Below are 72089 nucleotides of genomic sequence, written 5' to 3'. Positions count from 1 at the left end.
GAATTGGGCCCTTACGCTCTTCACTCTCTTTGCAACCCCCCACCCTGTAATTTTTCTATATTTTATAAGAAAATTAATCTCGAATACAAATTTCCAGTCACCACATCTAAATGATCTGCCTTTACTTCCAAATAAAATTTTGGTGTGTCTAAATTGGTTCTCTGTAAGGGGGGGATTTACTAAGGCTCGTGTTTGGTCGATTTTGCATTTTTCCACGATAAAGGCGCGATTTTGGGAATTTACAAATGGTCAAATTGCATGGATACCGCATATCAAACACGACTTTGCACACCAAATTGTGTGAAATCACCATCAAAACAAACATTGTCCAAATAATATAGGTACCAAGGCAAATCTCAAATTTACTGAGAATCGAATTGACCAAATTGACGATGCTCGCACTCAAATCATACCTCAATGCACAAAATCAATGCACTTGTTTTAGAAATTGTGTTGACATGTGTAAACCATTTTAATTAGCCTCAACTCAATCCAGATGCTTATAAAATCCAACAAAGTCAGCAGCACCACTCTCTCTCTTTCTGCTGACAAGCATGGCTGAGGCAGGATACTCAGTGTCTGATGACGATGTCATCCAGATTTTTTGCCCCAGCTTAATGAACCTGTATGACCTCGTCAAAGCTCAGCTTGACCCAGACACTGCACGGTCATGAGCCTAATGGGGCCTTCACAAACTACTGGCTGTTCTGCACTTTTTTGCTACTGGGAGCTTTCAGTCACTGACGGTGTGGGTGGTAGGCATATCGTAAACCACCTTCTCACGCTACCTGGGCCAAGTCCTTACTGCACTCAAGACCTTCTCCTACATCTACTTCCCTAGCCAGGAGTTACAGTGACATGATGTCAGGTTAGCTTTTTATAGGATCTCAGGCATGCCCAATGTCCTGGGTGCTATACACTGCCCACACATTGAGCTAAGACTACATAGGGTGTGTGCTCATGTTTATTTAAACAGACACCACAGCCATTCCACCAATGTCCAGGTGGTTTGTGATGCAAACCTAAGAATCATGAGTGTTGTGGTCGGCTATCCTGGCTCATGTCAGGATTCCTTTATCCTCAGTCAGTCATCCTTGTGTGCTAAGTTTGAGGCAGGCCAAATGCCGGGATGGTTGATTGGTAAGTACACATTCCTCTGGTTACTTTCTACACACCTATAAATGTTGGCATGTTAACCTTCAAATAAATTTATGTATTTGCTTCACAAGGGATTTGGGGTACGGATGTTTCTCCTATCTTCTGACTCCACCATCGCTTCCTGATAGTCCTGAGTGCAAGTATAATGAAGCACATAAGTCCACTACGTAGATCTGTGATAGAATGTACATTTGGGCTATTAAAATCTAGGTTCCGCACTCTTGATAAATCTAGAGGGGCTATGTTGTATTCCGTTGATAAGTTCTCAGACATTGTGCTCTGCTGCTGTGTGCTGCATAATATGTGCCTTAAATCAACCCCCTCGCCACATTATGCAATGCAGAGTCAGCAGGCAGGGCTACTGGTTCATCTGGCGACTCTGTGACCACAGAAAGTGGGGACAGGTTAGGTTCAGTGATTTCCATCTATTTCAGTGTAAGTATATTACACAAAATGTATATTTTTACCTTCAATACAAATGTTTTTTTATAAAATATAATAAATTAATGTGCATCTACCACAATTTACCCATTGGAGCAAATGTTAATTTATGTATGTGTGTCTTGGTTTCCCTCCAAATGAATGTATTACCTCACCTGTGGTGAACTACTTATCCAAGGTTTTAAAACTCAGGTGATGTCTTGCAACATGAAATTTGTAAGTACACGTGCAAAGCTTGCTGCAACTCCTGTAATGTGTCCTGTTGCATGTTATGAAAGAGTGTTTAACTTCTGCATTTGTAACCATAGTAAACTAAAAGCAATTATTAAGTAAAGTCAATGGGCTTGATTCATTACAGAACAGCGATTGCCATATTGATTACGCACTCAGGGCCTGATTCAGAGACGGACGCTCTTGAAGAGCGCTCGCTCTAAATCAAGGCGTTTTTTTTTTTTTTTGTTGCGGCCTCCTGGCCGCTCGCTAAGCTGTGGGTGACCACAGGCTTGCGACGAGATTCTTGTGGTAGAGCAGGAAGCTCTCCGCTGACATCACTGGTGATGTCAGTGGTGCCTCCCACAAACGGCAGGCATTCCTTCGGGAACGCCTCCATTTGTGTAGCCACACCCCCCACGCCTACAAATGGGGGCGAGCTGTCGATCAACATCGACAGCCGCCCCGTTTGTAGTGAGCCCCGGAGTGAGAGAATTTCTCTCTCGCTCCAGGGCTTGCGCATGCGCGCACCGATCACCGTGTGTGCGCAGTACCCCACCATCGACCCGCTTGCGGGTGCTATGCGCTCGCGAGCGGGTCTGAATCAGGCCCTCAGTCTCACTGCGATAGTACGCTAATCCACTGCGATCGCCATTGTAACACAACTCAGGAATTGCTAACCTCGTCGCACGCTGTGAGTACACAAGCTGCGTATGGCATCGCAGTGGATAATTTATTCATGCCCCTGCAATGGCGTTGAAATGCACTGGCATGCCTGCGTTTCGCCGACCACCCCCCGCCACCTCCCACAAACGGCACTTTCTGTCAGTTTGCGCACGTGCACTGCGATGCATAGGCAAACCGCAACAATCGGCCAATTGCGTGCGTAATCGCAGTTGCGATCGGTAAAGAATCAGACCCAATGACCTTTGATAAATAAAACATTACTAGCCTCTGACACTTTAAATTTCAAAAACACATCAGCATGAAATGTATTTAATGTAAAACTTCTCTGAAAACCAGGCTATTAAGGTGCTTCTGTTTCTGCAGCATATAATGGGCATGCTAATATATTACATAATTAAAAACATCACTTTGAGATGAGGTATGTGACTCTATTTGGCACACACACTCTTTCAATAAGATGTCAGTGTGTTTACACATTTGGAAAAAAAAGTATTCATAATCATTTTGCCATTATTTTAAGGCAGGGATGGGGAACCTCAGGCGTGGGGGCTGTATAAGGCCCCTGGAATCATTTGGTCTGGCCCTCTGATCTTTTTCTGCTAGCCTATAATGGCACCCTGCAGCCAGAATCTATGCAGCAGTGCCGCATGGAGCATCCTTAGGACGCTTCAGGCGGTCACACTGCTGCCCTTACAGCTCCCCGGAGTATCCTCAGGATGCTCTAGGCATTGCTGTAATCACTGGTGGTTGTGGCCCCGTCCCTATGTGAAATCACACGGAGGGGCTGTGGCCTGCACCGGGCCCGCAAATAATGTTATATATATCAAAATGGCCCTTGGCAGAAAAAAGGTTCCCCACCCCTGTTTTAAGGTGTGTTATATAGAAAATACAAATTAGTACATGATAACAGGTTTTATAGTCTAATTGAAAAGTAATAAATCAATGAACATTTAGTGAACATGTTTTATTTTGTTAAGACCTGCATATAATGTAACAGACTTTTTGTGAAAGTCATTTTGTTATAAAAAATAAAATTGCCTCAAAAAGGGAACAAACATATAAAGAGCTTTGATTTTTTTTCAGCATACTAATATATATTTTTTTTTATTTCAGCATAGAAATATAATTTCTACCTATTTGTTTATTTTCAGCATACAAATACAACTGCAAACCATATCTTTCAACATTATTGTGAATGTCTCATTTTAGGTGGCTGAATAAGGGAAGGGTGATGAGTGGCTTGGACGTGCTGCTCCACCACTTGGGCATCCCCCAGACCTACAGTAGGTGGTGTTGGTGTAGCTGAAGGGTTTACACTGCTACTGGTGCTACTTGTTGCTTCAGAGAAGCGACTTATAATTATGGCACTAAAAGATTTTATGTTTTGATCCATGTCTCTAAGAACATTGATTTGAGTTTGAAACATTAAAACTATTGTTAGCACTAGTTTGTGCTTCTAGTATTCTGGTCAACATTTCTAAATTACCTGTTACATTGTTATTAAGCCTATTTACATTCTCATTTAGGCTATAAAAAAAACCTAGCATTTATGGCGGAAAGCCTGTTGTCACACTTGCGCAAATGCATGGTAATTTGTGACAAGTGTCTCATTTGTTTGTCCATTAGTGCCACATGAGGGTCATGGAATGCTGCCATTGACGATAAGAAAGCAGAGGCAGCATCAGCACCCTGATTAGTTGCTGGCTTATGTAAGTCAGGGCTGGGTGGGCTTGGTGTCTGCGGCTGTTGTGGTGTGACTGGAAACATGTTTAATGTGACCATTTCATCTTCTGGAGTTTTCTTAGGACGACCAAGTGGCTGTAAGGTTGGTGACCAAGGATCTTCAGTGTGTGGCTCTAAAGGAAAAGAATACGTAAGTGAGTGCTTAGATGAAAAACAAGTCTACACACAACAGAATAACCAAATGTGGACTCTGGATCCAAAAAGAAAAGATTTCCAATCAAGCAAGCCATCCTAAAAAAGAAATCAGCTTGCTATTCCAATATGTAGATGTTTCATATAGTGGTTGACAGGGCCGGCTCTAGGGGTGTTCGACCTGAGCGGTCGAACAGGGACGCCATCCATAGAGGGCGCACCCTTCCCCAGCATCCCGATTTCAGCGGGACAGTACTGTCCCGCTGTTCCACCTGTGGGTCGAAGTGGCCCGCAGGTGGTCAAATCGGGGAGTTGGGGACCGCCACAGATGTGCGGCGGTGCCGGGACTCCGGAGTCTGAATGGATGCTGCGTGCATGCGGTGCCATGAGAAGGCTGGGGGAAGCCCAGCTAGTGAGGCTACCCCCCAGCCTGACGTTATTTGGAGGCGTGCCATGCGGGCACGCCCCTAAGATAACGTCATGCAAGGAGGCGTGGCCTATGGTAATTAGGCACGCCCCCAATTTCATGCTGTAATGAGTGCAGAGCACTCGGCCGGCACAGGGCGCTATTAGCCCTGGAGCCAACTCTGGTGGTTGAAAGGATAACAGGTTGATGTATGATGCTTTTTACAAAGTCTAAAATATGATCATTTGTGGAGTACAGCATAGTAAACATGTAGCAGTGTGATGTCATGTGTGCTGTGTCGCAATAAACCAAAAAATCTTTATTGCACCAGCCGCTGGTGGTGCCGGAAGATCAAGAGGCAGCAGCTCCCCAGACCCCACACATACATCTATCTATAACCACTACCTGCGACATTGCAGTGATCATCAGGGCACAGGCAGCGGTTATAAATGGTTATAGATGGATTTACCCATTTTGGCCCCAGTACAATTGTGACCCTGTACCCCTCTATCATCAGGCCTGCTCCTCAGTGCCCCTCTGACAGCTGGCATCTGAAGGCCAATACCGCCTTTTTCTCCTGGATTTCCGCCACTGCTATACGGCATGCAATTAACATGATTATGTTGACATTCATGAGGTCGACACCAGAATGTTGAATATTATGATATTGACATAGTTAAAATGTTGATATCTGACATGGAGAAAATGTTGGCATATGACATGTCAACATATTGTAAATGTCGACAATAGGGTTATGGTTAGTGTTAGGTTTAAAAGGGCTTGTCGACATTGTTACTCTGACATTTCCACAGTATCCACATGATGAAGGTGCCTACATGTTACCTGTAGACATGTTCACTCTGTTGACATTATGCTGTCGACATGGAGACTGTCGACAATGTACCGAACCACTCAGGGCCCAATAACACCTGTATAGGCTGCGACAGTTATTATTACATCAATGGCATCAGATACTCTTGTGCGGGGACCAACTGCTGGGTGAGGGGCCAATGTTTAAAATAAAAATAATCTCACTATTCTTAGTGTGGATTGTGTAGACGTAGGGCTCATTGATAAATATCACAGAGGCGAAAAGGGACAGACTGAGTGTACATTGTACCCAATTTGGACAGTTCATTAACAGAATGATACCTGTGCAGAAGAATAGATGGGCAAGTTTTCTTTTCACCACCGGGCCAGTTAGGTCTCTGGTCCCGCTTTAAGTTGTATTATTTAATAATTGAGAACTGGTTAAATGAGGTTATTCTTAAGATATTTTGTAACATGTACATCTACAGACTTCTTTATAGAGTTCATTACTGTTTGTTTTTGCTCCTGCCATTGTTAATTACTGAACTGTGAAAATAATGACTACATAATGGCCAGCACTAATATTCATTAGAGTAACGGAACAATTTTTCACTCACTGTTAATTCAAGAAAGTCTCATTGTTCTGGTTGCACATTTCTGAACCAAGAGCACAGAGTGTAAAAGCAGTGTATTCATCTTACAGAGTGCGGGAATTGCAGACATTTGTTTCTGTAGTGACAGCACAAATTTCAGAAGAAATACTCATTGTGTTTTTCTATCTGTATTATTGTCACTGGAATTATTGGTGCCTGGAGCAGTATTGTTCTGGCCAGTGAATAAAGATATTGTGTGAATTGCTAACAAAGCATAGAGTTTTGTGTCATTTTGTTATACACTGTAAAGCAGTACATTTAATCCCACATCCTCCCCCTAATTTCATTCTTTTCCTTTTGAGAGTGACAAACCAACATGCTTATTTGTAAACTATATTCGGTCTTGCAAATTATATGAGTAAACTTTAATTCACCTCTCCTGTAGTTCAAGATTACTGCCTGCTTATGTAAATTTTACATAGAAGCAACAAATTAAAAATAGGTCTATCTACTTACACATCCAGATTGTTAATTCTTTTGAGCAGCATCCTCTCCAGGGTTTATTGTAGCTAGTAAATGTGTGCAGTGTCAGACTGGAGCATGAAGGGCCCACCAGGGGAATGCAGGGGTGCAGTGGTCAGTTTCCAGCATTCCTGCATCCCCTGTATTATTGCTCTCAGAGAATGACCTGGCTGGCTTCAGACCTCCTTGTATCTATCCAGCCTACCAACTGTACTATTCATTTTTTGACCCAGGATTGTGAACTAATTATTGGTGTTTCCACTTCAATATCAGACCAGGCTTGCTCATGACTCTAAACTATCCATTATGATCCAACTAATGGGGCCACAACCTGTGTGTTGGGCCCAACGAAGACCAAACCTCTTGCAGGGATCACTGATGAAACAAAATGTTAGACTAGAGATAATCCACATTCCCGACTAGAAGCGTGACATTGATTGCCTGATTATTAAAGACTAAATTTGTCACTTTATCCAATTGCTGTTTTTTTGGCATTTAGTGTTGGGTGGAGTTTGAATGTGGAGTCACGTGACTGTGGATTTCCATGATTTCCTTTGGTTGGATGTCTTTTCTTCATCTGGCCTAGTTACGGCTTAAGCTGGTTACACACCTATACAATCATCGGGCCGTTCATCCAATATTGAGAGAACTGCCGTTGGATTGTATAGGTGTGTATGCTGTCCCGATGCAGGAGCGTTAGCCGATAAACTGCTTTTAACACTCCTTCAACAGTCGGGATCAGGAGTTCGCATCTTATTTACTGTTTAATATTTATTGGTTCGACCTCCCAATCCCATAGAAGCCCGTACACACTGTGCTATGCGGCTGACAGGGGGTCACACTGGGGACAGACTGCACAGCTGATCGGGACAGTTGTACCCGATCAGCCTGTAATCGAAAAAGTGTGTACCCAGCTTTAGTGTGGTAGCTCCTCTGTTTTCCTGGTCTGTGTTTATGTCAAGAGTGGCGCAGTAAAAAGCTTGCCCCAATAAATATTTTTGGGATTCGATGGTGGAGGTGGATGACAACAGGAATATAAAAATATGCAAATTATAATAAAAATAGTACATATAGCAAAAAATAGGGTATCAATTAAATAGATAAAAATATTTATTAATTAGTTAAAATTAGATCATGAGGTGTTATGAATGAATGAATTGGGGAAAATATTAGCATTTAATCAAAATAAATAATCAATAATGAAACCGTTAAAATAAATAGAAGAAAGAAACACAATGAAATAAATGTAATAATTAAATAATTAGTGAAACAAGTTAGATGGGACAATCCTTTAATGTGATATGTCTTTTCCAGGACTGGTGAGTCAGTGGCGATAAACGAATATAAGAATATAATATAATGAATGATACAGAATTAAGGAATAAATAAAAAATATAAATTCTCCTCCAGACACAGGCAACATAAAATAGGGAAAAAAAATATCACGCTTCAGGAATTTGTGTAACCATATTCAATGTAGGATTTTACTGATATTTTTTTTAATTACTGAGGTCTTGTATTCATTTTAATTTTTCATTTAGTATATTTTCATATCACTTTTAAGTGAAAACTCTGACTGTTTATTAACACTTTCAACAATGTACTGTATTACAAAATGTTAAATATATGATTCATGTACAGTTAGACATACTAAACCACTTAACTGGCAAATTTGTTAAACAAAAACCTCTCAGAAATTGCAGGGGGTTTTTTTTATAATTAAATTGGGTCTAAAACGTCTATTTTAAAACTTATCCAACACGATTTTATTTACATTTATTGAAACACATAACATTGATTTTGTTTTAATATTGGTCATCGATATATCGGATCATTGGTGTTCAGAACATCACAACCATTGCAACTTTTATTTCCCCTCTAAGCAGCCGACAGGTACACACTAGGGGGCTGGGGGGTGGTTAATTTACATTTAGCTGGCAGCTGCTCTATGTAGCCCCTGGGTGCATCAGCAGCAGGGATGCAGAGGAGCTGGGAGGTCACTCTGCTAGTGGCGGCTGCTGGAAGATTATCACTTACGGGTGCCCAATTCCAGTCGCAAAATACGCATACATGTACAAGCTTGGCAACAGCGACCATAGTGCTCCCATATCATAATGGAATGAAACTAGCCCAAGGGCTGAAGCCTCCATGGGAAGTGAAGTTACAGATAAAAACCTGCGCTGAAAAGCTCTGGGGTCTCTTTCTGGACCCTCTAGGCTTTGGGGGCCAGATTACTGAAAGAGATATGATGCCAGCCCACTATACCAAAATGTATTTAGATTAGTAAATAAAGCACAGACACATTTTTTATTCAAATTAATTTTCATTGAACAAAATATTCACTAGATCTCTCTGATTACTGATTCAGAGGTGTGCTTAATTCAAATGCAATACACATGTTCACGTATGTGAGCGACTTTTTGCAACTGCGCATGCATGAAAAGTTCTGAAAACCCCTTGCGATGCATGCGTTACACAGAGTATGCACAAAGGTGCAGATGGTATCAGAAATGGGGAGGCAAGTGATGGGTGTTCCAGGGTCGTGACTGGGAGGCGGCCTAAAGTGAACACAAAATAAATCAGTCTCATGGGTGTGTTGTGGGAGTGTCACAGGCGTGTCAGTGAAAGCGGCTGTGTTTTCAGATGCACAGCTGCAGCCACAGAGGTGCAAGTGTCTATCTCTCCCCTTGATATCTCATAGTCTAATAGGAAATTCTCCTGTATATGTAATACAATGAGATGTAATACAATGAGAATTCTGTTTTTGTAATCCAATGAGAAACCACCTTTCCCCCATAAAAGCTGATCAAATGGTTTGCACAAGTGCCCGTTGGTAAATCACTGATTCCCATTTGCCATTCATGCATTCACAATCATGCCAGAATGGATGCTTGTGGTTGGTTAGTGACTGCAGAAAGTCCTTGTCAATTCAGTTCACAGTCATTTAACCATGAGAAATTGTGTTGGCTTTAATGTTTCTTTTTTGGCCCTGATTACAAAGACAAAATAATTTTAATTAGATTTCAATGCCGAACTACAGAGAGAAACTTTTTTTCATATTGAAATGCTGAACAAGGGCCTTCAATGACTGTTTGTCGCTGATACATATCTTCTTTTAGTCACTTTATGGTTGAGACCATGGTACTAAGGGCCTGATTCAGACCTGGACGCTATTTGCGGACGGTCGTTCCAAAAAAGGGGCCAGCTATTTAAACTGAGTGCTCGCTCTTTGTGGTTTGTTGACGCCTCTATATCTGAGCGAGTGAACGAAAAATGCGCTCGCTATTTTGTAAAGACGCCGCTTTTCCGTTCGCATCACACGTCATCTCCGGTATTTATTACATTAATCGGGAACATCGAAAGGCATCTGAACTGCTCGCAGTGCTTGTGGTAGGTCTTTCCTACCGCAATCACTGCGAGCAATTCAGGCTAAAAGACAACCAAGTGACGTGGTCGATGACACTCCTTTAGTAATTATGCACTCCCATTAAATGCCCTTTTGACCGTTAGGCACGCCTGCGTTCGGATCTCCACTCCCCCGTTTTCAAGCACCTTCCCCTGTTACCACCCACAAATGGTACATTCTGTCAATCAAATTAGCAGCCCCTCGCTGTTTTGCGAGCGCACGATTTCCGACCGCAATGACTGTTTTCGCATGTGAATTACGACCCATACGCATGCGCAGTTGTGCGAACATCGCTCAGAACGAACGGCCGCTTACGAGCGGATCTGAATCAGACACTAAGACCGTGGTACAGAATCCTGGTCTGGAGAATGGTCACGTGTAGCAAGAGGCCAGGGTCACAGGCTCAGATTCAAAATCAGTAAGCAAGCAGGAGTCTGGGGACGCAGTCACAGAACCAAAGTCAGGAACAAGCAGGAAACGGGTATATTGAAAAGAAATGGGAGCGCTTTTACAGATATATTTAATATAATAAATTACAAAAAATAATGTAACCAATGTTCTGCATGGAGACCAGTCCTAGTAAATTGATACAAAATCAGAAACAACCGCAATAATAATCACTCCTGTAATCTGCAAAAGATGCAACATACGAAATGTAAAGAAACAGAATACTTCATATAAAATACCAGTTTGATGTTGTACTGATAGACTCAGTTCCGGTGATGTGCAAAATATCCTCTTAAATACATTCTAGAAAAAAAGTCCAGGTGATATATAAATTATGTATATGGGAACAGTATCTGGTTGTTCCAACTTCCGTAGGGATATTCCTTAAAACAGTCAAAAGAATAATGTAAATGGAGTTCAATTCCGGAAAAATAAGCCCATTTTATAGTGTATGCATACTGACCCAATTAGTCCATGGGTTTCCATGTTAAATAATAATTAGGCTATTATTTATTTACTTTGTCTAACCAGCGGGACTATTCTACGTTAAGTCTCGATTGCTGAACTGAGTCTATTAATACAAAATCAAACTGTTTTTTTTATATGTATTCTGTTACTTTACATTTCGTATGTTGCATCTTATACAGATTACGGGAGTGGTTATTAATGCTGTTGCAGCGATTGTTTCTGATGTTGTATAAATTTACTTGGATTTGTCTCCATGCAGAACATTTGTTATATTTAATATAAAAAATTTCATAAAATAATGTATCTGTTAAAGCACTCCCATTTCTTTTCATTTCTTATTTATTTCCCATTTCTTTTAATTTCTTGTTTATTTCTTAGGGATCAACCACCCCTACTTTGTGAGCTGCCTTTTCAGATAGATTAGTCACCAGATCACATTGAAGTGTTAGATTCATATATTCATATATGTTCCTTTGGTAGTTAGGGATATTGACCTAATACTCAGAGGGCTTGATTCAGCAAGGAATGCAAGTGAGACAACGCACCCATGCACCCAGACTCTGAGAAAAATATGCTAATCAATGCATACGCTTGGCAACCGCAGCACAAGATGAAGTTGCCCAACAATATATAATGCCACCCACCACCCTTTACTCACACCCTAAGTAGTCCGCGAGATAGCGGTAACATCGAGAACCATCGAACACATTAGCATAATAGTGGTTGACCTAACCTCACTCAGGATATGAGCAACTTCCTGCACACAGTGAGGCTCAGGCTGCATAGGGCCTCGCAATGACTAATTTATGCACACCCCTTCAACGCCGTTCAAACGCACTGGCATGCGTTCGGCAGACAACTCCCATTACCACCCACAAACGGCACTTCCTGTCAATCAATGTTGGAATGGTCTGCGTACACACTGCGTGTAATCTGCGTACCTTTACCCGCTCACACTAGCTAGTTCGCGCATGCGCAGTGCGATGCATACACTTGCGCAGTGCGAAAACATCGGCTGAGTGCATGTGTTCTCTCACTTGCGTTCCTTGCTGAATCAGGCCCTGAGTTAGCTTATTGTAGGCGTTTATGAATTTTAGTGCCACACTGACACTATAAGTTGCAAGCAGTGCTGTGCCGCTGCCACTAGGTGGAGACATTAGTGACAAAGTAAACCAATGCCTGCCACCAGGTGAGAGGAGGCCAGCGTATCGGTGACACAGAGGGCCTGATTCAGAGGTTGACGCAAATTAGGTCTATGCTGTGTTTTCGGGCGCTGCGGATCTGAGAAGATATGCAAATTGCCGCAGGAACCATCATTTGCATAGAGACACCCACCGGTGACTTCTCAGATCCCCCGCTTGCATCCGAAGTCGCAGCATCGGATGAACATCGGTCACACCATTAAACCTCTGAGGAATATCAGACTGTCCGTCACAACTGAGATTACTGGGGCCAGAACCACTGCATCTGAAGCTGCAGTCGCTGGTGGCAAAACACACCCAAAATGGTTGTGACACACCGCTTCCCATTACCTCTCCCATATGGTCGCTGGCTGTCAATCAAACTGTCTAAATCCACACTGCTGTCGCAAGACCATAGCAGCACATGCGCAGTGCGGCACAGATGGATGCGCAGTAGACATCGGCCAGTTGCAAAAGAATCAAAACTGCGTGCACCTCTGAATCAGGCCCAGAGTGATTGAGCACGCAGCCCTGCAAACAAATGCTATACGTGACAGGTAGGCAAAATAGATGCAGATGTATAAACAGAAGCTAATGAAAGTAGTAACCATTAGAGATGCTTGATCAAATCAACATAATTCAAATACCTTAAACTTTTAGTCAAAGCAATATTGAAAATATAAATATATATACAATAAATGCTGGGTTACTTTGAAGTTTGAAATTAATGTGCGCAGCTCTAAGTTAAATGTTACCTTTATTGATTTGAATGCAAAAATCGGCTTATGGACCTGATGTAATAGCCTACAAGATGCTGCTGTGTGCGAGATTCCAGCGAGTGTTGCCGTATTTTTAAAGCGGCAATAAATTAATAGAGAAAAGCAACTGAGTTTTGCCTTTTAAATTATTGCTGCTTTAAAATTACGGGGAGACCTTGTGACACCTGAATACTTTGCGCCCGCGAAGCCACGCCCCTAGGTTTGTGCCGGTTTTGGTGACATAACTGCGAGTCACACCCCTGTTCACAGCAGCAGGAATTGCTGGGCAGCCCCCAGCACAGAGGATGACGAGTATGTGCTTTGCTATTTTGGTGTGACCCCCTCGGATGATGACACCCGGTATGGCCCACACCCTCTAGTGACACCACTGGACTTGCGTAATCTCACTCATGCCTAAATCTCACTGGCTATACATTAGGCTCCATGGGGTTGAAGTATCCGCAGTGCAGGGCCGGATTAAGGCTTGTGGTTGCCCCTGGGGAAATTTAAGTTGTGGGGGCCCCATCAATAAAATTGCCACAGCCTCATCCAGTGACTTCTATGCCCCTTACCTTTTATCTGGTCTCTCAACTGACTGGCAAGGTGGCAGCATACTACATCATGTCCGCGGAATCAGTATGAATGACCACCGGCTGTAAGGCCAGCGGTTTAAATCCTGATGCCGGCAGACCGGCAGCAGTGGAAATCCTGATGGGATTTAGGTATCACTAACCCTAACCCCCCTAACCCTCCCTTAGGGGTACCTAACCCTAGCCTCCCCCCTAGTGCCTAATCCCCCCCTAAGTGCCTAAACCTACTTCCTCCTTCCCCACAGCCTAAATCTAAGTCTCCCTGGGATTGCCTAACCCTAACCTCCCCCCGGGGGTGCCTGACCTTAACCCCCCCTTGCCCTAGCCTAAACGTAACCCCCACGGGGGGGTGCCTAACCCTAAATCCCCCCTCGGGAGCCCCTAACCTAACCCCCCGCAACTGTTCGCGACTGTTCGCGATCGGGATTTCGACGACTGTCATTAGTACCCTGCCGGGACTTGACAGTTGGGAAGCCGGCGGTCGGGATTTCGACCGTCGGCTACCTGACTGCATTCCATGTCCGCGACACTGCTGGGAACCCACTGCCGGCAGCATAGCTGACATGATCTAGTGCACTGAATTGGGTGTTTATGAGCGCTTTACAGAAATAAAATAAATTAAAATAAATAATTATGTTAGTGGCACCTGTAAAAAAATATTTGTTAAAACGTAGTGTTTATAGCTCCTTTGTGAGGATATTGTTTTAAGGTGAGGTCCGGTTTAACACATAAGTTGGATCGCACTGTATTAGTCCAAAATCTGTCCCTACCTTGCCCTCATAGAGATGGTGCAGCGGGACAGGTCCGGATTATGATGTTACGTTGGTGGAGAGCGTCCTGGCCTCGGCTCTCTCTCCACATGCTGCCGGCGTCTGGCCGTGTGCTTCTGCTATAGATGACGTCAGCGGGACAGTGCGGGTAGTGTAAGCAGCTTCCACGAAGGTCAGCTTGCTGCCCGATACCAATCACCTGAATGCCCCCAACGCGTTTCGTACCATTCGGTACTTTGTCAAGGATAGCATTGGGCTGATCTTAGGTCCTTTATATACCTATAACTTTATTAACTTATTGTTTAAAACACAGGAAGTTGTCACCGGAATCACTTTAATAAAGGCGGTAACCATATGTTTGTCCTCCATTTTTATGGATTCTCCTATAATTTAATAAATAAATACGGTGCCACTGAAATTATAAATAAAAATAAAAGAAAAAAAGGGGGGTGAACGTTATATAGTTAGAAAAATGCATTTAATTCAATATCGATATTGAGACCAGATGGTTGTAATGTTCTAAGATCATAAATCCACCTGGTTTCATTTCTTTTAAGGCTATCTACAATGTCGCCACCTCTCCAATTTTTGTGGATTTTTTGAATGGCTGTAAACTTCAGACCCATAGTGTTTCTTTGGTGTACAAGGGCAAAATGATTAGACACACTATGGGTCTGTAAGCCTCTCTTTATGTTGTAAATATGTTCAGCTAGCCTTATTTTTATCTTTCGTTTAGTCTGGCCTACATATTGGAGCCCGCAAGGGCATTCCAATAAATAGATCACTTCTTCACTCTCACAAGAAATTAATTCTTTTATTTTATACGTTTTTCCCGTTATATTAGATTTGAATTCGTGTTTAGGTTTAGTAGATATTGTTTTTTGATTTTTGCACGCTACACAGCTTAAACAGTAGTGATATCCTTTGTTCTTCAATGATTTCTCATGGTCCAAAGGGATGAAGCTTTTTACTAGTTCCTGTTGCATGTTTTTCGCTTTACGGTAAATGACGTGCGGATTCTCAGAAATGTATGGGTTTAAATCAGTATCCAGTTTAAGAACATGCCAATGTTTCTTCAGTAAATCTTCTATTGCTGTTGTACTGTGTAATAAATGAAATTCTGTTCTCTGTAGGCTTTTTTTTATTTTGATAAGTAATTAATTCTTTCCTTTCTAATTTTTCGGTATTTAAGTATGAGTGTCTAATTCTTTCGGTTTGTATCCTTTACTGATGAAATTTGTTTTCAATGTTTGACTTTGTTTAACATATTCCTGATTTTCTGTGCAATTTCGTTTTATTTGTCTAAATTGCCCTTCAGGTATGTTCTTAATCCACTGTCTATGGTGATTGCTTGATACAGGTAGGGCATTGTTGCCACTAACTTCCTTTATATGTGTTCTCGATTGTAACTGGTTTTCTTTGATATAAATTTCCAAATCGAGGAAAATGACACTTTCTTTACTTGTAACCTTGGTGAATTCTAAATTCAAATCGTTTCTGTTAATGTATTCAATAAATTCTTTTAATTTTTCATACGGGCCGTCCCATATAAAGAAAACATCGTCGATGTACCTTTTCCATCAGATCAAATATGACTTATATTCGTTGTTTTCCCATATGCATTCCTCTTCCCATTTTGAAATGAAGAGATTCGCATAACTGGGTGCGAAGGAGGTTCCCATAGCGGTTCCTCATTTTTGCAGATAGAACCGCCCCTCGTACCAGAAATAATTACGTGTTAAAATGAATTCAATGATTGTCATGATAAAATTGATCTGTTCATTTTTAATTTCTGTTTTAGTGGAAAGGAAGTGCTGTCACATCCATTTTCATGTGATATGCATGTGTACAGGGATTTAACGTCGCTTGTACCTAAAATGTATTGTTCCTTCCAGGATATTGTTTCTAAAATTTGTAATATACTAATGGTATCTTTGAGGTGGCTTCTTTGTTGGGACACCAGTTCTTGCAGAAAGAAATCTATATATTTAGATAAGTTGCTCGTGATTGAGTTAATGCCTGATATAATCGGCCGACCGGGAGGGTTCTGTAGGTCTTTATGTGACTTAGGGAGAAAATAAAAAGTTGGAATTTTTGGATTTCTTTCCCAAATGAAATGGAGTTCTTTCTTATTTAGGATTCCCATTTCTAACCCTTCGTTCAAGATTTCTTCTAGTTATTTTGTGAATTTTCCAGTAGGATCATTAGATAATAATTGATATGTTTCTGTGTCGCTCAGTAGTCGTTCTGCTTCTTGTTTGTACTTTGATTTGTCCTTAAGTACAATTCCTCCACCCTTGTCTGCAGGTTTTATGATTATTGAATTGTCCTTTTTTAAGGTTTCTAAACTTCTCTTCTCTTCCGTCGATAAATTCCTTTTTGTTTTTTGTTTCTCTGATAGGGTAGAGATGTCCTTTTCTATTAATTTCTGAAAGGTTTCAATGTGTGGTCCTTTACAATATGTGGGATTGAAAGTTGATCGAGTTTTAAAGTTAGTATGTTTGAAGTCTTCCTTGGTTTTTGAATTTGTTAATGATTTTGTTTCTTTTGCATAAAACTTTTTTAAACAGAGTTTTCGAACGAATTTCTGGGTGTCAATATATAAATTAAATTTATTTATAGATGATTGTGGAGCGAATTTCAGTCCTTTTTCCAATACTGAAATTTCAGATTGTGTTAAGATTTTTGAGCTCAGATTATAAATTATCATTTTGGAGTCTATATATTTCTCCTTTTGTTTCTTGCCTCCTCTTGTACCTCTTCTTCGTCCATGGATATTTTTCTAACTTTTTTGTTCTGTGAGTTTTGTATGAAATCCGGTGGTTTCTTCACACCATGGGTTATTTCTAAAAAAATCATCTCATCATCTTCAAATTCATCCTCCTCTGAGTCCTCATATAGATTCCTTTTTTGAGAGTATTTCCTTGGTATAGTTTCAATTTTGTCTCTATGTTTTTTTTCCGATATATTTTGTATTAACGAGTTGAATTCGACCCGTTCTTCTTTTAGGGCCATTTCTCTACCATTTCTATATGATTCTTTTATGATTTTATAAGGGTTCTCTCCAAATGTAAAATTTTGTTTGTTATAATCTTTTGTTTGGTTTATAATCTTGTCTTCCATTTCTAAACTGTGGTGTGGCTTTGATAAGAGGTTCTTTCTTTTTTTGTTGTTGTTGATATCGTGTTTGTTGTGATATTTTCTTCGACCTATATTCTCTATCTGGGTTCTGATTGAAGATCCCTCTAGGTCCACTTTGTTTAGAGTTGTGTGGTGGGTATGGTATATGTTTTATATTCATCTTCTTTTCATTATTATTTTGTTTGTATATTTCCAACTCTTCAATATCTCTCTTGAATTTTCGTTGTTTTTGCATGATTTTTGTTTCCTCTAATTTTTCTATTTTCTCATTTGTCATTTTAATCAGATTCCTAAAATCTTCCATACCTGATAAAGCTTCAAATCTTTTTTCGTATAATTCTATATTTTCATTAGTTTTTTCTAATATAAATTTTTTATCTGCAATAATTAGTTTTATAAGTTCTATTGAACAATTATCTAATATATTGTTCCATTTTTTATAGAAATCTGTTTGTATAGGTTGAAATGTCGCTACTTTATTAATTCTAAGACTTTTTGGAATCATGTTATTTTCTAGGTATTTATTTAAGGTGGTGATTTCCCACCATTGTTTAGCCTCCTGAATTTAATGTTTCTCTAATTTCAGGAATTGGCTACAAAATCTCTCGTCATTAGTTTCCTCATCTGGAATTTCATGTTTTGGGTTATTGTTAAAGACATTATCAATGTTATTTCTTAGATGTTGGTGGGTAACATGTTTTGAGGTATATTTAGACATATTTGGTTCAGCAGCAGAGTGTTAAAGTAACGAGTTATAAATAAAAGGTACACAGTGCTGCGCTTGTAAACTATCAGCTGCTCATTAGGTTATAATACAATGAATTGGGTGTTTATGAGCACTTTACAGAAATAAACTAAAATAAATTAAAATAAATAATTATGTTAGTGGCACCTGTAAAAATGTATTAATCCAAAATCTGTCCCTATCTTGCCCTCATAGAGATGGTGCAGCGGGACATGTCCAGATTATGATGTTACATTGGTGGAGAGCGGCCTGGCCTTGGCTCTCTCTCCACGTGCTGCCGGCGTCTGGCTGTGTGCAGCTGCTATAGATGACGTCAGCGGGACAGTGCGGGTAGTGTAAGCGGCTTCCACGAAGGTCAGCTTGCTGCCGGATACCAATCACCTGAATGCCTCCAACCAAAAAATCACCACCAGTGTGGGATGCTGCCATTTGCCACTGTACGGGACTTCCTTGGCAACACACACATCCTGGTCCGATAAGACTGAGACCATAGGTCCAGCAAAGGGGACGTGCAGAAGTAAGGGCTGCACGACAAGGAGCACCCTAAAAGGGTCCACCCACTCCCTGACCAGGATCACACGGAACCACCCATCCATCCCCAACCCCACTCACGGAACCACCTGGGGAGCATTGTGCCTCACCAATAAACAGGTTGGATACAATTCATAGTGTCTGACTCATCATTTATACACCTCATACCAACCTACACTGCAGTTACACACTGATACACGTTACCCCCCATACCCCCCCTCCCCAGTCGCCCTCTCCCCCCCACTCCACATCCCCCCTCCACACACACACACACCTAGGAGCGCACGTTTACCTCCTCCCTTCAGCATATTCCAACAGGTTCCGGTACTCCTGTTCCACGTGCAGCACCACTTTATCCCTCATTTTTCCCCCTAGTCGCCCCCCCCCTCCCCCACACATCCATTAAATTCACCCACGAGAGCCTGGAGCGCAGATCACTCTGCTTATTATAGTTACCCTATAGAAGCCTATGGGCTTCTATCGGTAGAGTACTGTAAGAGAGGTCCAATCGGATCCCTCCCAGCACCTCCCACAGCATGTGTCCTCCTGCACATGTGCAGAAGGATGCCAAAGGGGCTTCTAGGTCACAGACCCGGATGTCACTCCAGCAGAAAGGGCCGCTCTCACAGAGAGAGTGGTCCTGTGCAGTGTTCATCATGCATACTGGTGTAGCTTATGCCGGCATGCATACGAAAAGTGGCGGGATCCCAAATGCGTTTTGTCATGCATCCCGCCCAAGGAGCAAGACAGAAGGAAAGAGGGGGGGGGGGGGGGTAGAAAGGGAGATATAGGAAGGGAGTGAGACATGGAGAGAGAGGGGAGGGCGAAAACGAGAGAGGTGAGAGGGAGGGAGGAAGGAACAGAGGGAGAGAGAGAAAAGGGAGAGGGTGATAGAGAGAGAAAGACAGAGAGGGGGCGAGAGAAAGGGGAGGGAGAGAGGGAGGGAGCAAGGACAGGAGGGACGAGAGAAAGGGAGAGACAGAGAGGAAGGGAGAGAAAGCTCGCAGCCACACACATACTAACCTGTTTTTGCAGCTGCAGCATCAGGCAGGCTTTTGATGGGGATGGGCAATTCATGGCATTAGGCTCTGCCCCCTACACATACACCCACGAATCGCGGCAGTATGCTAGCGAGGGGGCGGGGCTTCTATAATCAGCCACGGTCCATCAGTGACTGTGCTGTCACTGATGTCAGGACTTGGAGCCGGCCAGAGAGGGTATGTTTGCCACAATGTGGGGGCCCCTAATGTGTGGGGGCCCCTGGACGACCTCCCCATCCGCCCCCCCTATAATCCGGTCCTGCCGCATTGAATTGAGTGGAGAAGTGGACCACTTCAGAAGTTGCCCATAGCAACCAATTAGCATTGAGGTAACATTTATCAAATATACACTCTATAAAATAATAGGTAGAAGCTGATTGGTTTTTATGGGCAACTTCTCCACAGGTCTACTGCACTCTTTTCACTGCTTGATACATCAATCCCAAGTATGTTAACTCTGAACATTGGCCCTCATTCAGAGTCGATCGCTAGATCCAAGCGGTCGCTCTGAATGAGGGTGGCCGCTTGTGGTGTGAAGTGCGGCCTCCTGGTCGCTAGCTAAACTGTGGGTCACCACCCTCAGCTCTAGCGAGCAACCAGGTTGATGGTCGCAATGGTCAGGACCATCGCGACCATCGGGGCTTGTGACGAGACCCTAAGGTTGGGTCTCGGCAAGCGCAAGCCCCAGGGAGCTTCCTGCTCTGATCGATCAGGAAGTTCCCCACTGACATCATTGCTGATTTCAGTGGGGCCGCCCCCAAATGGCAAGCGTTCCATCGGGAACGCCTCTGTTTGGCCGGCCACCCCCCCCTGCCCGCCTCCCAAATGGTGCAAGACCCGTAGTGATGTAGCGCCCTTTCGCTAGCCGGGTCTCGCGTTTGTGCACGTCGGAGCCGGCTCCGACGTGCGAATGCCCAGTGGGCAAACATCGACTCGGTTGCGAGCGCTCAGTGCTTGCAACCGTGTCTGAATAAGGCCCATTATCCTTTACAGGCCCATTATCCTTTTTCCTTGCTCTGCTGTCATCCAGCTATCTGTCTTTTTATGTATCTTACAACACTATTTACCATAGAGAGGGCTAAGTGTAATTTGTACTATTTTTATTTTCCCAAAACTACTTTAGCTGCTAATGTATATACATAGACACAGAACATACAGATCACTGCAAAACACTTGAATTTTATTTGCCTTCATAGGTTCTGAAAGGCTTCTTTTAAGATCTTAAAAAAGAAAATAGAAGTCAGGCTTATAGCATTTGTAATGTAACTAATCTTGATTATGTTAATGGAAACTAGTGGAAATTATTTAGCAATTTACATATATTTAGTTGCTCAATTATCTGGGCTGCTAGCTCTCACTAGCAACAACAACTGGCTGATCTACAGTAAAACAGACTGGCATGTTATTATGGAAAATGTAATAGAACTCTGGGGCTCATTCAGACCTGCTCGCTAAGATGCATTACTCTCGCTGCTGCCGATGGTATGCATTGTTCGTATACACCGCAGTGCGCATGCGCATACCTTAGCGAAAGTTCACAATGCATTTGCTCGCAGCGCATAGACATCCCAGCAGAGTGAGTGCAGGGGAAGCCGTTTGTAAGTGGTAACGGGCTGGCCATTAAAAACAGGGGAGTGGAGGTGCAAACGCAGGCGTGCCAGAGCATCTCAACGGCGTATTAGAGGTGTGCATAATTATAAGACAGCATCATAGTACACGTCACCTGGCTGGTTTTTACACTGAAGTGCTCGCAATGCTTGTGGCAGGGTATGGTCAACCTCAAGTGTTGCGATAGTATCAGATGTACCGATGGTTGCATAAACTTTCTGGACATGACGTGCACAAGTGGGCGTCTTAAAACAGGCTGGTGGGTGTCTGCATACACTATGTGATCGCTCTCTAAGAAATACTGGACGTTCCAAAAGCATCCTACGCAATTTGGAGCAAAAAAACTATAAAGAAATAGTGAAAGTGTGCTGTAATGAGTGGCTGTTCAAGCAGCTGCAATAGGGAGGTAGTCAGCCTCCTACAAAGCAATAAGGAAGGAAAGATATGCAGTGCTAATAAAATGTACACAATTTAATAATACTGAACCAATATATGACAATAAATGAACAAAAATGACATGAATATTAAAAAATGTATATATAATAAAAAAGGACAGTATTGACATACAGAAATCTGATAATCATGCATGATAAATGAACCCTGTAGGCACTATTGCTGCAGCAAAAATGTGAAAAATGGACACTGAGACAATGTCATTCAAGACGGACTGGAGTATAGTTGTAAATTCAATGGTAGGAAAATGGTTTATTAGCTTTTATCCAGATGTATGAGGATCCTGAAATTAGCGAAGGCGTCACAACCAGCGAACCTCCAACGCAAGGATATGCCTCTGAACAGTCAATTGCTGGAACAACAAGTGCCGTCCTATATCCAATGTAGTACTCCAATACAGGTCCTTAGGAATGTCCAAATGATAAGTGCCATACATCAGGGGAAACCACCAATGCGTTTCGCAACCTACGGGTAGCTTTTTCAAGGTGTCTACATAACTGTCATACTGCCCTTCTTATACCGCCTTTCATTAGACTAAATCATCATCAGATGAGTGAAATCCAATATCAAGCTTATAAACCAAATAAAAACAACACAATTATAAATGTAAGCATTAGGAGGCAGACATAGAAATTAATTGATCTAAATATATTCAAGAAAAAGTTGGAAAAGCTCTTACTCACTGAGTAGGTATGGGTCCAATTGTTATAAAAGGAAAGCCCACCACAGGTGTATTTTGTATAGATAGTTGATTACTGGTCAACCCAAGTCACGTGACCGGAACGGATTGACTGTTCAGAGGCATATCCTTGCGTTGGAGGTTCGCTGGTTGTGACGCCTTCGCTAATGGAGACACAGCTGTCTCCATCTAAAAAATAAATAATTGGACTCATCAGGGTTTTTTTTTAGCTGCAGGCGGCATTTGTCAGGGGCACCGGCCAGTGGGGGGCCCCCCAGCTGCGCCCCTGGCAAGTGCCATCCTGGCCAATAGGAAGATAAGCCCCTGCCTGTCCCACATCATTTACTCCTCCACATACCTGTCCCACATCATTTACACCTCCACATACCTGTCCCACATGATTTACCCCTCCACATACCTGTCCCACATCATTTACACCTCCACATACCTGTCCCACATGATTTACCCCTCCACATACCTGTCCCACATCATTTTCCCCTCCACATACCTGTCCCACATCATTTACCCCTCCACATACCTGTCCCACAAAATTTACACCTCCACATACCTGTCACACATCATTTACACCTTCACATACCTGCCCCACATTATGTACACCTCCACATACCTGTTCCACATCATTTTCCTCTCCACATACCTGTCCCACATCATTTTTTCCTCCACATACTGTACTTGTCCCACATCATTTACACCTCCACATACCTCTCCTACATAATTTACCCCTTCTCATACCTGTCCCACATCATTTACCCCTCCACATACCTCTCCTACATCATGTACACCTCCACATACCTGTCCCAAATCATTTACAACCTCCACATACCTCTCCTATATCATTTACACCTCTGCATACCTGTCCCACATCATTTGCCCCTCCACATACCTGCCCCACATCATTTACACCTCTACATACCTTTCCCACATAATTTCCCCCCCACATAACTCCCACATCATTTACCCCTCCACATACCTCTCCTACATCATGTACACCTTCACGTACCTGTCCCACATCATTTACACCTCCACATACCTGTCCCTCATCATTTACACCTCTACATACCTGTCACACATAATTTGCACCTCCACATACCTGTCCCTCATCATTTACACCTCAACATATCTGTCACACATCATTTTCCCCTCCACATACCTGTCACACATCATTCACCCCTCCACATACCTGCCCCACATAATTCACACATCCACATACCTGTCACACATCATTTACACCTCCACATACCTGTTCCACATCATTTCCCCCTCCACATACCTGTCCCACATCATTTACCCCTCCACATACCTCTCCTACATCATGTACACCTTCACATACCTGCCCCACATTATTTACCCCTCCACATACCTGTCCCACATCATTTACCCCTCCACATACCTGTCCCACATCATTTACCCCTCCACATACCTGCCCCACATAATTTACTCCTCCACATAACTGTCACACATCGTTTACACCTCCACATATCTGTTCCACATCATTTTCCCCTCCACATACCTGTCCAACATCATTTACCCCTCCACATAACTCCCACATCATGTACCCCTCCACATACCTGTCCCACATCATTTACACCTCCCAATACCTGTCACACATAATTTACACCTATGCATACCTGCCCCACATTATTTACACCTCCACATTCCTGTCCCACATCATTTACACCTCCACATACCTGTCCTACATCATTTACACCTCCACGTACCTGTCCCACATCATTTACCCCTCCACATACCTGTCACACATCATTTACCCCTCCACATACCTGTCACACATCATTTTACCATCCACATACCTGTCCCACATAATTTACCTCTCCACATACCTGTCCCACATCATTTACCCCTCCACATACTTGTCCCACATCATTTACCCCTCTACATACCTGTCCCCCATCATTTACACCTCCACATACCTGTCCGACATAATTTACCCCTCCACATACCTGTGACACATCATTTCCCTCTCCACATACCTGTCTCACATCATTTACCCCTCCACATACCTCTCCTATATCATGTACACCTCCACGTACCTGTCCCCCATAATTTACACCTCCACGTACCCCTCCTACATCATTTACACCTCCACATACCTCTCCTACATAATTTACACCTCCACATACATGTCCCACATCATTTACACCGCTATATACCTCTCCTACATAATTTACACCTCGACATACCTGCCCCACGATATTTACACCTGCACATACTGTACCTGTCCCACATCATTTACTTCTCTACATACCTCTCCTACATCATTTACACCCCTACATACCTGTCTTTTTAGATAAATTAATTTGAAAACTGACATTTCTTTATTGGCCAAATTATGCTATTTAAACCCTTCCAGGTGCACGATTATTGATTGTTAGGGGGTGTACCAGAGTTTTTGCACTGTGGGCCTGATTCAGACCCGGCCGCTATTTGCGGCCGCTTGCTGGCTAAAAAGGGGCCGGCTATTTAACTCATGTGCTCGCACTGCGTCGTGTAAAGCCAACCACTAAGTAATAGCGAGGGGCCGCACTATGCGCTCGCACCTGTATAAAGACGCCCCTTTGCCACTCAAACACACGTCATCTTCGGCAGTTGTAGGATTAATCGGGAACAACAAGAGCCATCGGAGCTGCTTGCAGCGCTTGTGGTAGCCTTTTCCCACCACAACACTGCGAGCAGTTCAGGCTAAAATACAACCCAGTCACGTGTGTATAATGACACTACTTTGCTAATTATGCGCACCCATTAAACGCCATTCTGACGGTCGGGCATGCCTGCGTTTGCACATCCACACCCCCGTTTACAAGCATCTTCCCTGTTACCAACCACAAAAGGCACTTTCTGTCACTCAAAATAGCGGCCCGAGTGCGGGCTACGGGCGAGCACTTTCCCATCGCAATGACTGGTTCGCGCACGCGCATTGTGACCCATACGCATGCGCAGATTGCAAAAAATTGCTCAATGTGAGCGCAGCATAGCGTCCGGTCTGAATCAGACCCTGTGTCCTGACATTTTAACCATAAAATGAAGATTTTCCCTACCTTTTCACCTACTCAGAGGTGTGCGCACAAAAATAATGAAAATTTCCTCTGAAAAATCTATGCGAGTATGGATTTGAATTGCAAATGGAATTTGCATTGCAAATTTGCCATGTGAAAGGCTCGCAGGACCCAACTCACACCTAATTGAATTGACCTAAGGGACTGATTCTGAGACAGTTATGTTGCATGGGACTGTTATGATTGTCCTGAAGGAGTTAATGAATTTTGAGGAGTGTTTTTTATGGATGAGTGGATGATATTGTGTGTCTCAAAACTGCTCTTTATCATATTTCGGTCATTAGCATGCTCTCTGTACAGTATTATTTAACAGTCACAAAAATGCTCTCTTTAATGTACGTAGGCAATAAAATAACACCAAAATGCTATAGCGATAACAAAAATTAGCTCAGTATAGTACGGCAGTCATGAAAATGCTCGCTGTAATGTATGTAGATCACAAAAATGCCCTTAGTATTGTATGGTGGTCAGAAAAATTATCTCAGTATTGTATGGTGCTCACAAAGTTGCCTTAGTATTGTATGGCGGCCACTCAAAAGTTCTCAGTATTGTACGATAGTCACAAAAAATATCTCTCACTAGTGTATGGCAGTCACAAAAATGCTCTCACTAGTGTAAGCCGATCACAGAAAATGCTCTCAGTATTGTATGGTGGTCAGAACAATGCTGAGACTAGACATGTGGAAAATCTGTTTCAGGTGGTGTGAAGCAGGTTTATTGCTTGCTCAAAGCCTAAAGTGCTCTTAGTCTCACAGATATAATAGCCAGGGCCAGCACCAAAGATACTCTGGCTATGCATGTTCATTGAGCTTGTGCAATTAACAGGGGTCAGTGCATGCGTCTGAATCGCACTACTCATGCATCAAGTTTCATTACTGATTTTGCTCACAGGAAGGATTTATCCTCAGAGTGATTGACAGGCAGGGACCATTTGAAGGTGGCAATGGGGGAGATCAGGCATATTTGGGGGAGGTCAGGGACCATTTGTAGGCAGCAATGGGGGAGGTCAGGTGTATCGCTACCATTTTTACTGTGAACAAGATCGCCTGCAACTGCGATCTTGTTCAAGGAAAAATGACTCCAGTGTCACAGTATATAATAAGAAAGTTAGTGTCTATTTAATAGCGCAACATATGAAGAATAATGAGTTGGAACCAACCACAGTACAGTAAAAAGTAATAATGATTTAATAATATCGATTGGTTCAGAAAGTTATTAAAAATTGTTGTAAATAAGATATATTGGCATAATAAAAATATATACACAATGTTAGGAAAAAAGGCGCAACTAATGTAATAGCAAAAATCCTGCTACTGCAGGAAAAACCTTGCAGATGCTGGATTTCTGCTATTCTCGCCCACAATTGAATATGCCCCATAGTGTATGAGTAGTACAATTTTCATGTAATATGTTGTATAATGTGAAATCTGGAAATAGGAGGCAAGTGATAGGAAATTACTGCTGGCAGGCATATGATTTAATTGGAGATAGCAAAAAGCCTTTGTATGGGTTAATTCCTACTGTAAATGTCTGAAATTCTTCTAATACAGCTAGGTAACTTATACAGGGATTTGTTCAATCCTACAAAAATCTAATATACAATAAAATTCCCAGATCTTAATTCTCTGATGGCAAAGTTATTTTAAGTTTAAGTTTGCTGCAGTAAACCATCTGTCTACAGCCGACATCTCCTGCCGTGTTATCTTGCGGATAAACCAATGATGTTTTGGTTTAAGGATGCGGTAGAGGAAACCAGAGGCTGATAGAGGACGTAAATGCACATTAATCCATGTCAGCCAATTAATAATTAAAAATAGGGACATTTAAAGGAGGAATATATGTAGAGTATAATTTCTAATGCCTAGCACTGTGCCTTAAAATTAGGGACACTGGCTAACTATACATAGGACATGTTTTCAGAACACCTCATTTGCAAACAGCGCATTAAACATAAAATGTCAGTGTAAAATAAATGAAATATTTAAAGCTTGTTGCCTTTTGTCCTGTATATAGCTATGCTCCTTAGTACTAAGTAATTACAGGCATCACTCTCTTCCTTGCAATCTTCTGGAAGCTTAGTATTAGGAAACAATAAATCAATGTCACATTGTAGGCAGCATCCTATTAGTTATAGTCAAAGTCAAGCAAATCTGACATTTTTAATGGAAATGTAACAATTTGCTAGAGGGACAACTTGTTAATAGAGATAAGCTTCAAAAGTTTCATACTTCTAAACTCTAAAGAGCAATGACTTTGCAAAATTTGGCTTAAAAATGCTTTGTCTGTACTAGGGGATAAAACAGTGTTATAGAACCGATACAAACTGGTAATTTATTAACAGATGAAAATGTGAATGTGCAGCCCATTTAATTTAACACAAATATACTGTACCTACATGACCCCAAAAAATGGATGGTTAGTATGATATAGGGGCCTATTCATCAACACTAAAATAACGTTTTTAAGGACATTTTCCTTAATTACAGTTATTTTAGTATTCCTGAAGAGACTTAACACAGGAGATGTCACTGATATCCCCTTGCTAAGTCTGCCTGCATTAATTTCCACACTACCCAAACATTAGTATGGGGATATGGAAATTAGCTATTCATCAAATTCCCAAAATTATGTATTTTCGGAATTTGATGGTGTTACTATACGCCACTGTCAGGTGGCGTTTAACAGGTGACATTTACCTGCTGTCAGCTGGGCAGTTCCCCCGGCGTCTCCCTTTATCACTCTGGTCACTTCTCAGGCTCCGTCTGCTGTGCTGACACTGTGTTCTCCCGGCAGAACACAGTAAAGTTTAGAAAAAAAAAATTATAATTTTTTTTCTAAACGTTACTGTGTTCTGTCAGGAGAACACAGGGCCTGATTCAGACCCACTCGCAAGTGGGTCGATGTTTGCCCCCTTCACATGCGCCGCGTCAAGCGTGCGCATGCACGAGGCACAGCAAGCGACTGAAGTTCAGTCGCTCCGGGACTCACTGCAAGACGGGGCGGCTGTCGATGTTGATTGACAGCTCGCCCCGTTTTGTAGTCGGGTAGGGGGGGTGGTTGAGAAAACGCAGGCGTTCCCAAAGGAACGCCTGGCGTTTGTGGGCGGCCCTACTGACATCACTAGTGATGTCAGTAGTGGACTTCCTGCTCTATTAGAGTAGGAAGTGCACTCGGGCTTGCGAGAGCTGAGACCCTACCACAGGGTCTCCTCGCAAGCCCGATGGTCGCGATAATCGCGACCATCTCCAGGCCGCTCGCAAAAGCTGTGGGTGGTCACCCACAGCTTAGTGAGCGGCCTGATGAAAAAAAAAAAAAATCCCCGCCCTGATTCAGAGCGAGCGCTCGCCAGCAGCTAGCGGCTCTGAATCAGGCCCACAGTGCCAGCACAGCAGACGGAGCCTGAGGTGGTTGCAGCGGCCAGGTAAGTGGGGGATAGGGGGAGGGGAGCGGAGGGGGGACACAATTACCGCAGCTGTAGGCAGTGCAGCACATGCGCTGCTTTTATGGATGTAACAGCGCATGTGCAGCAATGATTACAGCTGCGGTAAGGTAGAGCAGGCAGGGAAAAGTATCTATTTCCCGAAAAGATGTCATCGCAAAAATTACAGCTTTTCAGAATAGATATTTATGGAGAGGAGGAATGATGAATTCCTCCGGTAATTAGGTAGAACTCCGTATGAGTTCTAAACCTAATTATCTCCAGAGAATTTTTAGTTATGATGAATGGGCCCCTAAGTGATTAATGGGTGTCCTCGTGCCAAGTATAAGATAAACAGAGGCTTATCTGCAATCTGTTTGGATCTCCTATGACAATGGAGCATAAAAAAAAAGGGCACGTCCATTTTCTGCTTTAAAAAGTGCCCATATGCAAATCTCTGTAAAGTCATTTGCAAGGTTGCAGTGTAAGATGTGAATGTGCATAGAGACAATCTTGCTCAACCCCCCTAATTGCTGACAATGTTTACATCTCTGGGGTACAATACTGCTTGTTTGGGTTTCGTATGGTTTTTAAATGGATCATAACAGTAAGAAACATCAGCACAATCTTTATTACATGTGGGACATGACATCTGAATTTTTACAAATGCACCTGATTTCAACCTTCTCTTAGCAGTAACGGAATTATATCCCCGTTGTCCGGTGGCAAGATAACCTGCTCCACCCCCCAACCCCTCTTCAGTTTCTCACCAGCTCATGGGCTGTGGGCCCAGGTATTCTGACCAGGGCTCTCTACTGCCACCTCCCTTCCCCCCCCCCACTCACTTCTATTACCCCACTGCCTCACTGTAACCAGTTCATCTGCAATTCCTCCTCATTTGAATCCTGTCTGCATATTACAGTTCTGTTCTCTGCCTCAAAGGTTTGGCATACTGTGTCACTTCCGTTTCCTGGGTCAGTTCCTATTACCAGTGCATAATATGCAAAGGTAGGTGTGGTGGGTACAAAGTACAGAGTCCTCTCTGCGGCCCAGGTTTGCCGGGGTGTCGTAGCTATGTCCCCCAAGAGATTGTGCCCACACGGCCATTGGCGGGTGCTGCCGCAAAGTGGCAGCACATTTTTTATACTAAAAAAGGCCCAATGGGGCGTGGCCCACTTGACCACCCCCCAACCTAGCATTAGGGCCCAGCAGATCTTTCAACTGCCATGACCTGCAGTTCCTGAATATTTGAATCCTTTGTCCAATGAACAGTTCTCTACTTTGCCTTAGAGACACATTCTACATCTAAGACTGTGGGGCCTATTCATCAACGCTAAAATAACTGATATCTCCTGGTTAAGTCTGTCTGCGTTAATTTCCACACTCCCTTTACTTTAGTAAGGGGATGTAGAAATTAGGCTATTCATCAAATTCCGAAAATTATGTATTACTATCCGCCACTCTCAGGTGGCGTACAGCGGGATATACTTACCTGCTTTCAGCTGGGCAGGTCCTCCTTGCGCTCTTTCTGCCGCTCCTGGTCCCTTCTCAGGCTCCAGCTGTGTGTTGTCCCCGCAGCAATGCTCCTGCCGCCTCCCCTCTGTTCCCCGATGGCACTTGTAAGTGCTTCCTCAATTATCTGTTTATTTACTATAAACAGTTAAATAAAGTAGCACTTACAAGTGCCACTGGGGACAGAGGGGAGGGGAGACGCTGCCCAGCAGCAGCAGAAGCATTGCAGCAGGGAGAACATAGTAAAGTTATACAAAAAAATAAAAAATCTACAGCCCCCTCTGTCTGGCCGTCCTCTTGTAGTCGCTGGGGCTAAGCGGGAGGTCGGGGTCCACGTCTGCAGCCAGACAGCCGCTGGGTAGGTGGGGGGTGCGGGGACATAGAATTTTATATTCATTATCGCAGCTGAACTCAGTGCTGCGCATGCGCTGCTTCTGTGAACGTAAAAGCGCAGCACTGATTACAGCTGCGGTAAGATAGGGGTAGGTAGGGAAAAGGATCTAGTTTCAGAAAAGCTGTCATCGCAAAAATGACAGCTTTTCGGAATAGATACTTATGGAGAGGAGGAATGATGAATTCCTCCAGTAATTAGGTAGAACTCCATCAGGGACGGTTCTAGGGGTGGGCTAACAGGGCCGTCGCCCGGAGTGCTGGCTCCTAGAGGGCGGTGCTGAGCTCCCTATCATTTTTTTTTTCTTTAAATTATACTGTAATTTCTGGCCGCCGGGCAGCTGCTGCTACTGGCTGCCTGATTTGTATACCAGCAGCAGCAGCATACTTGGAGTCTCGGAGGCTGAGTCTGAGAAGCTCCGCCTCCTTAAGCTCTGCTCTCAGTGCACTGGGAGCGTCCCGCCTGGGGATGGATGATGGCTGCTTGCAACAAGGAAGTGTGTGGGAGGATGACAGCAGTACAGAGACTACACTGCCATCCAGAAGGAGAAGACCAGCATCAGGTAAGAATTTTTTTAACTAGTTTACTGCTGTAAGTGATGCTGGTGCTGGGATTTTGGTAAGAGGGGGGTAGTGTGGTGCTGGGGTGTTGGTTAAGGGGGGGAGGAGTGTGGTGTTGGTAAGGGGGGGTTAGTGTGGTGCTGGGGTGTTGGTAAGGGGGGGGATGTGGTGCTGGGGTGTTGGTAAGGGGGGGAGTGTGCTGGTGGTGCTGGGGTGTTGGTAAGGGGGGGAGTGTGGTGCTGGGGTGTTGGTAAAGGGGGGGAGTGTGCTGCTGGGGTGTTGATAAGGGGAGCGGGTGTGTGCTGCTGGGGTGTTTGTAATAGGGGGTGTGCAGCTGGGGTGTTGGTAAGGGGGGGAGTGTGCTGCTGGGGTGTTGGTAAAGGGGGATTGTGCTTTTGGGTTGTTGGTAAGGGAGTGGTGTGTGATGGGGTGTTGGTAAGGCTGGGAGTGTGTAACTGCAGCTGGTGTAAGGGGAGGGAGTGTTGCTGCTGGTGTAAGGGGGGTGTAATTGCTGCTGGTATTAGGGTGTTGGTCAAGGGGGAGCAGGCTCAGCAACATCCATATACACCTGTAGCACCTTACACCTCTGTAAGTGCTGGGCACACCTCAAAGTGTGATGAATTGGTGGTGTTCCGCAAGGACATGCCCCCTTTCCGGAAACTGTAATAACTTCTTTTTTTTTTGGGAGGGGGGGGGCGCAAATGGAAACTTTCGCCCTGAGCTCCACAAAGTCTAGAACCAGCCCTGAACTCCATGCGGGTTCTAAACCTAATTACCTCCAGAGAGTTTTCAGTAATGATGAATAGGCCCCTTAGTTATTCCCAGCTTTTGTTCACTTTTGCAAGTGTGAAATCTGTATCTTCAGTTTCCTGTTTACTATATGCAGTCTTATTATTCGCTTCAAAGACTTTAATCCACAGCTTCTATCCCCAGCATTTGTAGACTTTCAGTTATAACACTGGTGAATTACATCCAGCTCTGCTCACTCTGAACTGTGTTTTGTTAGCCAAGTTTTGCTAACCATGCTGCACTGAGTTACTATTGTGACTTGCCAGATAAATACTTTGCATTCTCTGGACTGTGCCCTATATTTGTATTTTTGTTCCCAACATTATCGAAATATTAGTATTCTATGCACCATTGTTACCAGTTATTTCATCTGCTATTCTTGTTTGCATTATAATTGTATTCTGCATCATGTGGTTTCTATCAACCTGACCTGGGCTGTTACCTTACCAGTCCTCCAGCCGTCGAGCTCCATCATTTGAATACATGACCTACAGTATTCATTCTGTATCTGAATTATCAACCTGCGATTTCTCTAAAAAAAGACTCCCTGTAAGCGCTGTGGATTGTGGGCCTGATTCAGAGCCGGACGCTATTTGCGCTTGCTCGTTCAGAAAAAGGGGCCGGCTATTTAAATTGAGCGCTCGCTCTTTGCGGTCTGTTGACGCCTCTATGTCTGAGCGAGCGAATGAAACATGCGCTCGCTATTTTGTAAAGACGCCCCCTGGCCGCTCGCATCCTACGTCATCTCCGCTATTTATTTGATTAATCGAGTACATCGAAAGGCATCTGAACTGCTCGCAGTGCTTGTGGTAGGTTTATCCTACCGCAATCATGCGAACAGTTCAGGCTAAGAAACAACCAAGTGACGTGGTCGATGACGCTGCTTTGTTAATTATACATACACTTAAAATGCCCGTTTTGACCGTTTGGTACGCCTGCGTTCGGATCACCACTCCCCGTTTTCAAGCACCTTCCCCTGTTACCACCCACAAACGCCTCATCCTGTCACTCAAATTAGCAGGCACTCGCTATTTTGCGAGCGCTCGATTTCCGACCGCAATGACTGGTTGGCGCATGCGCATTACGACCCATACGCATGCGCAGATGTGCGAACATCGCTCGGAGCGAACGAGCGGCTGCTTACGAGCGGCTCTGAATCAGGCCCTGTGTTCTCACAATGACCCAGTGATAAACTCCTTATCGGCTGATGCATGATTGTCCCAAAACACAGGAATAACCTTAATAATACTTGACTATAAACTTATCTAATATAACGACACAAACAACTATGTGGCTTTTATAAATGGTCAGCCTTTTATTACAACAAAAACTATCTCTGTATGGTGGGAGAAAGTATGGCCGGTTGAGTAGATATTACAAAAAAGTATAAAGGCCCTTACTATGCTACAGGTACCCCGAATTTGGAAATCAAGACCGGCAACAATAAAAGCAACGGAGTTCAACAGGAGGAACCAGACGGACACACGCAGAAGAAATTATCAAGATAGTGCGCTACCCTGGATTCACACACACCCGTGCAGATGCATCAATGCAAAAAAAACTAAAAGTTTAAAAAAAAGGAGCAGGACACTGAACAACCCATGGGCAGGCATTTGTCGATTTAAAACCTGTCGTCCAGCCTAAAGCCCTTGAACCAAAAAAAATCTGGGTGCAAAGGCAAGAAACGAAAGAAAGTTTCCACATTGACCTTTCCCAACAGCGTGTTCAGGCCTACATCTTTTACAATTTCCAGGGCCGCATCTAAGGACTGATAGCATACCCTAGAAAGCAACTCCAGGATAGCGTCATTAACTGACATGCCAGGCAGGTGAGAAAGGTGCTGAATAAGATGAAATATCCCGTGCACCTTCTTAGGGACTACAACAACAGGGGAAGCACCAATTGCGGTAATGGAGATTCAGCAAAGGGTCCAATCTTGTTCACCAACTGAACCTTCTTCATCACTTCATCATCTTGTCCTTAACTACCTAATACATCTCTATTGCCAACTGTAAGTTCCTAGGGGTATCACGGCCACTTCCCGAATAATTGGGAGATGAAACCCCGCAATGAAACCCCTCAGCAAGAAGTCAGCATCTGACCGCAGTGGATACCTAACTAAACACGATTGTAAGGCATCCACTTGAAACTGAGAAGGAGCCTTACTTAGTAGCCCCAGTGCCAGAGGGTCTGGAGGAAGGGGAAGGTCCAGACAACTTGGGGCAATCTTTGACTGGGTGCAGGACCCCACAACAGAAACACATGTGTCAATCCAACAACTGGACCCAGATGAACAGGTGCCATTGTTAAAGTAGTAACAATGGCCCTTATTTCCGGTTGCCCCAGCCATAGAAGCAGACTCAGTGACATCCAACAAGATCTACCCAGTTCATGGTGCTGAACCCAGAGTTTTATGAAGCGTTGTGAATAGTTTCTTAGTTTTAGAAATTAGTTAATGCAGAGTTTGCTGCAGCAACCCCTGATGACCCGGGAAATGGCAGATCATAGAGTTTAGGATGAGTAAAATAAAAGTGTGTTCTTGAGTTGGGACATGGGTATGTTTGTATTTAGTAACATCAACCCAGGGAATCAGACTCATCCAATAGTAATGATGAGCAAAAACATACATTTTTAGGTTTTGTTCCAGAATCTTATTAATTCTCTTGCTTTCTCCGTTGGAAATTTTCAATAAATGCTTTGGAGTAAGCAATTAAGTTGCGGCTGCATATACAATTATATTGGAGAAACTCAGGGGTGTTCTGAAAAGCAGTTGTCCCACGATCCCTAAAATACACTTTACTAAATAATACACTGCTGGACAATGGGCCTGATTCAGAGCTGAACGCTCTGACCAGAGCGCTCGCTCTGAATCAGCGCCCTCCTACCTTTTTTTGGAGCGTCCTCATGGACGCTCGTACAGCTGTGGGTTACCACCCACAGCTATAGCGAGCATCCATGATGATGGTCGCGATGGTCTTGACCATCGCGACCATCGGGCTTGCGACGGACACCCTGCGGTAGGGTCTCGCTGCCACAAGCCCTGGAGTGATTTTGGCTCTATCAGAGCCAAAATCACTCCCACTGACATCACTAGTGATGTCAGTGGGGCCGGCTTCAGATGGTAGGCGTTCCCATGGGAACGCCTCCATCTGGCAGGCACGCCCTCGGCACGCCCACCAAAGGGGGCGTGCTGTCAATCAACATTGACAGCACGCCCCCTTTAGTGCGAGACCCGGAGCGACAGCTTGGCTGTCGCAGTCCGGGTCTCGCGCATGCGCACGACGGAGCTCCCTCCGTCGTGCGCATGCGCAGTGGGGCAACATCGACCTGTTTGCGAGCGTCCTTTGCTCGCGAACGGGTCTGAATGACCCCCAATGTTTGTGCACATGCTTGAGCTCAATTCTTGCATGAACACTGGGCATGATTCATTACGGATCGCAATTGCAACGGTGTACGCAGATCGGTCGGCAGTGCGCATTGCATGAGTTAGTATTGCAATCGTACTGCGATCACTTGCGCAGATACAAAGCCATCGCAGAGTGAGTGACGGGAGGTCAGCGTTTGGGGGTGGTGACGCGGTAGTGGTTGGAGAAACGCAGGTGTGCCAGTCCATTTGAACACTGTTACTTGGTGCATGCATAAATTAGTCACTGTGACCATGGCTGGCCCTAGCCAATGTGATGCCCTAGGCAAGATTCTGGCTTGTGCCCCCTAGCACCGCCACTAGTTCCACCTCTATCCCAGCAGCACAGATCATAGCAGCAGCCAGCAACACCCATCACATTCACCCGCAGCAATCCTCATCCAGCACTCCTCAACCAGCACAGCGCCCCTCACCTAGCAGCACAGATCACAGCAGCAGCACCCATCACCCCTCAACCGGCCAGCACACAGCACCTCCCACAGCAGTCAGCTCAGCACCGCTCACTCATGCTAAGCTGACTCAAACTCACCCTTAAGAGCTCCCAGACTACCTCTGAAGCTAATTGCTGAAGCACAATATAAGAATGCAGCTGCCATGCGTACGCCCGCCCCTGCAGTTGTTTCCCCAGATCCTAGTCATTCCTGTGCTTGGTGGCTGGCAAATACATTGCCCCCACAGGAAAAACACACTGCCCCAAACAGGAAAATAAACACACTGCCCCAAACAGGGAAATAAACACACTGCCCCAAACAGGGAAATAAACACACTGCCCCAAACAGGGAAATAAACACACTGCCCCAAACAGGGAAATAAACACACTGCCCCAAACAGGAAAATAAACACACTGCCCCAAACAGGGAAATAAACACACTGCCCCAAACATTAAAATAAACACACTGCCCCAAACAGGGAGAAATTCAAACATATTGTCCGTCATCCATTATCCACTGACAGAGGCCCCCATTAAACAATGAAGCATAAGTCCCTTAGCGCTCGCTGAAAGGGTTATGACATCCTTTCTGGATTTAACAAACAGCAGTGATCTAAGATTACCGCTGTTTGTCAAGCATCACTCTCGTCATCTTTTACATTACAAGAGCGATGCGTTCCCCATTGCTGGCAATGGAGACCCGGCGGTGCCTTTCCGGATTCAGCGAAGTCTTCGAGGCACATGCGCAGACAGACCGTCGTGCATGTGCATTACACCAGCCCACTGGTAAGCGGAGAACACCGTAGACGAGTAGGACTTCGTGGGACCCTGCCGGAGGGTTAATTAAATACCACTGGCAATTTCATTTGTATCACAGTGATACTGAATGAAAATTGGCGCTGCTATTTCATTCGTTTATAAATGTGGCTCAGAGTGTGCGCCCCCCAATCCTCACACCCACAGGATATTGCAGATGGTACTGTTGGGATGGTTGAGAGAGGTATGCAAAAGAATAGATAGATAGATAGATAGATAGATAGATCCATAAATAAACAGGCAAAGTTGATGGCACTCGGGCTAAGCAGATAGCAATAACAGGTCAACGTTTTGTTCTTAATAAAAGAGCTAGCTGATCTGAAACTTCAAACTTCACTAGACTGTGGGCCTGATTCAGAGATGGACGCTCTGAAAGAGCGCTCGCTCTGAATCAGGGCGTCCCTATTTTTTTTCAGACGGCCTCTTGGCCGCTCGCTAATCTGTGGGTGACCACCCACAGCTTTAGCGAGCGGCCAGCTGATGGTCGCGATCGCAACCATCAGGGCTTGTGACGAGACCCTTGTGGTACGGTCTTGTCTGCCGCAAACCCCAGAGAGCTTCCGGCTCTAACAGAGCCGGAAGCTCATCACTGACATCACTCGTGATGTCAGTGGGGCTGCCCCCAAACGGCAGGCGTTCCTTCGGGAACACCTCCGTTTTGCCAGCCACTCCCCCCGGCCCGCCTACCAAACGGGGCGAGCTGACGATCAATATTGACAGCCGCCCCGATTGTAGAGAGCCTCGGAGCGAGAGAATTTCTCTCTCGCTCCGGGGCTTGCACATGCGCGCGGCACGCGCAGTAGGCCACCATCGACCCGCTTTCGAGCGCTCAGCGCTTGCGAGTGGGTCTGAATCAGGCCCTGTGTCTGTTATTGCTATCTGCTCAGGCCGACTACCATCAAACTTGCCTGTTTATCTTTACAGATATATCTGATGGGCACCAGGGCATGTTGTTCTATTTGGTAGAAGAGCCAGACAAAAGAGGATTGTAAAAAAAATATATATATATATATACACACACACTTACATCTATATTATGTATAGATATAGATATATAAATATATATACAGTATATATTAATATATATATATATATATACACACACTGTGTAAATATATATATATATATATATATATATATATATCTATATATATTTAAATTATATATATGGATTTCTCAAGGTAGCTATATACATATATGCTCACACACAAATGCAATATACTGTAAAAGTATAATTTACCAGGAGCAGGACAGTCAGGTCACAGGGCTGGTTTGGCTGTGTGTGCACTGTGCTGGGCTTTTCTTTTTTAGCGCTGGGGACTGTCACCAAACATCAGATCCCCGGCGGCAACTGCAGGAGCAGAGCGGACACACAGAGAGGTGGCGCCGGAGGAGAGATGACGGAGTGAAGATGGAGAGACCTCCGCCCGGCCTGACTTCTTTTCCCTGTTCAGCCCACGCAGCTGCCAGTGCGGCACGTACTATGAGTCAGTCTGACTCATTGTTTGCACCTGACTGGTGGGGGCGACTGCGGGCCCCTTCATAGTGGCGGCCCGGCCCTGGTGCCATGTACCGGCCGCCGCTAGTTCCACAGCGTCCATTTGAGTTGCTGTCCCTGCCCCAAACCTCCGTCGGCCCTAGACTTTGAATGCCCCTAGGCATTTGCCTGTGTTGCCTATGCCTAGGGCCGGCTCTGACTGCGACGGCATACGCAGCTTGAGTAATCACTGCGTGTGACGAGGTTAGCAATTTGTGAGTAAGGTCATACCTGCTGTTATTGTGCGTGAGGGGCTGATGTTACCGATGTATGCACAGGACTGCAAAGTATTACGGATGTGAGATAGTCGTAGACGGCGGCTCTATGCTCGCTGTGTGACGGCTTTGCGATTGCATTCATTAGCATATTTTCACAGCAGACCTGCGTGCGTAATTGCAGCTATGATTGCAATAGTGATCTGTAGTGAATCAGGCCCACATTGTTGGAAGAGGTGGAGGGATACAAATGGATTCGTTTTCGTTATCCGGTATTCCTTTCCATAGGAAGGAGCGGGGCTCAGCGGATTAATGCCACCTGAAGATGGCGTCAGTTCCCGCAGTGAAGCTCTGCAAACTTCCATCTTTCAGATTTTGATGAATACTCTTCCCCATACTAGAGTATGGAAAAGCATGGTACTTCGGTTCTGCAAATGGCATAGTAGGTTGCCTGACATGATGATCAGGTCTGGTTGTTTATTTTGCTAAAATAATCTGGAAAGTAAGGTTTCCGCATGTGTAACGGGGAACAATACAATAATGAATAGCCCCCTTAGTCCATTAAAATATGAGTCCATGTAGAAGGATGTCAAGAGACCTGGAGGGGATTTATGTGGGATTTTGTGTTGAGTTCATGCAGTATATGCAGAAATATATTGCTTGCCTTTTTTTTAAGAATCTGCTACCAATAGCTGGCACAGATCATTTCTAAAGTCTTTTTAACCCCTGGATATCTTATAATTGTGAGCCCAGGACAGTTATTTTAGGAAGAAGGTCCTCAAACAGTAATGTTTTCCTGGTAGTTTTATAGAGAAATGTTAATAGTTACTATAATCATAGAATGATCTACTATAGAGACTTTCTGAACTTGGCATTCTAGCCGGGCAAATATTCCTGTACCTTTCAATTGTAATAGGTTGAATCGTCCCTTCCAAAAAATATCTATTTTCTTGCTGTGCAAGTTTTATATCTGGGAGTTTATAGTCACCACTGGGGTAGATTTTCTTTGCTGTCTGGAATATTTGGGAAACAGAGCTACAAGTCTGAGATTTACCAGGTTGTGGCCATTGTGAAATAATAGAACTGAGGCCTAAAGAAGAAACATCTTCTTCTAGAAAATGAGTGTGAATGATCAGGATGCCTAAAGAAAGCACCGTCTGTAAATGCAGAAAGCAGTAACTGCATTCAGGGACTCTCGACATGAATTCACCCTTTTACTGAGGACTGAGGGCCTTATTCAGCAATGTACGCATGTGCAGAACGGGTCTGCGATCGCGCACGGAGACTAGCAGCAGACTGTCAGTGATTGACAGTCTGCTGCCATTTGTAGGCGGGGAGGGGGCAGCGTTGCCCTCTGTTTCCCGAAACTGAGGCATGTCGCCGCCATTGGGGGGAGGGAAAAAGCCAGGATCTCCGTCGGCTGACGGAGATTTCCTGGCTTCTTCCTCTCATCTGCGGTGGCCGGCTGTGTGACCTCATGGGTCACCTTAGCAGGCCGATGTTCCGCAGAATATCCTATGGTGCGTTGGACAACGCAGCTCAGATACGTAATGCAGCAGGAGGCATGATGCCTCCTGCTGAATTACCATAGCTGCACAGACGGAATTGCAAAGCTGCTTGCGAGCAGCTTTGCAATTCCATCTGAAGCTGAATCAGGCCCTGAGATAGGAGTGACAATATATTCTGTCGAACACAGGTGCAGTAGAGAGCTACAGGGAGATCCCATCCCCGCTCTCCCCTCGCAGCTCTCACTGGCTGCCTAACAGAAACAGCCACAGCCTTACTTACCCTCTCCACTTGCCCCACAGTCGAGCAGACAGCCAGGGAACTATAACTGCCACTTTGTTACATTCAGAACCAACATCTTCAATTTAAAGTAAATGAACCACTGATTCAAAGGGTCCAAAAAAATAACCAGGAGGCAGAAAGGTTTACAACAACTAGACCAAAAAAAGTGCTTTAATCACAATCAATAATGTTACGTAAGTGTTCAACTGTATAACAATAGCTTTTGCTGAATGGATAAACACTTGTAATGTACCCGAGATGAGAGTTGTAGGACAGGTCAATAAACTATTAAGCGTTGTAACTGAAACAATCCAATTACCCAGGGGTGTTTTATCAGAGGAAATGGTAACTGGGTCTGTGTAAATACAGCACAAAGATAGCATTTCGATATCTTGGTAATTAAATTGTTTCAGTTCATTTTATTGGGACACGTTGCTTTACTTTATTCCATACACCTGGACATCATTAGACTTGAAATTAGATGGTTAATTGTTTATTGACTAATCCTTCAACTCTCTTCTCAGATTTATTACAAGTGCTAATTTATTCAGCACACGCTATTGCTATACATTTGAAGACTTCCACTAATATAACATCATTAGCTATAATTAGAGCGTACTATATGATATGGTTTATTTGATTTGTCATTCATCTACCATTTTCCATTTGTACACCTAGTGCTCTGGTATCCTATTATTTTACAGAAGGATTTACAAGCTGGCAGCATGTGATGCAGGGTTATGTAAGAGTGGGCACTATTGGACAGATTCAGTTACCCATGGGTTGAGTCACATGGTCTCTTCTCCTAGGAACAATAATGGAGCTCAAAACAGAAAAAGAAAACCAAATTTGCGCTAGAAGTTGTTCCAAAAGACAAGGTGTCCTATGTCTTTTACATTTTCATCCAGATGTTCATATACATAGAAAATAAACAGACAATAAAACTAATCAATAAACTGGTATAATTCTATGACTGTCAAGATATAAAAAGTCTAGCAAAAAGGTCCTCATGCAGTTTCCTGGGGAAATAGAACCTCCAAAATCATCAGTGTGTCCCTCATGGGAAAATGAGATAATCCGAAATCAGCCCCAAACTCGCATCCAGAAAGACATAAACTGAAATGCTTACTTGTCTGCTGACATTAGCAAAACATTCAGGAGACATATAAAGGTATCTTTTTCCGGTCTGTTACTTTTTCTTCCACATGTATGGGCATATAGAGAAAGCAGAAAACTCACGGTGTGTATAAAAATCATACATTATTGACTGATAAAAACACACACATAAATATGGGAGAGCGTATCCATACCAGATGTAAAATAAACCCAAATTCCACAATCACCACATGTAGAATGGAACCCAGGTACTCAACATGGGATAAGTAGAATGGACTTAAAAGGTATGATATACTGTACCCCATCACTCATTCTATGCGTTTCAACGCTCACTGGTGTCTTTTTCAAGATGAGCAACAATGGAAATATTAATAGATACATATAACATAATCAAAACTAAATGTAAAAGACCTTAAGCAGGTCAGAATTGCTTACCCCTTTCACAGGTCCTAGTAGCACATACAAACGCGGCACCATCTTGTCCACACTGAATAAAATTATATAGGGGTGATGTCATTAACCCCTTTGTCACAGTGTAAAAATGAATAAAGTTATACAGAATGGGCGTTAGCAGTTGAAATTAACTGCAGACCAGGTCACCTCTCGACTTGGAAGCATTAAACCAGTGGCGCTGGCTGCGGCAGCAGAAAGTCAATATGACTTCTTGCTTTCAAGGTTGGATTACTAACTTACAAAGCCCTACATGACCATGGCCCAAGGTACCTAAAGCAGCTTCTGATTCCTTACCGTCCCACACGATTACTGCGATCCGTTGACGAAGAACTATTAACAGTACCTAGAATCTCACAGAATTCGTCTGGGGGTCGAGCTTTCAGTTTTGTGGCTCCAACCTTATGGAACTTACTTCCACGCACAGTTCGAGAGGCCTCCACTCTAGAATCCTTCAAAAATAGACTCAAGACTTACCTCTTCACCCAAGCATTTCACTAATGTCCCTTGTTTAAGCTTATTTTGTATTTTGTACTGTAAAGGCAAATGTAATGCACTTTGAGTCCTTTAGGAGAAAAGCGCTATATAAATAAAATTATTATAATAATTATTATTATTCACTAGATGCAGTCTTCTGGTCGGGAACAGTAAAGTGTATTTACAGCCGCGGTGCTGTCTAGTGCATATTGATTCCTATGCTATCAGGTACCAGCGTCATACATAGAGGGAGGGACCTCCCTTCTCCATAATAACGTTTGGGACTCTATGGGGCAGTTTCAATTAGCCACGATAAAATAAAAAATTAACACCGGAGAAGTTTTTGCATATTCGCCTCTTTTGGTGCGATATTACCGCAACTTTTCGCAATGCGCGCTCCCATTTTTTTGCCCTATCCAATTACAGAAGACATGAAAACGCATATGTGCGATAATTGTGCATGGCGAAACTAGCGAAAAGTACAACACATTTTGGGGAAATTGGTCTGTACCCCATAAAAAGCCTAACTGACACTGGAAATCAATATAGAAGTGTATTAATAGCCCTAGTAAAAGTATTTTGGGTTCTTAAATTGTGTGAAATGGTTGTTATATGCATATTTGCATAAGAGTGAAAATTGATAAAAAGCTATTTATTTTGGAGGAAATAATTGCTGCAGTCAAATTGGGGGTACATTAAAATGGGTGCTAGTATATTTATGTGTCTATAAAATGCAGTTTTAAAGCCACCTGCAATCCTAAAATCAACTGTCCCATCCATACAGCCCCCCAAAATACCCGACTTAGTAGCCTACTCAACATAACTAAAAAATCGATGGAGGTAGTTAGGTTTAGAACTTGCTTGGAGTTCTACCAAATTACCGGAGGAATTCATCATTCCTCCTCCCCATAACTATCTATTCCGAAAAGCTGTTATTTTTGTGATGACAGCTTTTCAGGAAATATTTACTTTTCCCATCTGCTCTAATACTGGGCATACACGGCCAGATAAAATGCCTGTCAGACCGACAGACATTTTATCTGGCAGCCTGCCAGCCGCAGATGTCGCCGGCATACACTGTGAGAAAAATCTCACAGTGTATAGCCCGACATCCGCGCTCCGCCCCCGGGGGAGGAGACATTTCCCTGCTCCTTCCGTAGGAAGGAACACAGGAAATGTTTGTCTGTCGGCCGCGGCTGGGCATACACTGCCCGATGCTGCCGACAGTTTACCGGGCAAATATTGCATCGGACGGGCATGCTGGACAATCCGGCATGCCCGACCGAGCGATATTTAACCCTCGGTCGCCCACACACACGCTACAATTATCGGGGCGATCCGCCAATATCAGGCCGAACCCCCCCGATAATTGTAGCGTGTAATGCCAGCTTAAGTTACCACAGCTGTAATCAGTGCTGCACATGCGCCGTTACAGTCACAAAAGCAGCGCATGCGCAGCACTGATTATAGCTGCGATAATACTTTTTGCCGGTTTTTGTCTATGGAGTTTTCGTATGTGTGATAACTCCGGGAATGGAATTGCACGATATACATTTATGTGTGAAAAAATCGCACCAAATTGAATTCTCCCTATACTGTATCTTTATTAGACAGTCTTAATGATCAATTACGTGACTCAACACGGTCACATGATTGGAATACCAGACTTCCATTCTTCACATTAACAATGTAAATAATAACAAGGCTACTTCTGAACAATAATATTGAAAGAAGGTACATATAAACTACATAATAGCCATATATATATAAATATTAACACATATATAACCTACAATGAATATAGAGGGAGTACATGAAAACTCCACACTTACAATATATGTGAAAATTTATAAAAATATATTAATACCAACGATTATTTAAAAATTAAAAGCACATAAATTACTTGCAAATACATATGCAGATGGATATATAGAAAGAAGGTATATATAAAAATCAACATTATATACTAATATAAAGTGGCATGGAGCTTAGAGGCAGTTGTTAACTCTCATTTTTGTGACATAACCCACAAGTAAATATACTGTATATGCCCCTAAATCAGCACTGAAATAATAATGGCAAAGAAGCAGCCCAGAAATAGATCCTTGTGGCTAGGAAGATTTTGCAGAAATCTGATTATTTAGTCCTGTTTTCGTTCCTGCATTTCCACTCGAGATATCCTGTCAAATTGGAACAGAGGGTTTTCAGATCCGTAACACATGTCTGGACTGCCTGCAATTCAAAGAAAGTCGCATAGTGAAAATGGATTGGGAATTTCCTGTTTCACTTTGTGTTGTATGTGGAGACCCTGATGAGGTGTAGTGCACCTGGCTTATCATTTGCATTCAATTTTACTTATTTTTTTTAAAAACGCTCTTCCCTAACTTTCCCTAACAGCCCAACATACTCAGCATCATGCTCTGTCCTCTAGGGGGCCCAAAAAAAATTATCAGGTCCATACACCTACAACGTATCCGGCCAAATGCTGAGTAGTACTGGGACTATCCCTGGCCTTTACTAGGGTAAATATGTCAAAATGTAGAAATATGTATTGTACAATTACAGGTAAGCACATGGATGCAAATGCATATTTGCACTTTTAGTGCCACTTGGAGTACAATAAATGGTGCCCCATTTTAAAATAATAATGACTGCTCCAATCTATATGAAATACATATTTCTTCTGTCTTAAAAAATAAAGAATGCGCCCTGTTAGAGCAATGACATTAGAGAGGTGATAAAACCTTTAGAACGACTGTGTGAAGTCTTCACTTAAAGCTAGACACACTTACCAGTACTCAGAATTAGTGCCGTAACAGGGCACAAAAGTACCGTCATGATGATGCACACATGGCGTCATGATGTTGCGCAAAGGGGACGGGGTCCGCAGCACTGGTAAGGTGGCGATGCCTGGTCAGCTGCGCAGATTACAATTGCAGTGTGCTTGTCTGGAGCGTCCATGGGATGCCCCAGACGGAACCACACAAGCAATCCTGGCTGCCATTCCAGGCACCCTTCTAGCCGGAAGCAAGGGCCGTGGGATGCCGCCCACAAAGCCCTTGCGCTCTATACGATGGTGCCAGTCGCACACCCCTAGTTCACTATTCAGATGCCCCAGGTCTTTATCTCCAGGTAGTTATGGCTTATCTCCCCAAGGTATTGCTGAAATTTAGAGATGGACAGTACACTAATAAGGACCACAAGGTGTTAAGTGGATGGGCAAGGACTACAGTATCTAGTATCAGGGATGGCGGAAGACAGATTAAGTCAGTATACAATCCAAGGTCAGAGCGGGCAGTTGACAGACTAAGGAGCTGATTCTGAGTCGCATAAGTGTCTGTAGTTACGGGCAGCTGCAGAACTATACTACCTTATGCTAATGTGAGAGTCCATTAAGCTAACGCGGGGGTCCGTGCATATGCAAGTGGACAGTCGCTCCACCCATTGATTTTACGCCAGCCACCGCAACCGTCATCATTCACATTATTATCTGCACTTGCACAAGCCCCATGCTAAATGCAAGAGATCCATCATCTTCCCTTCCCCGTACGCCTGACTCATGACGCTCCCATTACACTCCCACAAGTCCTGGTGGTTACAAACGGTCGCATTGTCACCACCCAGTTTCCGCCCCAAAACACACTATTCACCAGAATGACAGATCCGTCCAAGTTCCGTCCAGCTCATAAGATATATGCATGTGCTGAATGTAAAAACTGACCATCTGCACCCATGAACATGGACCCATCTGACTCAGAATCAAGCCCTAAGTCAGTAGACAATCTGGTGTCAGGGCTGGGGCACACAAAGACACTATGGAGTCACAGGCCAAGGTCAGTACAGGAGAGGGAAATGAGATTCAAAAGGCTATTGAGTCATCAATGAAATGCAGCACACAGAAACACATACCCAAGAACACGGGAACTATCACTGCACAGGTGTAGCGGACAAGCCGCTATTTAAACCCACAGGAGCCAATGAGCTGGGGTCTGCAACCCAGCGAACTCCTAACAAGCAACTCATGATACCTAGGGGTATATTATAAACCCCTAGGTAAAATATAAACATACAGTGCGAGAACAAGCCAAAACGACTGTCACATAGGTAACTAACTATCATATGAGCAGAGGCTATTTTTGATTGAAAATATTTGAGCAAACTACCAAATAATTAGACCATCATTACTCGGATATATAATAAAAATAATAACGGGAAATGACCGATGGTAGAAGAAAGGTTTAAATCACCCTTTCTATACATCTTAATACACATTATTTTCTATATAAACTATATTTAATTTTATCCTAATATTTCGCTTTATATCTGTTAATATCAATATTTTAAGAATCCTAAAAAAAGGTTAATTTTTATCAATTTCTCAGAGAATAAAGTAATGAGGATTTACGTGGCCTATGAAGTGCCCTGGATCAAAATCTTGTCTTTTTTAGTTTGTCTAATTACAAGATTATCAGGAAGCACCTCCATGAAATTATTATGGAGAATACTAACCATATATGTATATTTAGTATGGAGTATCTAGGTCATTAAGAACAAATAATTTTATTTCTCTGGGTAAGGAAATAATAATCTACACATATATCGGTGCGGGATTATAACAGTTGTTCTGAATTGTAAGAAAACCATAGACAAAACCAGAAGCACAGACTAGACAAAATTGTACTTTTTGTTTCTGTCACATAGATCTATAATAATACTTACTGTATGCTGAACAAAATACATTTACCATACATACAAAATGAATGTGCTATTACTTATTTATGTAATATTAATAAGTGATGTATTACTGACGCTGCAATAACACAAACAGAAGTGTCAGACCAATACATCTGAGCCCGCTCTTGTCAGTAACAAATGCTAGTCAACAGAAAATGTTTCTAAAACTGTTGATAAAACATGTTTTATAATGGCAGACATAAGGAAAACCAGGATCCTTGCACACTCCACCCTAGGCCGTGCTGAACACTTAATTACATGAAGAGTGGCAAACACATGTAAGCACTAAGCGGGGGGGCACAGGTACTTTCATGCGGTGTGACCAAGCGTGTGGTGCTGTGGCCACTCCCCATTGTGGGTCTGGCTGCACCTTCTCGAAGGAGAGATGCAGCCAGGGTCGGAATGGCCCACGGGGATAAAGGGGAATCCCCTTTTGGGTCCCACTGCCTGGGGGACCACCCCTTCCTCTAGGGATCAAGTTCAAGACTGTGCACTTGAACTATACATTGTACATATGTTACATTATACTGCACAGGACTGTAGTGTATTTTCTACAATGCATTGCTGTTATTAATCTGATACATTATCAAGCATGCACTAGCAGTATTTATTATATATACCATGCACTGTCCAATGCAGGAGTGTGGAACCTTTTTTCTGCTGAGTGCCATTTTGATATATAGAACATCATAAGCTGGCCAGGTGCAGGCCACGCCCCCTCCATGTGCGTCACACAGGTTCGGGGTCACAATCGCCGGTGATTACAGCAATGCCCAGAGCATCCTCACTTTCCTAATGATTATTATTATTATGATTATTATTGCAACTGAGTCGATATATATTAACATACATACATATATATGATATAAGACCTTTGACCACCTTTTTTTTGTAATCTCCTTTTATTAATCTCTCTTGCCCCTAAAAATGGTGGGAATGAAGATCCCGTGGAAAATCACCATAATTAAGAGGGCACCTCTTTTGAAAAGAAAGGAAACAGAAGCCTGTTCATGATAAACTATTGAAAACACCAATAAAGAGATTGACTATATAATCATCATAAACAAAGTGTCAGGATCACATAACAAGACAATTTTCCCTATTAAAAATGGCCGCTGATCCTTTTTACCTAAGAATATATTTGCCATATAAAAGATGGCCGACGAAGCCTGAAGTGCTGCGGGTCAAATATGCGCTCCATAGGCAGGAAGTAAAGGAGCAATTGATCCGAGAGTAAGCAGTGGATTAAGCCTCCTGAAGACAGGAGCAAAGGATTACCGCTGTGTGGGAGACAGCATGAATGGACTGAATTGTTGATGTACAAGGGATTGCCGATACCAGAAGTCGCCATGACGCACTTCCGGTCCGGCGGTAATCTGTAAAGTAATGATTTAAAGTATTAAACATAGTGTTTGAAGTCTGTTTTTTAAATACTAAAGTAAGGACATGCCACTCTGTATTATAGAGTGTGTATAAGTGTAATTAGAGGGTTTATGATGATGTTAACAGTTTTTGACCCATGACCTGGAAGTTCATCCAAGGGAAGGTATATAATATGATCCATTTTAGTGAATGTCACATTGCCTTGAGGAAGGGAGCTGTGGTCTACCAATACGCGTTGGTAAACTGTGGACCCTGTCATCTACCTGAGTGGAATTGCAGAAGGGAGTTCCCCTAATAAGGACCCAAAGGGAGAGGCCATCCGGAGACCTCAACCTTTAAAACTACAAGCCCTTATTTAAGGGACTTCTGGTAATTCCCCATTTTATTATTGGAATGAGGAGCTATAACCCTCATGTGTGAATGAATTATTGCATATTGATTTGTATAGATTATAAAAGAATTTATTGCTGGATATATATGTCCCTATATGTAAGTCGTATTATAGAGGACATATCAATTTTCTTTTTAGAAAATATTGTGAATAAATTTGAAGTTTGATGTTATTACACTATTAGGGGAATTCAATATGGGTGCGAAAACTCAGTTTTTGTGTTAATATCGCACCTATGATGTCATTATCGCAGGTTTTAGTTTTACACTGTATTCAATTTCAAAGACTTTTCGCAGGTTCGAAAAGTCTTTGAAAAAAAACGGGGATAACTTTTCACCACTGAATAGGTGGCGAAAAAAAGTGCATAATTGGGGTTTAGGGGAGCAGGCTTAAAAAAAATAGCCTGCACCCCTGGGAATGACATTTTAAAAATAACTGTGTCAAAAAAAAAAATAGGGTCACCCAAAAAAATTAATTTAAAAATTGGGGTGAAAAAAAAAAAATGGGAAAAAAGTGTTTAAAAATAGGGAAATAGGTTCAGGGCTATTCTGCAAGTATGCGGCAGGTGTATTCTAGAATAGGCTATTTGCGGCAGGTGCATAGTTGCAGAATTTTTAAAAACTTACTTTAGGGACATAAAAATATGCTAGTACCCATTTTCATGTACCCCAAATTTGATGGGACCACTTAAAAAAACGAAAAAAATAACCTAAGTGCTCTTCTGCATCACTTCTTCAATGTTGGGAAAAAAACACCTGCTACGGCTATTTAAATCCTCGACTTTCATTTGCAGGCTAAAACGGGGGTACCCATAGTGATCCCCCATGTTTTTATAACTTTAGGGGGGTCCTACAATTTTTTTAAGGAAAATTTCGTAACTTTACGCAAATCCCACTTCGCAGGCTCCCGTTTTCGTTAGTTTCATATTGAATACAGGGATAAGCGGGCGCGCGCCCGATACTTTATCCCAGGTAAAAGCTCCGATATGAAACGTAAACTTCGACAGCGAAGTTTACGTTTCATATTGAATTCCCCTCTATGTCTGGACAATTTTTATATTTTACATATTAACGAAAATTCCATCAGTGAGATTCGACAACTATACACGGGATCCCGACGGGAAATTATTTGGGAAGTACCGTAATTACTGTTTATTTTGCAAAGCACCGTGCGCACTTGACTTGTCACAATTACTATGTCAATACACGTCTTAGTACTGAAGGGTGGGACTGTTTATGACAAGTCCTCTGCAGCAAAGATAAAGTGCTAGGCGCCCATAAATACTGCTCACTTTACTGATTATTAACTGTAAGGGCAGCGGTGTGACCATCTGAAGCGTCTTAAGGACGCTCCACATGGCACACTGCTGCATAGATTCTGGCTGCAGGTTGCTATTCTAGGCACCCTGCTAGCCAGATGAGGCTAGCAGAAAAAAAGCTCAGAGGGCCAGACCAAATGATTCCGGGGGCCTTATACGGCCCCCGGTACTGAGGTACTCCATCCCTGGTCTAATGGTTTACCTTGAAAAAGACCCTCAGAGTCGAAATGCGTCGGTCTGTGTGTGCTTTTGACAGGTAGACTGAAGCCCAGCTAAAAGGTACAGATTTAATATTTTCTCTTATCCGGAAAGCGAGATATTGTATTTAGATCTATTTGTTACCTGTTGTGTTGGACACAGTCACGTGATCCCTGTCTTTTTATTAAATAAACATTTTTTATTATACATTTCGTGGGACATCTATTCTTTTGAATATTGGCATACACATCCCTGAAAGATACCTTTATGTGAATGTGCCATCCTTCCCATACGTGAGTACGGTACGCATGTACTTAAAGATACCAAGATATATTTTGATTTCGCTATTGCAGAGTGAGTGGGTTAAGCCCCCTATTGATTTAATCCATCTATCTGTCCATCTTGGCGGTGGGAATTTCTGAAGGTGCATAGTAACCACAGAGGATAATTTTCCTAATAATTGTATACCCATCACACGCTTCTTCAGCAAGCTATTTGAGAGGGATTAAGTTGGCACTTCTCTATCCACTATTATTGTGTGACCAAACATCAGAGCTACACGTTGGTTATTATTTGTTTATCTTTTTTCATGACCCATACCCTGGAAAAAACATAAAGACAACAAAGAGTGACTGAAGATTCACCATCTCCATCAATTCAGACGTTCCCAGTGGTATTCTGATCTATTATTCCACAGTGAACTGTATTTATTTTATAGCTAAGCGCTCCTCTTCAATACCCATCTATGAGGGGTATTCAATATGACACGTTAACTTCACTGTTGAAGTTAACGTTTCATATCGGAGTTTTTACCTGCGTTAAAGTATCGGGCGCGCGCCCGCTTATCCCTGTATTCAATATAAAATTAACGAAAACAGGAGCCTCCGAAGTTGGATTTGCGTAAAGTTACGAATTTTTCCTTAAAAAAATTGTAAGACCCCCCTAAAGTTGTAAAAACATGGGGGATCACTATGGGTACCCCCATTTTAGCCTGCAAATGAAAGTCGGGGATTTAAATAGCTGCAGCAGGTGTTTTTTCCCGACATTGAAGAAGTGATGCAGAAGAGCACTTAGGTTATTTTTTTCATTTTTTTAAGTGGTCCCATCAAATTTGGGGTACATGAAAATGGGTACTAGCATATTTTTAAGTCCCTAAAGTAAGTTTTTAAAAATTCTGCACTTGTGCACCTCCCGCTATAAATCTATTCTAGAAAACACCTGCCGCATACTTGCAGAATAGCCCTGAACCTATTTCCCTATTGTTAATCATTTTTTTCCCATTATTTTTTTTCACCCCAATTTTTAAATACATTTTTTGGGGTGTCCCTATATTTTTTGTAACCTTTTTTTGACACAGTTCTTTTTTAAATGTCATTCCCAGGGGTGCAGGCTATTTTTTTTAAGCCTACACCCTAAACCCCAATTCTGCACTTTTTTTCGACACCTATTCAATGGTGAAAAGTTATCACCATTTTTTATCAAAGACTTTTCAAAACTGCGATAAGTCTTTGAAATTGAATACGGTGTAAAACTAAAACCTGCGATAATGACGTCATAAGGGCGATATTATTAATGCAAAAACTATGTTATCGCTCCCATATTGAATACCCCTCTATGTGTTTTTTCTTATGATTACTAGAGTGTTTGGGTGACACTCAGGGGTTTATTGAGGGAGCAGCTATCTTTTACTCGAAAGTGTATTGTATTTTTGTTGTATTTGATATACAGAACATCATAGGCGGGCCAGGTGCAGGACACGCCCCCTCCATGTGCGTCACACAGGGGCGGTGCCACAATCACCGGTGATTACAGCAATGCCCGGAGCATCTTCAGGATGCTCCGGGGAACTGTAAGGGCAGCGGTGTGACCTTCTGAAGCGTCTTAAGGGTGCTCCATGTGGCACTGCTGCATAGATTCTGGCTGCAGGTTGCTATTCCAGGCACCCTGCTAGCCAGATGAGGCTAGCAGAAAAAAAGCTCAGAGGGCCAGTCCAAATAATTCCTGGGGCCTTATACGGCCCCCGGGACTGAGGTTCTCCATCCCTGGTCTAATGGTTAGCCAAGTCTCTGTGGATGCTGGCCACACCCCCTCTAGTCTGTAGGCTGGCCACACCTCTAAGTATGGGCCCATATCATTGCATTCCCCTGGTGGGCCCTTCATGCCCCAGTCCGACACTGGATGCAGCTGATCAATGTGGAGGGTGGGACCAGACTATTCTCATTATGCCCCGCCCCCACATGCTATTATGCCGCATATCGCTGGTCAGATGATGTAATGCTATGAAAATCAAATCAAGTACCCCGACCCTCCCATTTCACCAGGAAGAGGACAGGATGTGGTGAGTGGGGTGGGGCTGGGGGTGTGTGTGGAACCAGCCTGTGGGAATAATCCCTAAAAATTGAGGATTCCCCCAGACATTCTGGGAGAGCAGGCAAGTATACAAATACAGTCTAGTGAGTTTGTTAGGCATGGACTAATGCCTGTACATTTGTGTAGAGGTGCAGAGAAGTTCTGGTATATGAGAAAGGCATAAGAAGACCTGGGCTCTATAATATTTCTGTTAATTCTTTAAAACATTTTTAGGAAAGCTTTCTCTCATTTTATGCATCTTCCAGCAGTTAAAAACCATGTATTTCGGGTCTGTGGCACTGGATTAGATAACACATTTTATTATTTAGAGTCTGAATGTACTTAATAAAAAAATAATAAATACAATGCTTGTATACAGTATGGAGTGTGCATTAATAATGCAGGTTGTCATATTAACCATAGTTTCCCATGACCATTGTATTTAAAATGCAGAAAGCTAATAGTGAAATAGGTGAAAGCACTACATTGAAAATGAAAAAATGTGAACAAGATCTAAACATTTATAAGTAATGTTACATAGTTTTCATCTAACGCTGCGTCTCAGGCATGGGCCGCACATTTTCAAGCCTCATTAAACTAATACAGAATATTTCCAGCTGAGCAGGAAAGGGCACTGAGTTAATAATTATTTGTTTTATATGTCAACATCCAACAATGTCCCACAGAAGGTTTTTAGAGAAGGAATGGTACACAGATAGTCAATGGCTGCCATCATTATAGTGCAGATTACTTTCTCAAGACTAAACAAAACACATACTGCCAAATCTTTGCTTATTATTAAAAGACTGAATATAAATTTTGTAGAAACACATTCACTGTCAGCTGTGTCTTATCCTGTTAAAACCTTTATACCCAATATCATGAATGAACCAGTTGTTAAAAATGTATTCCTTCTATATTAATCAAAGGTTCGAGTTGTGCTATGTTCAACATTCCCTCTAGACGCAAAAATATCCCCGCGTGAGAAATTTCATATCTTGAAAGAACAAAATTAAAATTTTCTCTTGGAGCAGTGGGAAATATTATAGCAAAATCTTATTGTGAGACTAAAATACTATATGCATTATCATACTGTATTTATATAAAATAAAAGTTAATGTGTATAATTTCTATCTATCTTTCTATCTATCTATCTATCTATCTATCTATCTATCTATCTACAGTATATATCTATCTTATAAATTAGAATGTCTGTTTGTTTTTTTGTCCGATTGCGATAAACTTCAGAACTACTGAAATGATTGTGATGCGGTTATCACCATTGTGTAGGTAATTTTCACAGGCAGGTTTTAGGCTAAGTATCATCATGATCAGTCGTCAGGGGGCTGTCTGCGGGGAGGGGTCCCCTGGACTGCTCTCGGCAAGTCTAAATTATGTTCAGCCCTTTGTTCCGATGAGGAGCTTTTGCTGTGAGCAGTGAGAGGAGTCCAGAGCCTGCAGTAAAGAGGACAGCTGCTACCTCAGGAGATCTATTACACAAGCGCAGTTTAGGGGCCCGTTAAATGCAGTTATCGATGAAGCTTCCTGACATCTGGAGAGGCTTCAGCACTGTCCTCAGTGACGATAATATTAGATAATATTAGTCACTGAGGAGAACAGAGGGGCCGGCTCAGTACAAGCCCCTACAGGTGGTTCCTGTGCAGGAGGCGCAGCTCAGTACAAGTTAGCTGGTGTCCAAGTGGTAGAGATCACCAGAGTGCAGCCCACTGAGGGAGGGAGCCGGCTGCGTAGGGAGAGACAGATCACCGACTTCCACCCGAGTGGAGCTGGATACTGCAGCTAGATTTTTTAATAAAGAAATATTCACTTACTGTAATTTATGAAGCTACAAAATTGCAGGCCTGCAGTACAAGTGATGTTTTATAACTTCAGTGATACCTGATACCAGATTTCCTGCTCAGTATCAGACTGGGGTATAAGGGGCCCACTGGTGGAATGCACTAGGGTCCATGCCAGCCACCAGTCCATGGCGCTGCACCGGCATTTGTAACTGACCCTCTAATAGAGTAATAATGTATTGTTTAAGTGCATGGTCTGGAACCTGACCCGTGATTGAGAAGGAAAAGCCCTCCTGCAGTGAGGCCCCCCGGGAATTGCCACTGCCATCCTGTGGGCCAGTCCGACCCTGAACCAAGGTAGTCATGGACTTTCCATAGAGCTAAAGGTGCTCATCGCTATTTGGCTGTACCCAGGTCTTGGTAGTAGTAGCGGCAGAATCAGAAACAGATGAATCACATGGCAGTAATTCCATAGAGTTGTTATGTGCTTATCACAGGCAGAAGAGCATGGAGATTCCTTCACTGTAAAGTGCAAACAGCTCAGGAGACTCATAGCCCAGCCCCCTGTTCATCCTCTCCTGTTAAAATTCACCTCACATATTATTTTAAAACTTAATTGGTCCTTTCCATTTGGCCATTAAACTGTGGGTGATATACAGAAGACTGTGAATATTCAATTCCTAAATTTAAAAACAAAACAAAAAAACAAACAAACAGAAACACTCTAAAGAATCCGGAAATAAACTGGGAACTTCTATCACAAAACATATATATTGGAATACCATGTTGGCCGACGTATCTGCCAAACAAAAGGTGTGGCCACAGTTTTAGCAGTAGGCAATCCAGTAAGAGGCACACAATTAGTCATTTTACTGAATCAATACACAAATAACCTTTTAAAAGAAGGTACTTCATCTACAATACATGGATAAATGTGTCCGTGATCTATTATTTACTGGTAAAAGCATCATTTGACATAAGTTCTTGAGGTTCATAGCTATTAATAATCTTGACAATGCCAGACTGACCTGATGTGTGTGTGTTCTCTGGAGCCTGATTTTGAGGTTGTTAAGGTGCATACACATGATCAGATTTGTCAGCTGTGTCAGATGAACGATTGAACAATCTGAACGATTTGTTGAACGATTTGTTGAACGATTTGACCAACGATGTGAACGATTTGAACTACGAACGATTTTTGACTGCATTAAAATGAATGGAATCGTCCAAATCTGACTGCAAACACATCAGATGTCAGATATCGTTATCTGACCATCGGGAACGCGCATCGTTCATCGTTCATCTGACAAACATGTCAGATATATCAGATTTTCCTTCAGATATGAACGATTGAACGATTTTTAAAATCGTTATCGTTCAGATCTGGAGAAAAATCTGACCGTGTGTATGCACCATTAGATCTGACCAGTCGTGGGTCAGAGCTGCCCAAATCTGTGAGCACAAAATAACGGGTATTACTGTGGGAACTTCAACATTTTCCCATAAAAAGCTTTGGGATAAAGCATTAGCTTGATGTTCACAGTCAGTGGAGTATATATAAATCAAGATAAATCTTGAAATTATTAAGATCAGAATGTATCTGTCTAGGATTCATCCTCTTAGTGGACTGCATTAAAGGTTGCTATAGTCAGTGTAAGGCAAGTTTGGTGAGAGTGGGAGGTAGAGGGTACAAATGACCTAAGTCTGTGCCGCTGATGGGGCCTGGGAGAGTACGGATGTGTAACCAAGACACAGACACCCCCCACACCCATTGTACACATTGTTGCTTTACTGCCACATCCTGACATAATGTAGCTGTGTTCCAACCAGTGGACTTGATCCACCCTCAAACACCTTATCCCGCCTGTTGTCCCTGGTGTAAACCAAAATGGGATCAGAATCATACTCCGCTCAATGTCTCTATTCTTCTAAAGCTCACTTTACAGCTAATAAATCCAAATTCCTAATCAGAATCTCTGCTAAAGAAAACTTTCATGGAAAGACAACAAGTTATTTACTCCAATACTGGGTAATAACTGCTCCAACACCAATGTATGATGGATCCCACTTCACAATGAAGGGTAACAGGATGATCAGGAGCTGTAATACAGGCTGTTTGGAAGGATCTGAAGCCTGAGAGGGCCTCAGAAGACCATTCTGCAGGATTATGGTGCATATACACGGTCAGATCTGTCAGATGAACGATTTTACCAAAGATTTGAACCATTGAACGATTTTTGACTGCATTAAAATGAATGGAATCGTCCAAGTCTGACTGCAAACACATCAGATGTCAGATATCGTTATCTGACCATCGGGAACGCGCATCGTCCATCGTTCAGGCATGTCAGATATGTCAGATTTTCCTTCAGATATGAACGATTGAACGATTTTTTAAATCGTTATCGTTCAGATCTGAAGAAAAATCTGACCCTGTGTATGCCCCTTTTGTCATGGAATTATGTGTCATGAAATCTGAGTATGGTGAAATGTAACAATCATTGCACTTGCCTGCAAAACAAGGATAAAAGAAAAGGCAATGAAGTCCTTTAGGCTGGAGAGGCAAATACGAGATCTAGGCTAGTCGTGGTTTTCGCCTATTGCTGCCCCCTTTGAGCTAAAGGTGCCTTCAGGTCTCAGGAACGCAGTCGTGGATGTGATTTTGGAACTGGCTCTGCCACTAGAAATATTGTTGTTCACTGAATCCTGAAAAAGGGGAATGACCAGAGAGGGTCAAACTGTATCCTGTCATCTCATAGGAAATGCCGCATTGTTAGCCTGGTTACTTGTTATATTAAGGTTAGAAGTTTTCAGCCAACTTAATGTCAGCTTTGTGTCGAACAGACTACTGATACCCCCTCTCTATGTGGAGAAGTAGCAGGCCTTAGCCTGCCATTCCTAATTTAATACGTGTTTAATCTTACCATTATTGCATTTGGATTTTTTTAATTTTGACTTCTTGCTACAGCATTCTACTATGGATGCGTTTTAACAAATATTATTAAAAGCTAAGTTTTAGTTTCATTTGGGTAGGGTGAGTGCCCCAACTAAAGGTGCGCACGCACTAGGCGATCAGGAAAGACAGTACGATTACGACATCGTAATCGTACCGTCGTTCCTGATCCCCTGTAGTGTCTGCACTGAATGATCAGCCGTTCAGTGCAGGCACTGTCCATCATTCCTGAACATGCCAATCTGTCATTATCGTCAGATTGTGCTGCATGTTCAGGCGATGGACAATGTCGGAAACGACCAGCGGGAGTGCGCATTGCTGGTCGTTTCCGACATAAAAGTGCACGACTTGTGCAGGATCACTGAGCGATTGCACGATTACGATGTTGTAATCGTGCAGTCGCTCAGTAATATCACCCAATGTGTACCCACCTTAAAAGAGTACTTTTCTCTTTTCTTTCTACTAACTCAATATGCCAGTAACTCCTGCTATGTAATTCCAATTAATGTCTTACAGGTTTTTTTCTTTTTATACAACATTGACTTTTTAGGGGTAGATTTACTAAAGCTTGTAAAAATGAAAAGTAGTGCTGTTCCCCATAGCAACCAATCAGATTGTAGCTATCATTTCTCTATTGCATCCTAGAAAATGATAGACAATATCTGATTGGTTGCTTTGGTCAAGACCACCACTTTTCATTTTTAGAAGCTTTAGTAAATTAACCCCATAGTGTTTTTTAAGGTTTTTACAGGGTATGCAAGTATCCAGTTTCTTGTAGGGTTGCTTGGATACTTTGAATCCTTGTTTTATTCAGGTATAATTATCTGTAACAACTAGTCTTTCTCTGTGCTTCGGCAGTTTTAATTCGACACTTGGCGCTATCCACCGCTGTAGCAGTTGGAGGGCCCAGAACACAACTACAGTATGTACGTACAGTAGATGCCTTTTCTTTCTTAGATAATGTAGGTTTAAAAAAATTGTGGGATTGGGAAAAATTAGATTATTCAGGCCCTCTTTAAATTCTAGTAGTGCTTATATTACAGTGATATAGTCTTTTTATTATAATTTATCCAGAAGTGGCCACAAAGGGTCTGCAGCACCATTCAATCAGGGGTAGAGCAGACAAACTACAAATGACTCAATGAACAAACAGTAATGAGCTGTACAGTAATGAGGATGGAATTCAGAAGAGGGATGGGGACAATACAGGGAGTATACCAGTGTGAGGGAAACGGTATACAATCGGGAAGCTGGCTGCCTTAATACCGACTGTTATATCCCGGTGAGGGTGAAATGCCGGACGTCTAGATGTAGACGCCTGACATTTCCCCGACGCCGGGTGCCGCGAGCGGACAGATGGGGGGGGGAGGGTAGGTTTAGGGCACCCGGGGGGGACTTAGGGTTAGGCACCCCCCCGGGAGGGTTAGGTTAGGGGGAGGAGGGTTAGGCACCTCCAGGGGGGGACTTAGGGTTAGGCACCCCCCCGGGGGACTTAGGTTTAGGCAGCGTTTAAGGAGGGGTTAGGGTTAGGTACTTAGAGGGGGGATTAGGGTTAGGCATTTTGGGGGGGAGGTTAGGGTTAGGCACCCCTAAGGAGGGTTAGGGAGCTAGGTTAGGTTAGTTATACTTACCTTAGCGACGATCAGGATTTCCAGCGATGTCGGGCTTCCGCTGCCGGGCTCTGCTCATCTGTCGGGCCGGCGCTGCCGGGAATCGGAATATTTCATACCGATTCCAGGGAAACCTATGCTCAAAAGCATGGGTACCACAAACAGTGCCAGAGATGCTGTAGGTGGAGACTTAGAGATGCACAGCTGGGAAAGATATAGTAGGCACAGCTGGGAAAGATATTGTAGGCAGGAAAGAACAAAACACGATGAAAGAGGGGTCTGCCCGTGACAGCTTGTAATAACATAGTATACATATAACAGAATTATAACTTGGAACAATGCAATGCCCTTAGTAAACATATTGATAGGTCCAATATTTGCTGGTGTTATTGTTAGACAGTAGTTGGACGTGTAAATATACAAAACCATCTATTGGAATTGCATATTATTGAAAATTAGAGATTAACGAGTTTGGTTTCCTGGAAACTGAACCCACCCGAACTTAGGGGTTCGTGCGGATCCGAGTCCCGACCTGGGTCTTCCTCCCAGACTCTGATCCATAAAAGAGGCAAAACGGCCATCGGTGTTTTGGTCCGTAAATCTGTCTTCTGTCAGATACAATCAACGGCCGCTACCGTGGTAACAGGTCAGTGGTTGGCTGAGAATGGCGGTCTCTCAGCAAATCAGTGGCTTGTTAAAATGGTAGCTGCCGCTGAATGGATACGGGTAGCATGCCAGAGATTGTTCACAGTGGGCCTGATACAGAGCCGGACGCTCTGACCAGAGCGCTCGCTCTGAATCATGGCCGGCCTAGCTGAAAATGGTGCGGCCTCCTGGCCGCTCGCATAGCTGTGGGTGACCACCCACAGTTTATGCGAGCGGCCAAAAAGATGGTCGCGATGGTCAAGACCATCGCGACCATCGGGCTTGCGACGAGACCCTTGTGGTAGGGTCTCATCTACCGCAAGCTCGGAGTACTTTTGGCTCTATCAGAGCCAAAAACACTCCCACTGACATCACTAGTGATGTCAGTGGGGCCGGACCCAGACGGTAGGTGTTCCCATGGGAACGCCTCCGTCTGGGTAGCCACACCCCCGGCACGCCCACCAAAGGGGGCGTGCTGTCACTCACCATCGACAACACGCCCCCTTTGGTGCGAGACCCCCAGCGACGGCTTCCCCGTCGCTCGCCGGGTCTCGCGCATACGCACGACGGAGCAGCCTCCGTCGTGTGCATGCGCATTTGGGAAACATCGACCCGCTTGCGAGCGCTCAGCACTCGCGAGCGGGTCTGAATGAGACCCAGTGTGTTGTTTTCAGAGCAGGGCTGCAAACTTGCAATGGTAATGGTGATAAGGAGAGCAACATCCCAGGTGGTTAACCCTCTAGCTTACCTCCACAGTCCTCAATGTAAGGCTATACTGTCTTCATGGCTGTTCACTGATGCACACTGTAGAATCAATGCTGAATGGATTGAAAGGCAGGTGACGGGTCCTGGGTGGCAGGAGCCATGGAGCACAGCTCTCAGTGTCCTGGGTGAGAGGCTGCAATACCTCTTGTCCGTGCACTGATTTTAGCTAGGGGACTGGTGCTGAGAGCATCAGTATACCGCACACTGCATAACACTTGCTAAAGTTCCATACTGCCTCACTGTGCTGTCTCCGTGCCGGGGAGGAGTGCTTTCTGGATGGCCGAAATAGTCGTAGCTGCTCTACGGTTTGGCCTCCTCCTATCCCGGATGCCAGCAGTGTTTGTCTGTTGTGTTCAGCCGGGCAGGCGATGGTGATGATCTGTTTTTTTTCAGTTCCTTAGTGCCACTCCAAGTTGAGACCAATTGTGGCTATTAATCTCTCTGTTATATCTCTGGGATGTGAGTACTGACCCCCTAAGAAACTATACTCTGGTCTGGTATGCTGTACTGCAGTATAATGTAACATATATTACATTATACTGCACAGGACTATAGTATATTTTCTACAATGTATTGCTGTTATTAATCTGATACATTATCAAGCATGCACTAGCAGTATTTACTCTATATACATTTTTGATGGGCACCTTCCATGCACTATCTAATGGTTATCCACGCCTCTGTGGAGGCTGGCCACACCTCCTCTGGTCTGGAGACATCATGACATCTCTCCAGGGGGACTTCCGCCGGGCACAGGAGCCGTTCCATGGTTGTTGCTGGGCGCAACTAAAAAGGAAAGCAGTATAGCTGCTCCCGAGAGGGGAGCAATGAGAAGGAGGAATGATGATGATAATGAGGCATAATGTGTATAAGGGGCTCTGCTGTGGCATAATGTGTATAAGTGTCTCTACTGTGGTGTAACGTGTATAAGGTGCACTACTGTGCTGCGTAACGTGTATAAGGGGTACTACTGTGTGGTGTAATGTGAATAATGGACACTACTGTGCGGTGTAATGTGAATAATGAACACTACTGTGTGGTGTAATGTGAATAATGGACACTACTGTGTGGTGTAATGTGAATAACGGACACTACTGTGCGGTGTAATGTGAATAATGGACACTACTGTGCGGTGTAATGTGAATAATGGACATATTGTGTGGTGTAATGTGAATAACGAACACTACTGTGTGGTGTAATGTGAATAACAAACACTACTGTGCGGTGTAATGTGACTAATGGACACTACTGTGTGGTGTAATGTGACTAATGAATACTACTGTGCGGTGTAATGTGACTAATGGACACTACTGTGTGGTGTAATGTGAATAATGGACACTACTGTGTGGTGTAATGTGAATAATGGACACTACTGTGTGGTGTAATGTAAATAATGGACACTACTGTGTGGTGTAATGTGAATAATGAACACTACTGTGTGGTGTAATGTGAATAATGGACACTACTGTGTGGTGTAATGTGAATAATGGACACTACTGTGTGGTGTAATGTGACTAATGGACACTACTGTGCGGTGTAATGTGAATAATGGACACTACTGTGTGGTGTAATGTGACTAATGGACACTACTGTGTGGTGTAATGTGACTAATGGACACTACTGTGTGGTGTAATGTGCCGTGTCTTTGTGCCACTGCTATGTCACTTAGCCAACCAGCTCGCTGTGGGTTTCAATCAATACATAGACAGTACAGTAATTAAATAGACAACAGATTTTAGACAGACAATAGGTCGACAGGGACAAAAGGTTGACAATGACAAAAGGTTGACACAGAGAAGGTCGACATAGATAAAGGTCGACAGGTACAAAAGGTCGACAGGGTCAAAAAGACGACCCAAACATAGTCAACATATTTTTTTTCTGTAGGGTTAGGCACTAGAAGAGATCGTTAGGGTTAGGCACTTCACCCAATGGTTAGGCACCAAGGGGCGGGTAAGGGTTAAAATTGGGTCTGAAAAAAAAAATCACGTCGACCTATTTTGTTCCTACCTTTTGATCATGTCATCCTTTTGTCCCTGTCGACCTACTGCCTGCCTAACATCTGTTGCCTATCTAGACATTGTCTATCTAATTACTGTCTATCTTTTATACCAAACCTCTCATTGCAGCCTTTGGTCTATATTGGTAAAAACAATATTGTGAGCTGTGAGGTGGTCAAAATTGACTGGAAATGACAGGATATCAATGTTACAGAGGTTAGTAATACTGTAGGAACAAAACCATGCCCCAATTATGTGTATTTAGCTGTTTTTATAATTTTTCTATTTTTTAAATATAGATCCAAAACCAAAACATGGGGGTCGGCACACATCTCTGTTGAAATTACAACCTTGCCGTTATGGACATATGTGGTTATATTTCTCAATGACTGATTGATTGAGCTAATATAAAACAAATAATTGTTACAATATCCCACATGTAAAATAAAACTATCCAGACGGAGTCGTCTGTTTGTCAGATACAGCACAGTATTCTTGTAGCAGATGTGTTTTCAGTACGGACACTCTGTGGTGTGCTGAATGTATAAATAGAAGCCATTAGATTATACCGTATGCATACGTACAGTGCCCAGACTGTAGCAAAAAGTTCTTTTTCTAGAGCATTTTACTTTGAAAATTAGGACATCTACATTATTTATAGAGCAAATGGGAGGAGAATTATGCCAAGTAAAATGAGCATGTTTGTAGATATATTTTTAACGTGATTTTATGCTTGTATTTCAGAGTTTCTTTTCCACATGCCTAAATGTGTAGAGCTACTTGATAAGAGGCTGCTTCTAGGTGTTTTCACTCCGGAACAGAAGTGTCAGATAACTAATATATTACTTTTTGTATAATCTATTTAAAACTTTCCACAAAACATTCTGAATTCTGAGACAATGGCAATGACATCCCCAACAGAAATAGTGTTGACCTTATTTCAACACTAGAATTATCATAAAATGCTACATCCTTACTGTAGGTAAAATACAGAACAATAGTATTTTTTGCCAATTCACGGGTTCATGTAGAGATTTACGCATTTTGCACTAAAATTGCAGGCAGTAGATTTAACTGAATGAAAGGTACAAATTAAAATGCATCCAGCTCTGCAAGAATAATATATGAGCGCGTTTTTTCGCCAGGAGAGAACAGTGGAATATGCGCCAGCTTTACACCATAATGTGCAGCTTGACAGTGCTTGTAGTAAATGCCAAAGTTTAAGGGCATGTATATGAGTCAGACGCAGATGCGCACGCAGCAGTGTCTATTTGTGGTTGCCTGTCTGCGACTTTATGTAAATGCCGATACAAACTCCTTCACTTGTGTACATCAAGGCGGCCGCATGTGCAATGACTGGGATGCCCATGCACGCTGTAATACACATTGGTACATCCCTATATGCAGGGCCGTAGCTAGGGTGGTGCGGCCGGTGCCACCACACAGAGCGGAGCAGTCCTGAGGGGGGCTGTGTGAGGAGGACAGTGATAGCTATAAGTGGGACCAGTGTGAGCTGTGATTTGAGGAACTGATAGCTGTAAGGGGGCAGTGAGAGTGGGGGCGTTGAGATATGTGACAAGGAACAGTGTGGGCTGTGACTGGGGGCAGTGATAGCTATAAATAGGGGCAGTAAGAGTGTGGGCTGTGATTGGGTGGTATAACATGTATAAGAGGCACTCCTGTGTGGCATAATGTGTATAAGGGTCTCTATGTGGCATAATGTGTAAAAGGGGTACTACTGTGTGGCGTAACATGTATAAGGGGCTCTACTGTGTGGCATAATGTGTATAAGGGTCTCTATGTGGCATAATGTGTAAAAGGGGTACTACTGTGTGGCGTAACATGTATAAAGGGTACTACTGTGTGGCATAATGTGTATAAGGGGCTCTACTGTGTGGCATAATGTGTATAAGGGGCTCTACTGTGTGGCGTAACATGATAAAGGGGTTTGAGGTACTACAGTACTCTGCTGTGTATTGTGAATAATGAACACTAATGTGCGTTGTACTTGTAATGTGGACTGGTACTGTTGTGTGGCCACATCACACCCCTTTATTTTTGGCGCATGCCTTCGCTGCGCACTTTCCCTGTATAAAATATATGGGGGGGGCACCAATGATCTTTTTGGCACAGGGCACCAAAATGCCTAGCTACGGCTCTGCCTATATGCCCTACGGCAGGTGCAGTTTCTACATCTGACTATGGCCTCCAATGTCTGTGTAGTAATTTAACTTTAACTCCAAGGCAGGGGTGGGGAACCTTTTTTCTGCCGAGGACCATTTTGATATATATAACATTATTCGTAGGCCCGATGCAGGTCACGTCCCCTCCGTGTGACATCACACGGGGGTGGGGCCATAATCCCCGATGGTTACAGCAATGCCTGGAGCATCCTGAGAATGCTCCGGGGAGCAGTACGGGCAGCGGTGTGACCGTCTGAAGCATCCTAAGGACGCTCCAGGCGGCACTGCTACAGATTCTGGCTGCATGGTGCCATTCTAGGAACCCTGCTATCCAGATGAGGCTAGCAGAAAAAAGCTCAGAGGGCCATACCAAATGGTTCCAGGGGCCTTATACGGCCTCCGGGCCTGAGGTTCCCCATCCCTGCTCTAAGGGGTATATATACTAAAGTGCAGGTTATAGAAGTGGAGATGTTGCCCATAGCAACCAATCAGATTCTGCTTATTTATCTAGAACCTTCTAGAAGATAATAGCTACAATCTGATTGGTTGCTATGGACAACACCTCTACTTCTATAAACCCACAATTTAGTAAATATACCCCTAGATATCTCAGTTTCTTCTAAACATAACATAGCACCTTTATCCACTCGTCTCTTTACCTTATGTTCAAATAAATACAAACATCCATAGTCTTCTCCTTTAAAGGAACAAAATGGGAAGTTGCCTTCCTGCTGCATCCAATAGCAAATATCAAAACATTGTGTGAATCCTGGGACCTGTAGGTCACGCAGGCACACTAGTTTCATTGCTCAGAAAGGAGCAGTGAAATGACTCCACGCCGGAGCAATGATTAATTGCTGTTGCACTTGTGTCGAGTTGGAATGTTAATTATCGGGGATTCGTTCGGACACCGATAATTAACATAATGAATTGAGTCCCTGGTGAGTTAGAGGCATAGCCAAATTTTTCCCCATTTTTATTCAGGGATATTCTGTCCTTATAGCTTCCAATATGAGCTATGACACAACAAACCTCATACTTAATATATCTGATCAGTGTGATCTGTGCAGGCTTCTGTGTGTAAACTGTAAAGAATGGGTTAAAAATCAGATAAGAATTGGCATGGATTCCCCCCTCCCAAAAGCATAACCAGTCCCGGATCTCTGAGTCTTGTTTGGTACTGGAAATTTGGGTAAAAATGGCATGGAGTTCCCGCTTATCGCCAGTAGCCAGCACAGTAGTGAAAATGGAGACATCCCTCCCGAGGATTAGCCCTTCGATCTTCTCCACTCCCCTGGAGGTGGTGGGAGCAGAGATAATGGTGCAAAAGTAAGAAATACAATTGTTCTGTACAGTGGGAGACTATAGGTCCCAGCAAGCCTGCATCACGGCACTTGTAGAACCACAAGTGCTAGCAGACCACTTGCACCTGTGCCCCCACTGTAAAGAAAATATTAAAAAAAGACAGGACACACACTGAAGAATTTCTGCCTTTATTACACATTTACGCACACTCATACTACACACTTATCTGGAGGTTGGTCCCCTTCTCCATATGGAATCCATGGTCTGCTTCCTATGGTAAGCTGTGGTGGCACAGGGTAGAGAGGCACATTGTTGGGCCTTCTATGGCTCTGTGGTGGAGAGTCTAAGGGGAGCGTTCATATAGCATGGACTCCAATGGAGAAAAACACGTGGAAAGGAGAGCAGGAGTGGTGGGTCCTAATGCCCTCTGGCTCTCGGCCATGAACAAAGATTGCTCCGAGCATTCCTTATCTAACAACCTGCACCATATCTCCCAACTGTCTTGATTTTAGCAAGACAGCCTCTGTTTGAGGGCCCTGACCTACCTTCCAGGTAGTTAGCTAGGCAAGTCCCATTTAACAGTGAACAGCCATGCACACCTGCCATGTATGGAGCGGCATTCAAAGGGAAAGGAATGGGACAGGGTGGGACCAGCATATTGAAAGTTCTGGGCATGCATCGGTGATACATGATCACACCCTCATGATGCGTGGCACAGTCCACTACTTGTGCAGCATGCACCGCTGTTCCGCTCTGGCCACTGCAACTGTTAATTGGTGAGCTGCACATGTAAGGGACTTTCATTATAAGTTTTTGCTGTTTGTATTTTAATCAAAATAATTATTGTGAACTTGGAAAAGAAGAGGTGAAAGGGCTGAGATTTGAAAAAAATAATTTTATCTTCCAAATGGAGTCTACTAGATATTACACATGGAAAGTGCGGTGCTGGATTCTAAATCTGTGTGCAAATGAATTGGTGTGTTTTGTTCTTGATCAAAAATGCATACAGAGTTAGCAGAAAGTACATGAGTTGCTTTTTTATAAGTTGTCTTGCAATGGTTCCGACTTCTGCCCCGCACTATTGATTGTTTGGGTGCTAATGGATCCCCCTGGGACTATCCAATTAGCCCTGAGGTTCGGCCCGACACCGGTACTTATTGGGGCTGATTTTTAGGGACCTCATGTGTCCCGAAAAATTATCCCTGAAAAGTGTAGTTTTTTCGCAAAAGCACAATGGCGAAAACACATAGGTCCGTGAAATTATCATGGATCCTATGTGTTTTCGAGCGAATTCTGAAAAACAAAAATCGGCAAAACACAGGGATTATCAGCAAAAGATCCCCGTTCTTCGCCCCTGAAAAAATATTGGGGCTAATTGGATAACGGCCTAATTCTCTTTGTAAATTCTTGCTGTTTTTTCTTCCTGGACTAGTAACACTTTTTCTAATTGTCAGTTCTGGGCGCTGTTTTATGTTCCTGTCAACATTTCCCTTACGTTTCAGTGACACAGATCTGATTTCTCTGTGAGGTTTAATTAACCTTGAAATACTAGATTTACTGACCCCAACAGAGTCAGCAATATCTTCTCAGTCACTAGTGTGTGCTTTCTATCTAGTCCCCAAATTTAAAACAACATAACACAAAAAATTTCATTGTATATCCATTTGCTTAGCGATAAATACAGACAAATAAATGGGTACACCTGTGTCCATATGCTGATTTGGGACAGAGGAGAGAAGGCAGTGTATGGTAAATGTATCTTCACGGATATGCTGCTGAGCCCCATATATACCATCATCGGCATGGAAAATGCTAATGAAAAAAACGAGATTCTAGATAAATTAAATGCTAAAAAAAATGGCACTTCCCCACCTACCCAAAAGTGCTGACAGCACCGGTGTTACTATACTAGACTGCTAGCAGCACTTTTCGGGGGAACAATAGTTTCTGGGCTTTTGAGACAATACAAAGGAATCCTGCTGGGCAGGATCTGCCTGTCGTCACATCATTAAGCGTAGCCTGTCCAGCACAAAGATGAATTCCCTAGGGGGAACCAGAATAGACATAGCACCACACCTCTAGAATAAAACTATCATCATGAAAACACTAAGCGGTATATTTACTAAGCTGCGGGATTGCTAAGGCTACTTTCACCAACTTAGATAAGGGGGCTGTCTCTTTGAGCACAATGTTTCTTCTGCTCTTGGATTTGACACTCCTCATATCTGGGGCGTGGGGTCTACTGTCTTCTCAGAGGTGCCTATTCTCTTCCAAGCATTGGCTTATATCTTCCTACAAGTGGCCTCTTTCTTCTTTCTGGAGCTCTTCTTCACTCCCATTCTGCTGACAAACTGACTCGTGGCATTAAATATAAGTCAGTGTAAGGTGGCAGGGTGACTACGCATCTCATTGCTCTGGGTTTCAGCGATGCTGGCCTGCTCCAAATGGGTCACAATGTCTACTTTTCTCATACAGTTGCAGAGGAATGGGTTCTCCTTTAGGGTGCTCTAGCAGTGACCACTTCCACAAAGTACCACTCACCTCAGTGAACACTGAGTGGTTATGGCATGAGGACAAATTTAGCCTTCCCTATTTGATGCTATTGGCATAATTAAGTCAAGCCCACATCTTCTTTTTTTAATACCTTTCTTCTGCATCTCTCATAATCGAGTAATGGAAACCAGACATGTATGGTTTAAAGTGCATAAAGTAACTGAAATGGTTTTTAATCCGTAAATGTCCTTTTTCTGTTACACCATTGTTAAAACACGTCTTTTTATCATCCCCGTTTTTTTTGCACTTCATCTCTCTTCCAAGTATATTGCCTTTTAGTCTTTTAATCCCCAGTAGTATTACATCTCTTAACTCACCAAAATCTTAAAATTTCTACTTAGCATTGTATTCTTTTATATTTTTAAACTGCAGGGAATTTATTCACTTACCACTGCTTTCCTTATTTGCATAGATTATCGTGCTGCCATTCCTACACTGCTACACCCTGAGGATTTTTAATTATTTAAGAATTGTAAAGCAGATCTGCAAATATCACAGTTATTTGAAAGACCTCTTTCATTTTCTATGGAATTGCTGAAGTCTGAATGCTAAAGAGCAAAACTAAAGTATGATTTACCTAAGTTTTAAATAAAGGAAAATCAATTTTACCATGCACCAGTGACCCTGCCATCCTCTTCCACATTTAAATCGATCCCTCTCTCATGCACCCTTTGAACGACAGGGTTTGTATGAAATAAACTGTCCTCCACTCTTTATCACATCATCTCCTACTCCCTCAGCCGCCTTGTTGTCACCAAAACATGGCTCTCCTCATCTGTCATATCTACTTCTGGTGCTCTTTTTTTATGGGTCGTGGAAAGGTGGCGGTGTGTTAGTCCTTATCCCCCACTGATGCCCCTTCTGGGTCCTACCACCTAAACCAGCCCTTTCTGCCTCTTCTGCTCTGTTCACTTTCTTGAGTCTGTTATCTACCATCCACTTGGCCCCACCTCCTACATTCTAGATAACTTTGTTACCCGTCTCCCTCACTTCCTTGCCTCTGTCCTTCCTTCCCTCATCTTGGGGGACTTCAACATCCTAAAAGAAAATCCTTTTGGCCTCATCTAATAGACTACCTTCCCTTCCAATATCAGTGGTCACTCTCTTGATCTAAATTTCTCCCACTGCAGTGATTTCACCAACTCACCTTTCCTACTCTGAGTATCATCTCCTGTCCATTAGTCTTTCTCTTGTCTTATGACTTCTTCCCTCTCCCAGGGCTACTGTCACCAAATAGGATCCGAGTCAGGCTCAGGATTTCCCGTCTGACTCGGAATCCAAAACGAGGCAAAACATCATCCTCCCGCTGTCATATTCTTGCAGGTTTTGGATTGTATGTAATTCCCTCCCCATTGTGATCGACACCATTTGGTTGCTGAGTCATGGGCTGTCTGGCTGTGCTTTGCTCTGTGTCCACTCTGGAGGGGGGTGGCTGTGTCAAAGAAGCTGTTGTCCAATCCAGGGGCGTGCACTTCTGCTGTCACTATGCTCTGTGTGCTGTGCTCCGTCCACTCCAGGGGAGGGCTGTGTGTCCAGGCCAGGGGCTGTTGTCCGATCCAGGGGTGTGCTGTCACTGTGCTCTGTCCAGGGCAGGGGACTATTGTCCAAAACAGGGGGGTGCTGTGCTCTGTCCAGGGGGGTGCTGTATTGCCCATCCGGGGGTGTGCTGTGCTCCATCAAGGGGGGGGCTGTGTGTCCAATCCAGGGGTGAGCTGTCAATGTGTTCTGTCCAGGGGACTGTTGTCCAAAACAGGGGTGTGCTGTGCTCTGTACAGGAGGGGCTGTGTTGCCCATTCAGGGGTATGCTGTGCTCCATCCAGGGGTCTGTGTGTTTAATCCAACAGTGTGCTGGCCGTCATTGGACTGTAAAACAAAGTAAACATTTTTTGTACTGAACCCCATTGTATCCATATAAGCACTGTGACACTGTGTGCCCCCCCCCAGTATATCCATATATTAACACTGTGATGCTGCTGGCCATATCGTAGTGTAATATTCATAAAAGTATTGTCGCGCTGTAGGTCATTCATACCACAGTGTCATATTCAGAAAAGTATTGTGATGCTCTCATCCGTACTGCAGTGTAGTATTCATACAAGTGTTGTGATGCTGCAGGTCATTCATACCACAGTGTAATATTCATACAAGTATTGTGATGTTGCCATCCATACTGCAGTGTAATATTCATACACGTATTTGACGCTGTGGGTACTACCCCAGTGCATTCACATAAGCAGTGTGACTCCACAGTGTCGTTTGTGAAGAAAGTTTAAAATAAAGTTCAAATTAAAATTTTCTGGTACAAATTGTGGTGTGTGCTGTATCCCACTTCATTCGTGTTTGATGATATGGAGAACGACCAGTTGAGAGGAGATCAGAAACCACATACTAGTGCTGGAGCTGCTGCCTCCAGTCATGACGATACTAGTCCATCAACGTCATCTACTAAAGTCGATGTGCAAGGGCATAGAGGGCTTAAGTCAAGGCATCCAATCTTTTACAGTGGTAAAGAAAAAAACATCAAAGGGAAAGTTAGCTGCAGAAAGACATAAATTGGCAATTTGCCTTTCACCACACAAAGTGGAAAGGAAAGGCTAAGGCCTTGGCCTTTATTTATGACTGGTGGTTGTGACGCTTATGATGATGTAAGCCCTTCTCCCTGCAGAAGTTTTTAAAAATTAAAATCGTTAAGGCACAGGAACCAACTGTGTGCTCAGAAATGTCACATATCCCTGAGGAGAGACTAAGGGGTTGATCCTATTAGCCATAATGATCCGCCGCGTGAGTCTTCACGTCAATGGTCGCACTTTATGGCAGCCTGGACTCGCTGAATTATGCTTGCAGCCCCATAGAACTGCGAGCAAAACTCTGCGAATTCGGGCTCACAGCGGGCCACGAAGGGTGTGAGGTGCTAGCATTTTAATGCCATTGCAATGGCAACACGCACCTCTCATGGCTAATTTGATTGACCATTAAGTGTGTCCACGGTTGTCATGTGTGAGCCTGACCTTTCCAATACTGTACTCTTAGAGGAGCCTCCTTCCATCATTTATGTGTAGTAGCAAGGATATCTATAAATAAATATAGAGGGCGCTGACAAGAGATGTTAATCCCAGCAGCTGCAGCGTGGAGACAGTTGATCTCCAATAAATATATATAAAAAAAACAAAGGAATAGCAGCACTGTATGACAATAAATGTATAGCAATTTATTAAACATATAAATCTTAAAACACAGGCTGATGTAATGAGCACATGTACTATATAGATAAAATGAAAATTGCAATTAGAACAGCAGTGAGCAATAATATGCCCTGGAACACTGTTTGGAAATAGAATCCTATAGCACTGTTGAATATAGGGCAGTCCA

Source organism: Taudactylus pleione, unplaced genomic scaffold, assembly GCF_031769625.1.
Source record: "Taudactylus pleione unplaced genomic scaffold, aTauple2 ptg000788l, whole genome shotgun sequence".
NCBI lineage: Eukaryota > Metazoa > Chordata > Amphibia > Anura > Myobatrachidae > Taudactylus > Taudactylus pleione.
The sequence above is the reverse complement of the archived record's forward strand: the minus strand, read 5'-3'. Positions refer to the sequence as shown.